A 72,089-nucleotide genomic window follows, 5' to 3' on the forward strand; every position below is an offset into this window, starting at 1 on the left:
TTCAGTATCGTTCCTAAGAGTCTCCCAGGGTAGACGAGGTATCTCTCCTGTCAAAAAACCAAACTTATGGTGTCCTTCAAGGATCATTTTAATAGAATGGGACCACAAAAATAGTTTTGATCATTCAATTTTCCCTTGAAAAATATCCTATAGATTGTGTCACATGATTAAACACATTGAAAGAGGACAAAGTAGGAAGCAAGATTACTGAATTCTCAGAAGACACCGGTGAGGTCAAACGGGTGTTTGACGTTGCCTCTAGCGTTGCCTCAATCATTACAATTTGTTGTCAAAGCATGTCTTGCTAATGTTGAGTGATACAGGGAGACGACACTACCCATGGACTCTTGACTACTTTAAGGACTCACCCACCTCAAAAGTCGAGTGGGCTTAGGAATTTTAAATCTCGGGGTAGCCACTAGGATTTAAGACTAACCTAACAGGAGACAGTGAGACCAAACCAGCTGTAGTAAACTAAACAAAAGTCGATGGTTGGGCAAGTCTTGATGGCCGTGTGTGCAACAGCACATGTGACGGTGCGTAAATCGATTGGGTGAAAGCAAAAGACGACACATACAATGAAGGTATAGGCACGACCGACAGTGCGTGAGGGCTTGGCTAGAGAAGGGATAGCGATGCATATTATGGAATCTGGCCTGTGATGCGTGCGAAACCTGTGCAGTTGCAGTTGGGCAAGAAGGCTAGTCGGTGGCTTCTGAAGACGCTGAAACCACTCATCCATGGTGGCATTGATCCAAGCATCAACTACGATGGCGACGACGGCACTAATGCCGACGGTTGTAATACCATATTGAAAGTAGAGACGTAGGACAAACACAAATTTACGTGAAAATCCTAGTACATAAAAAAAAAAATCACGATGTCAATATTTCTTATTATTTTCTTTATGATAATAAAAGTACAAAAGGGAAAATATTTATAGACAACACGAGCCTTATTAAAAAAATAAAAAAATAGGACAAAGTAAATTACAACTACCCTTGAGCCTTCAACATGACCCAAGTCCACTATTTCTAATAGTATTCTTTGCAATTTCAGGACACTCTACATTATATCAAGTTTCAACATATTATTGCCGGCCAAAAGATATATACACATTTCTTACATATGAGATTTTTAATTTATCTCCATTTACAATAGTAACAAGATCTTTACCTCTAAATTTAAAATGGTTACCAAAAGATTATTATAATCAACTATAACATATAGGATTAACGATTTGCAATAATTTCAATACTAGCAAAAAAAAAAAAAAAGATTAGTGATTTGAGATGCAGCTAAGGTAGACAACTTAAGTGGCACTCCTATTCTAAATAGGATCGAATAATCCCTCCTCCTATGTTCTAAGATGGATTAGGCGTAAATTGTTTGTTAAATTGATTATAACAATAAAGAAGAGTATGTCCTACTTTTCCAATATAACCTACCACATAGGTTTGTCGTTGGATTGATGAATTTTGGTCCAACCACGACCTCATTTTCCTCCTCTAAGACTTGGTTCTTGTTTTGATTGACACCATTGCGAGGTTTCTAATTGTTAGTAATATTTGGTCCTCTTGTATTTGCCATATTAATAATGGTATTAGGATAAAACCCAACATCGGTGTTCTGAGTTATTTGATGATTGAATATTTTCCCAAAAAGTGAGTTCAAATTACATAGGTTGAAATAAATTAAATGGTATGTGATCATTTGTATAGAGTTGCATTGCTTCATGAATGAACATGTTTTTTCAAAAAAATAACCAATTTTTTTAGAAAAGACGTGACTATTCGAATGGTCACGAATAGTCAATAAATACATCTCTTCTTCAAGTTACTTTGGAAAGAACTTTATTTTCCATAATAATTTTCTTTCATAGACATTTCTCCCTTTTGTAAATTTTTTCAAGTTCGGTTTATTTCCACAAAATATAGTTCGTTGGATCTTGTGGACGGGGTGCTACTTCCATGAGAAAGTTACCTCGTTCTATCCTAGAGAGCCTGAATAAAATTCTTTTAAGAAGACAACTTGAATTTGTTGACTCAGATTAGATTATGTAATATCAAGTTCCACGTTAAACAATTTTAAAAGTCATTTTACTATGTCATTCTTTTATATGTTTTGTTTCGAGATTTGTGCACAAACCATCTTCTTCATGTTGTGAATTCCGGTGCATGTTTTCTTTATGAATTGTTTTTACATATAACTATTATATGTCTGCATGGAAATAATGATTTAAGATATTGGCATATATCCGTTTTACCTTGAAACATGGCCATAAAACTGCTTTAATTTACTCTTCCTCAAGCGCCCCTAGCAAGACTTGTGTGGCGGCAGAGATCTCACGAAAACTAGACTTCCAACTTGTTCAAGATTATCAAATTATTCCTTCATATAACCATACATATTATTATCTGAATTATTCTTTCATATACCCATAAATATTCTTCCATTTTTCAATCATCTTTTCTCGTCAACTGCAATATTTGTGGCATGTCACTACTACAAATTTGGATTTTAACGACGCAAAATATGTGTCATTGTCATAAAAAGTTTCAATGACACAATTTTCACGTCGTTGAAGCCACTGTCAAGAAAGGCTCTTTAACGATACTTTGGAAAATGTGTTGTTAAATATGCTTAGATGACACTAAAATTGTGTCATTAATACCTTTACCTTGACGCAATAAATGTCACCGTTATCTATAACTCGACACCAATATATTGTCATCAATACCCACTACAAGAATTTTCGGCTTTGACGCAGAAAAACGTGAATAGAGCTTCTGCCGACGTTTTTCTTATGTAAGCACGTTATGTAGCCAAAACACCGTCGTATTTTCCTTTACCCACGTTGTTAACGTTTCATCGACAGAAATGTCCACGCAAATTAAAATCGCGGGCAGAAAAGATATTTCTAGCTACGCAAAAAAACGTCGGCATAAAGATATTTTTGTCCACGATCATCATGACATCGGCAAAAATAGATTTTCTGGCCATGAAAAAACGTCGGCATAAAGGTACTTTTACTAGAAGAGTCTGGCCTTTAATGTCAGTTTAAAACTGACATTAAAGGCCTTTAATGTTGGTTGGCAACCGACATCATTGCTAGTGTTATTAAGACTTTTGATGACGGTTTAAAAACGACATTAAAGGCCTCTTTAATGTCGGCTTAAAACTGACATTAAAGCCTTGTTTTGGATTCATTTTTATAAATTTATTTTTATTTAGTTATTGTATTATTGTCCATTTTCTATAAACCGACATTGGGTCCATGTAGATAAATAATTTTTCTCACCACAACAAATCAATAAAATTAATATTATTATAGAAACTATAATATTTATCTTTATTTGTATACACAAAATGAAATCTAAATATTGTGTTTATATATACATTCTACGATAGTACATAAAACAAGATCCTAATACAAGACTTAAATAAATACAGCCATATATGTCTTCAATCATTCTACAAGCAATATCAAAATACAAGAAATCCTAAATACCTTCACAATCTTCAACCTTCAACGATCTCTTAGCTTTCTACTCGATCACTTGCTATCTATACGATTGATTAGCTTTCAACCCGATGGCTTAGCTTTTTACAACAACAAAGAAAGCGATCTTTATCCAACATCAAGAGACGAAGTGCTAAATTAAGGGAAGAAAAACAATACAAACAAAGTGCTAAACAACAGACTTCATCAGGGCAGAACCAATATCCAACATCATCATCAAATAATAAACCACTACTCATTACTACGAAATAAACACAATAATTCCTAAAACTAAACGTAAAGAGAAGACATACTCTCCCAAAAGAAAATATTCTTAAAAGTTAAAACAACTCACAATTACCTTCTTTTTATCATCTTCATCAATCCATTTGTCTCAATCAATTTTCTAACACTGTGTAGGCCTCTTGCTTCAACAATCTACTCGATCACTTCTTTTCAACCTTTTCTATCAAATACCAGATGTTTCTCACATGCCAACACTAGCCTTGCTCTCCTGCCATTGTTATGTTTCAACAATTAGACATTAATATTCAACAGAACAACAAAAATGAAGAGTCTATTTACAGAAATTGTATAGAGTCTAATTAATGGAGGCTTGATAATACTGACCATTGATGTCTAAGATGGTTTTGGTCCTTTGATTTCTTCTGTGTCAAAGAATTCTGAGCGCTAAGAGCACCAGAAAAGCACAACTGAGGCTAACCTCAAGTGCCACTGCTATTCTTTTGGATCTAAGCCTTTCTAATATTCATGAATTAAGAGCATAAAAGTCACATCACAAGTTACAGCCAATAAACATATAGATTTTAGTTTTGAAGAGGAGATTAACACCTCTATTTCTTGGATTACTAGAACAGTATATATATTAATCTGCATACCAAATAGAAGCACATCATAAGCATATCGATATATATAGATTAGTATTTTAGGAAAAGAAAAGTCGAATTAAGTAAATTGAACAATTGAAAAATAAACATTAGAAGCTACCTATAATCTACTAATTTATTACATCAACTCATATCTATATATGATTAAACTATAAAATTAAAGATGATCACACTATCTTAAAATCCCACGCTCATTAAACATTATTCCAAGAGAAACTATAGAACAAATATTTCACGCCATTAACAATACTGATGTGTATATATCTACAATCAATAAAGATCAATTTATGATTACTTAATAATCGAAAAAAACTATAAAGATGTGGAAGCCAATTGCATGTAGTAGTAAGAAAAAATAAAAAAAGAAGGAACAAAGTAAAAAATTGTTTCTGATGAAAAGATCATATAGTTCCTCTTACAAGTAAAGGCAAGTGCCCTTCTTCAAAAAAATTGTAAGTACTAAAAATGCAGTTTTTTTTTTTTTTTTTTTTTATTTTCCAAAAACAAAAATTTGCCTCTTAGGACTTGACAAAATTCTAAGATAAGATAATGGAAAAAAGGAACAAATCTAACAGTGATCTGGATAGTATTAAGTAAAGTACCTGAGTATTTGAGGGAAGAAATGGCAGCTCCAACTTCTTTGGATAAAGAGAGATATTGGCCAAGTAGCTCTCTCTAGAAATAAGAAGGATAATTTCTTAAAACGAATAATAGTTACAGATATTTACAACTGCACGACAATCAAGTAACATTCTAGATGCACTTTAAGACCCATATTTAAAACAAACTCAACACTTCAAATGGAATACTCCAAGTGGTACAAAGGACGCTTTTGTAGAAAATAAAAGTCCCTTGCATGTTGCAATTTCAACGCTAATTGCAATTGCAAATCCCACCATTGCAAACCGCCCAAGCCAAACATCCAGATTACTCTGTTGGGTACTTTGCTCACATCTTATAGAAACAAAATTTTGTTTCACTGCATGCTTCTTTTGACCAGTTGGCCTGCTTAACACAAAGCAACAAGGTCCGCTCAATATGGAGACTAGAACGGAAACAAAAAGAGAGAAAATAAATCACAAAAAAAAAAGAGGGCCAATCTATTGGTACAACTAGTTTCCTTGGAGATTTTTTTTATAAGAAGCTTAACCTTCAATGAAGTCGCTTTGGAATCACCGGTTGCATCACTATTAACGTGGCTTTGGAATCAACCATTCACCCAAACAATCAACCATACGAATCGAATCACGAACACGATGAGACTATATAACAAAATCATGAATCGAAAAAAACACTGTTCCAATCCGAGCCACATCAATGGAAGATTTGTTCCAAAATAGAAAGAAAACAAAAATCCACGTATAACTTTTAATAAAATGTTATTTACTATCAACTATAAACCTGCTTCACTACAATGAGAAAATACTAATTTAATTTCCATTCTTAACATCGCAGCAAGAAAAGGAAAACCTTAAGGTATTCCAAGAAATCAACATGTGATTAAGTATGTTATTCGCTATCTGGAATTCCAAGACGGTGACAGAACCTACGCAATAGAACAAATGACATAAGAGTTTTTTTATGCTAGTTTGGATGTAAATTTTTTCATCAAATTCATATCTACAGAAGGTTTACATCAACTACCATTTATCCAAACAATCAATCAAGATTTATGCTAAATACAATATAAAGTTTCATAGTAAGACCCAAATGGACAAAAATGCAAAACCTTAGTGAGCAAATCCTCAGTCGTGCGTGGTGGAACAAGAAGGTCTGTACTAGTCCTCAGTCGTACGTGGTGGAGCGAAGTTGGGGCGGCCTCGATGTTTGGAAACCACCCGTGCACGAACGTCTGTGGTGGAACATTTTTCGTCCGTGGTGCGAGAACGTTCGGTGATCGGCCATGCAGGAACATCTGCGGTGCACGAATGGCTATCGTATGGAGCTTGGTGGAGCGAGGACTCGCGCAGTGGTGGAGAATGGGGAGTGCATGCATTGTGAAAAATTGGGGAAGAGGAAGAAGATAGGGTTTGAGAGAAAAATTGGGGAAGAGGAAGGTAGAGGGAGACGACGACGCTTGTTTTGTGATGGTTTGGAGAGAGACGGCGGCAAAAAAAAAAATGAGAGTTAATTTTAGAGAAGAGTGAGGGAAATTTGTGTCAAGAAAGATAGAAATAGAAAAATAATTTTTTTATTAGGGAAACATTTTAATGACACACAAAATGTCAAGAATAATTAAATTACCTAAAAAAACGTGTCATTAAAAATTACACATTTGTTATTTTTAAAAACACATTTTACTCACTTCCCATCTTTTTTTATTTTTAACGACACAATATTTAGATTAGTAGTGTCGTTAAAACTCAAATTTATACTAGATTAGAAGATCTTCAACTCTTGATTAAATACCAAATCGTTGTTGAATGGTACTCCTGGATGATCTCTTGCACCAAAAACAACATATGTTCTGGGAAATGTCTTGAGCTTATAGATACAAAAATCTTGGAGTGCTAAGATTTTCCAGAAGCAAGATCTTGCACCATCGAGACTCATGGACGAGTTTCTAATTGAATTGACGTGGCCACTATAACTCTATATATACCAAGTTAAAGAAAATAATTGCAAAGGTGAAGAAAACTCAATTGTTGATTATCTTATTCAGAGGAATATGTTGGGTTTATCTTTTGAATTCATTATATGAATAATTAATTACAGGACAATTTAGAGAAGTACCTTATATAAACTTTCTAATCTAGTGGTGTTATTTTGCCCTTTGGAGTTTTCTTAATATCGTTCTCCTTCAACCGATAAACATATAGCTAATATGTTGTTAGTGACCTACCCTATCGTGGCATCTATCTTTACCTTTCTATTATTTATTAGCGGCATAGAATAAAGTAAAACGGTATTTGGTAAAATTTTAATTTTGAATTAAAAAGCTAGCTACAACGTTGGATATATATCTTAATGCTAAATTGATATATAATTAAATTATATGAACAAAATTGAACTTATTATTTTAATTTTTTATTGATAATTAAATCATAATTTATTATAATATATATTTTGAAAAATCGTCAACAACGCGCATAATATATTTGGTGGTATAAGATCGTTTAGATTTGGATAGCCAAATCTAAACAATTTATTTTTTCAATTGTATTGTTTAATTTGATCACAGTATCGTTTAATTGGTTACACGATCGTTTATATTTAGTTACATGATCGTTTAGATTTGGCTAGGCCAAATTTAAATGATTTTTTTTTTCAAAATTTGGTAGACGATCGTTTAGATTTGTTTACATAGTCGTTTATTTTTTCGAGATTCTTTCGTATACAATCGTTTAGATTTTGTTAAACGATTTTTTAAATTCTTTTGACACACCATCATTTATTTTTTACATGGTCGTTAAATTTGGCTACTTCAATCTAAACATTTTTTTTTTCAAAATTTGGTAGATGATCTTTTAGATTTGGTTACTCCCAAATCTAAACGTCAGATCTAAATGAAGTAAAAAAGAGGAGGAAAAGAAGAAAATGATGCACACAGTGAAAAAAAAAAAACGAAATCAGATTTTAAATGACATAAAAAAAAGAAGAAGGATGATAGAAATAAATCACGGAAAAGAAGAAAGACGATAAAAGAAATGACAACGAAAACTAACTTTACTATGTTTGTTGTACGGATCTTAAATATTTTAGTAGTTTGTTATATTTATGAAAATTTCCCAAATTTCAATTAATTTTTTTAAATTTGAATTATTTGATAAAAGTTTAAGAAAAACAATTACTATAAAAATGAATCAATTAGACCTTGAAAATACATGTGACAAATATGTTAATGCGAAAAAAATGATATTATAATATTTTTACGAAACATTTTAAAATATAGTAAAATAAACTAAAATATTTACAATACATGACAAAATTTTGAATTCTATCAATGATAGACTTTTATTACTGTCTATAAATATGACCGATAGAAACATATCATTGTCTATCATTAATAGAATCTGAAATTTTTCTATATTTTGTAAATATATTGCTAAATTTATCATTTTTCTACAATTCTTCTATTTTTATTTAAATGGTTAAGGAATTGGGAGATTTAAATAAAAATTGGATTTTAAAGCTACCATTATCAGCTTTCACTAGTTAGTTATAATTTAAAAGGTAAATAATTAAGTTAATTATTTAACAATTTGATTTACCAAACAACAAACAAAAGTGAATTAAGATTTTCTCAAAATCTTTTTCTACAATTTTAAACGCAATCCCAAATGAAGTCGAGGTGTCCTTCTCTCTATCATCCTTAATAAACTAAAATAACCACAATAACACTCTTTTCCCAAATAAGCAATTGCCAATTAGGAGTATGAAGGCAAAATTCTCTTTATCTAAAGAAACCCAGCCAGAAAGAGGATTGCATTTGTGAGAGATAGATAAAAGTAGACTCATGAGAAGAATCAAACATATATGAACACTCCAACAAGGTGGTTTTAGGAGATTAAGAGTTTCTTCATTTCTTTTAATTTTTTTCCCCTCTCATTACTTTATGTTAAAAGAACTATTTTGTTCTGTCTTTTTTGTTTTTGTTTTTATTTTTCATTTCTTATAAGTTAAAATAGAGAAATTCTTACAAATAACAAAAATAAATTGAAATAATTTATAAGATATAGCAAAAAAAAACTTAAATAAGTTTGAGAAAATTTGATAGAGTTATGCTCAAAAGTATATGCATTATTTCTGTGTGTAAGGGTAGGGTATAGGATAGGTCATTGCTTTTTATTTTTCTTTAGAATAAAAAGGTTCTCATTCTCATTCACTTTCCTTTCTTTTTCTTTTTGGATAACAAAACTAATACAAAAATAGTATTAATAGAAGATTGACAAGCATCATTGGCTAAAATGGAAGGGCTCACCTAGTGAAGCCATCCACAACATTATTTTGTGAGATTCTCTTACCCCTCGTTGATGATTTCTTAAATCTAATTTGGTAAATTGGTTTTTTTTTTGAAAAAAAAAATTAAGCTTATAAATATTGCTTTTATTTTTAGTTTTATATATATTTTTAATGTGTTTTTAGAATTAACAAACAAAATAAAGAAAAGTAGTTTTCAAAAATTTAATTAACAAACAAGCACAAATTTCATTAAAAAAGAAACCCGAAAATTAAATAGTTACCAAAATTAACTCTAAATTAATTCAATTATGTCATTCTAATCAAGTTGTGATGAAATGAAGTAAAAAATATTAGGTATGTTTGAGAGTGATTTTGGTTAGAATCTTTTTTTGTATGTTTAAAAAGTCACTCCAAAACATGCGTTTAATTACTCATCATTATTCTAATATTTAACTTTACAATTTTAAATTCATATTATCAAAGATCGTTATAAAAGATTAAAAGCATGATTCGATTTTAAAAATATCAAGTGTAATATATTTAACATTTCAATAATCACATTAGTGTAGTAGAATAGATAACCCTTTCTCCTAATGTCATTTGAATGAGTAATGGGGACAAAAAGAGTAGACCACTAACATATTGTTGGGTGCCTTCCAACAACACAATCTATTGTTTTGATCCCACCCCCTATAGTATAATCCAACCTCTTTCAATTGGTCCCATCACATTCATGATATCACTTCTTCATTGATATTATCACATTTTTATAGATTTAACATTTGCAAGAAATGTTCGTTTGACATTTTCATTATATATAGTAAAAAAATTCTATGAATTATATATATAAAAAAATAAGTAATTTTTACGTACTCTTTTAACTTTTTGTTTTTATAAATATTTGTTGATATCAACGTTTTATTAATATTTTATTATAATTTTATAGAATTGAGATCTTGACATTTTAAATTATGGTTAAGAATATCGGCATGTGATCTAAAAGAAATAGATTTACAAGGATGAATCCAAACAAATTTTCCCTTTTCTTTTTTTCAATTTGGATTATGTAAAATGTGATTTTGGTAACTAAATTTTTATTTGTTTGATACATCTCAAAATATTGCATTTTATCTTTCAATGTTTGTTTAAATGTTCCTTTGATTTTTAAGTTTCAAGTGGTTACAATTTTACTCCATAATTTTCCTATATCCTATTTCATCTTTATTTCAACAATTACACTTAACTTCATTTTAATTAAAAAAATGATTAAATTAAAAGAGGTAAATTAGTCATAATTAAATTAGTTTAATTTATTTTGTCACCAATTAAAAAAAAACATCAAACTTGTTTTAAACTAATTAACCGAAATTTTATGCCAAATTCCAAAACTATCCCTGAGTCGAAATTCTAATATTGAAGATAATTGGTAAAAAAAAAACTAAACTCAAAGGTAAAAATATAACATCGTGAAACAATTGATTAAATAAAAAAATTAAGAACAATTGTTAGGAATAGTACAAAAAAAAAAAAAAACGATTTACAAAATATAATAAAATTTTCAAATTGACTATAAACAGTTTGATGAATTTTGTCATCTTTTGTAGATTAGTTTCGATATCTTGCTATTTTTTAAAAATACCCAAAAATTAATCTCGAGATTAAAATTTAACATTTTTGAATATATAAACCAAATAAAAATTATACTCAAAATATAGGGATTAAAAGATTTTAGAGAATTGTGAAAAATTGTAAAGTTGACATAATATTTACATTTTAGGACAAAAATGTGTAGTAAGCTTTTGTTGAATTTTTGTCAAGGTAAAGATTTTGTTTTTCTATTATTATTCTTATAAGAATCCAGATTTTTCTAAAAGAGAAGAAAGAAAAAGAGAGTATTTTTCAACCTCTCAACAAAACTTCAAAATGTTGTTATTGAAAAGTGATTCACCACTTTAGCATCCTGTGTGGGTGAATGTGAATATTCAAATTACATTCATCTTTCAAGTCAAGAATATATTTAATCCATTGAGAAATTCCAAAATTACCACAATCTTAATTGTTTATATAAATTTAATTTTAATTAAAATAAAAGATAATTATGGTAGATGATAAAATTATTAAAAGATATTTATAATTTTGTCGATAAATGAGAGAAGATTGTAAAAAGCATTTTTTATTGATTTGAAATTTTGTTATATTTTTATAAATATTTGAATTAAAAATTTGAAGGAAATTAAAAAAAATGAAGAAGAAAAAAATCTTCCATTTGAAATTGCTATTGTTTGAAAAAAAAAAAAAAAGAAAAAAAAAAAGAAAAAAAAGAAGGTAGCGTGAAAGTGATCAAACCATAGTCGGAGAGTAGTCTTTATTTTGGTAAAACCAAATCAATGATTTTGTTTAGATCTCTCATTCATTCATTCATTCTCTCCCTCTTTTTCTCTTTCGATCTAAGTAATCTCCTCCCTCTCTCCCTGTTGTGTTCAACACCAGTCTCAAAGCGCCGACAATTTTTCTCCAAACATTTACCTACGATCTGTGTTTCTCTCCCCTCAACATCCCACATTAATTCCCTTTCCACTTCCCAACTCACTCCCTTCCCATTTCTGGGTCCTCTTTCTCAATTCTGCTTTCATTCTTCTTATCTTATGATATGGTTTCTTAACTTCCAACCTAGGGTTTCTCTCTGCCATGGCAACCACTCAAACTCCTAGCTGGCGGGAGGGCATGTCCTCTGATAATATTAAGGGCTTGGTTCTTGCTCTTTCTTCCAGTTTTTTTATTGGTGCTAGCTTCATTGTTAAGAAAAAGGGCTTGAAGAAAGCCGGCGCTTCTGGAGTCAGAGCGGGTATCTCACTCTGCTTTTTTCTTTCCTTCAATTTACCTTAAAAAGGGTTAATGTAGATCCCTCATTTCTTTGCGAATTTTTTGAAATTTCTGTAATTGGGTATGGATTTTTTTGAAATTTGCACTTTTATGCCTCGGCTCTTCCGTTATTAGAGATGGATCGTACTATTAATGAGGTTCTCGACGATTTTTCTTTATTTGATTTGCGAAATTGAATCTATTATACTTATTTGTTAATCAATTATATTATTTGCTTTTTTGGAGGCCTATTGCCAAAAATGGTATGTTTAACTCTTTTTAAGTATCAGACTGCATACTGAGAATTTCATGCATCGTAAAACAGATGGACATATATTTTTGTTAACTACTATTTGCTCCATGGCAGATGAGTAGCCCCAAAAGTTTAATTCCTTATGTAGACTTTGAATTGAGTTAGTGGCGATGAATTTAATTCTGTATCATTTTAATTTTATCGGCATGAATGGATACCATTGTTTAACAATCTTTTCAGCCGCCTGAATGAGACTCGATTTGATTCAAATCTATGCCAATTGGGAGTTTTTTTTTGTAATCCCTTTGGCTTCATGGAGATATCTTATCTGCCTTTGTGTAGCTTCTATTCTTAATAAATTTTGTTTTTCATTCAAGGTATTAATCAGAGTTGAGATAGTTGTTCCTTTCTAGTTACTCTTGTTGGCATTGATGTATTTACCATTTACGTTTGTTTGTTTGTTTGTTTTTTTTTTTTTTTTTTTGTATCTTTTGTAACTTTTTTAAGTGCTTCCTTTCTAGATTTTGTATTTTGGAGCATATTGGTCTCCTTTCATTTACTTTTGTTTTTGGTATATATATGATGATGAAAATCTCCTGCCTTTGAAGTTGATGATTGGGCGCTTCCTTATCTTTATCATGCTTTATATGCACGGTCACTGTTATCTTCCCAGTTTCACTGTAATTGATGTGATGATTAATGTCAGGGGTTGGAGGCTATTCTTACCTATACGAGCCTCTTTGGTGGGTAGGCATGATTACAAGTAAGTCTTTTTTACATTTTTAATGTAGCTTATTAGAGGCCTTATTTTCCCAGTCAGGACTCTGTTCAGTTTTTGAAGAAGTCTTTTACATAGATACTAAATGTAACTTTAGGATCTGTTAGCTCTATCTGTATTCTATATATAGTTTTTTTTTTTTTTTTAAAAAAATTTAACAAGAAGTAATCTTTTCATTTGTATATGAGAAAAATAAAAAATTTCTAGAATTCAGCCTTCCTGATAGGGAGAAATAAAACGCCAAAAAGATCCAACAACAACTAGAAAAAGGAAGTAACATCTTAACAAGTGAGTGATGATGTAGGAACTGAACAATAAATTAACATCACATTTAGGTACTGCATGCCACCTTAACATGTAACCGGTAAATAGAGATCACTGAATCTATTCGTAAGATCTTTCACCTAATAGATTGCTGAATTTATTTGTAAGGTTTTGAATCAGCCATTGAGACCAGGCTCCTTGGCCATTTCGTTTTATAGATGTTCCCTTATTAAGATACATTTTGTGTGAATAATTTTATTTGGTATTCTGCTTCTTTCTCTTTTCATTCATTGCATTTATTTTTAATAAGTGTACCAAAACGGAGCAAATATGGACCTAGAGATCCTTTGAATCCTAGTTGGGAAAGAAGAATACAGAGGCGTGGGTTTTCTTTTTCCCCATAAAAATGGACCTAGAGATCTTACGTACTCAAAAAAATTAGTATTGCTTGGTGACGATCATTGCAAACCATATAATCCCTTTTGGCAGATTTATAACGAAAGGAAAAAGCTTTGAAACTCAAACAAAAAAGGGAAATCCTAAATTGGCAATGGTTTTCTGCAGTGATTGTTGGAGAAATTGCTAATTTTGCAGCTTACGCATTTGCTCCAGCTATACTAGTTACCCCACTTGGTGCTCTCAGCATAATTATCAGGTATGGTCTGAGTTGCACAGATTAAGTCAGAGTTTGCAGTTGTTTATACTCATATTGTCATGATATCTTGCAGTGCAGTGCTTGCACATATTATATTGCGGGAGAGGTTGCATATTTTTGGAATTCTTGGCTGTGTTCTGTGTGTAGTGGGTTCCACAACCATTGTGCTCCATGCTCCTCAAGAACGTGAAATCGAATCTGTAACTGAAGTGTGGCAAATGGCCATGGAGCCTGGTATGTTTTTGTTATTGTGAAATGCTCTCCCTCCTTTCAAAATACCATTGATTCTGCTTAACAGTGATTTCTTCCCTTCTCTTTTTTTTTTCTCTTTAATGTTTCATTTAAGACTTAAGAGAGAGTGAGAATTCATAGGTGACCCAAGTATGTGTCTAGGAACAACTCAACTAAACTAGGATGAGCACGATTAAAAGGATGGGACCTGTTTTCCAGATTTCACGTATAGTGCCCCTTGGAAATTTTTTTCAACAGTATATGTTTTTCCAACACCCCCCCCCCCCCCCCCCCAAAAAAAAAAAAAAAAAAAAAGAAAGAAAGAAAAGAGAACCCACCGCATGTGCAATGATGTTGGATGAAGCAATTTGGGGTTTCAAAATTCTTGAAAAGGTTAAATTTTTTGCTTGAAATTGGGCTCTCGGAAGTATTGCTAGAACAGTTGAACAGTAGTAGTTGAGACGTGAAACCTCATGTCTACCTGCATTCTAGTGTTTGCAGTCTGTCAAAAAGAAGAGAACTTTGGCAACCCCTTCTTTTCTTCACTGGGTAATCAGAAGCATTGGAACTTCCCTATTAAATGATAGAGCCTTGGTTACTGTCTCCACATGGTAGTAAAATATTGTTTACTTCATCTTTTTAGCCGTTCCTTCTTAAATGCAAAAGCTCACAATTTATGGGTGACATGAGTCAAAGGGATCTAAGACAAGGACACCCCCTTTCCCCATCCTTTTTACCCTCCTTGGTGATGGTTTCAACAGATTAGTTTACTTCTGTATGGAGAACTAAGCTCTTGAAGGTTGGGAGATCAGTAGAAAAAGGTGGCTATCTTTCATCTTCAGTATGCTGCTGACACTTTTGTTTTTTGTCCAGGGGAGGTTCATTCTTTAATTTGAATGTGGTGAAGTACTTCCTAATTGAGGAGCATAAGGTATTTAGGCTTGCGGTTGAGTTGGGTTTTAGGATGGAGTCTCTCTCCCTTAACAGATTAGTTTACTTCTGTATGGAGAAATAATCTCTTGAAGGTTGGGAGATCAGTAGAAAAAAGGTGGCTATCTTTCATTTCAGTGTGCTGATGACACTTTTGTTTTTTGTCCAGGGGATGTTCGTTCTTTAATTTGAATGTGGCAAAGTTCTTCCTAATTGGGATTTATATTAAGGAGCATAAGGTGTTTAGGCTTGCAGTTGAGTTGGGTTGTAAGATGGAGTCTCTCTCCCTTAACTCCCTAGGCTTTCCTTTGGGTGGTAAGCATTCGTCTCTAGCTTTCTGGGATGTCGACAAAATTAGAAGTAAGATTGCTAAATGGAAGAATTCCTTTCTTTCCAAAGGTGGCTGGTAATCATTGATTTATCTGTTGCTCAATGGGTTGCCTTTGCATTTCCTTTCCCTCCTCAAAGCTCCTTAGGGGGTGATTAAAAGTATGGAGAAGCTGTTTAGAGATTTCTTTTGGGGTGGTGAAGGCTACAACTCAGGGAGCATCTTGTGTTATAGCAAAGTTCTAGCATTGATTGAGAAATGGAAAATTCATGGAATCTGTAACCTGGTTCTCTGTGTATTATATGTTTAAAATTGTTCATTCATAATCTATAATTTTTTACCCCATATATGGTTCTTATGTTTTAGCGAGTCATTTATTTGATTTAACGACATATTGGTAATAACTTTGACTTTTATTTTGCAGCCTTTTTATTGTATGCAGCATCGGTTATGACAGCTGTGTTTATACTTATATTCCACTTTATACCACAATATGGCCAGACTCACATTATGGTTTACATTGGTGTATGTTCCCTTGTAGGATCTTTATCGGTATGTATCCAACTTGTATCCCTGTAATCTTTATCGTTTTTAAATGCTATCTTCTCCAATTTTGGAATTAAATTTTTCCTCCTCTTCTTCAAGTGATTTTGTTATTATATATCTAATGACAGGTCATGAGTGTGAAAGCAATAGGAATTGCCTTGAAGCTAACACTATCAGGAATGAACCAGCTAATATATCCTCAGACCTGGATATTTACTTTAGTTGTGATTACTTGTGTGCTTACCCAAATGAATTATTTAAACAAGGTAAGTGGTGCTCATTTTTGGTTTTTAATCTTTTAGAAACAGTTTTAGCATCTGTCCCTGTATCTGTGTATGATAGTATATTTTTGGTCCACATAGTTATTAGTTAATAATTTAATCTCCAGAGTTCTTAATTAAATATAATTTAATTTTAGATAATTAATTGGAATAATAAAACTATTCCACTATAAGTATTTAGAATGAGTTGGTTTGAAGTTTGGACTCCTTTTCTTTTCTGAACCAGCACTATTTCACCATGCGAGTTGGACTTTACCTAGAAAGGAATCTCACCATGTTAGCTCTTTTCTTTTTCTTTCTGGGTCATATAAGAAGGAAAAGTAACCCAATAGTAGCTATAAAGCGGAAAGAACCAAAAGAAATCAAATTACCAGGTCCTAATTGTGATCAAGAAAAAGGGGACTTCAAGTGACTGATTTATGACTTTGCCAAATCCGTATACAGGGTATAGAAGGGTGTCAACCCCGTAAAGTAATTCAAGAAGTCATCATAAACATGAATGTTCATCCTGATGAAATCACTAAGAACGTTCATTTTTAAGAGAAACTAAGAACGGTCATTTTTGAAGCAGAACTTTTCAACAGTGGACGTTAATATTTGATGTTGATGATAGATACCACTGTAGCAGTAGTGTGCTGTCAAAATGATGAAAATTAGGGCAGTCTTTTCTTGCTATGTAGGTTTAGTTTAACTATTCTAGCTTGTTTTTGCTATTTCATGGAGTGAAAAATGGGAAATTCATGGAAAGATATAATCCCCACTGCTCCCTTTTTTGTATAGGGCAAGGATGCCCCTAGAAATATTTGGCTTGAATGTAACAAGAGAGTGCTCCCAGAACAATGAGCATGTAGGGGAGGAGCACGAAGTCAATGAAACTCTGATATGGTAGTGGAGTCTTTTAATGATCTCGTGATGTCAAAATTATATGAAGGAATTGATTTAGGGTTGGTGTCTCCGGTGTTTAAGATTGTCTTTTTTTTTTATATCTCACAACTGTTGAGAAAACTTGCACTTCTCTTTTCATTGTTTATCATTATTTTTTCTAATAAGAAACATAACTTTCATTGTCAAGAGGAGAATACTAAAGAGGGAGAGATGAGATATCCCCACATACCAATAGGTTACAAAATAGAAGCCCAACTGGTGTAGATATGATTTAGGCTATAATTACAAAATAATAATGAGGTAGACGGCCATAGAAGCAAAAAAAGTGACAAAATGTCAAAAAATGGCCATATTTAGTTCATGGCCACGAAGGATCCTTGAGTTTCGTTCAAATCAAAGCCTCTAGAGAAGAGGGCAAAGACCCATTAGACCAAAGGTCTTTAGATTCTACAACAAGCATTCAGCCTTTCAAAGGAGAAAATCCCTAGGAAGACTTTGACCTTCTTAGGACAATTGGCTTTCCATCTAAGATCAGAACTTTGTCTGTTCAAGGCAACTTCTTTCACAATCAGCTTGGGAGAAAAAGACCTAACTGAAAAGAAGCCATCGTTGTCCCACATCCACAAGATAACATCATCTCTATTATTAGGCCTGAAGGATTGGAGCTTGGTCATAAGATCGATCCACATCAATAAAATTTCTTATTTCTTCTGAACTTTAAGTCCCAAGAGTTAGACCACCAATGACTGACCGTAGAGTCCTTAGCTATCATGATTCTGTAAAGTTTAGGGGAAATTCCGTGCTATGGGGGGAGTCAATGAGACATTCATCTCCCTTTTTGTTTGTTTCTTTCTGTTGCTTTTTGTACTTCCCTTCATCTCAATAGAAGAGATTTTGTTGGCTCCTTTATTCATGTTTTATGTATTATTTGGGATGTTTATTTTTTCCTTTTATGATCTTCTCTGGGTTTTCTTTTTCTTTTCTTCCTTTGATCTATCTGCCGGAAAAGAAACCACACAAATGAGAACCATTACCTAAACATCTCAATATCTCCTAGTCAGTTCCTTCTAGTTCCCTGGGAGTAATAGTTTAGTGGTATTTGCTTTGTTCCTTTAAAGATACTTACACTCATATGGATTGTTTGAGGTGTTTTCTGTCAAAGATTCTTACAGTCCCATTTGGCTTGGGGTCTCCTTTCCTCTCAAAAGGGTTTTTTTCAAAATCTTTTTGTCATTTGCGGTGTATTAGTCAGTTTTTTTGCTTCGTTGTTTCTCTCTCTTTGGTCTGGTTTGGTTTGTTTCTTAGTTTTTTTCAGGGCTCTACCTTTTGGCCTGGTTTTCTCAATAGTTGCGTTTGTCTCCCATATTTTTTTTATACTTGGAGATCTTGTATTATGGAGTATTAGTTACTTTCCGTCATATCATTGAAATTTTTGTTTCCGTTTTCCAAAAAAAAAAAAAAAATCATAGTCAATTCTTCCTTTGCAAAAGTGGGAGTGGAACTTTTTTAAAAGGAAACGAGTCTCTTTTATTAATTAATAGTGAGACAAAAGCTCATAGTACAAGAGAATTATACAATAAGCAAATAACCTAATGATCGATAGTGCACCCGGACATCTCAACTAGGTTGACACCCCATAGAGCCCTCATCATATCCAACAAACTTTGAAAACATGTAATCAAGACTAACATAAAGCCTTTACAACAATGATTACTAATACAAGGAAATCAAATGGGGGAATCCTCGCTAAAACACAGTCTAAACTACTAAGGGACAAAAACAAAACACTGTCTAAACTACTAAGGGACAAAAACAAAACACTGTCTAAACTACTAATCAACACCATGCCCAAATTAAGTTGAGGAAATAAAAGTTCTTCAATTCAAATTGAATTATGAGGTATTGTAACTATCAATCTCCCTAGAGAGAATGCACCACGATGAAACATTTCTATGAGCGACTTCATAACAATCCAACCAGCCAAGAGATCTGTTGTGGAAGACCCTTTGATTCCTTTCAAACCATAATTCCGCAGAAATTTCTTTTATTGCGTTAAACTGTAGGAAAAGAGAGCGGTTTTGTTGAAACATGAACCTCCTAAAAGTTTTCGTATTGTTTCTCTACAATCGTCACTAAACACCCAAGACATATTGAAGATTGAGAATAAGTTCTCCAACACTTGGCTAAATATGAGCACAAGAAAAAAAAAGATGAATTGGGTCCTCTTCATGTTGAAGGCAAAGCGAGCAAATGGATGGAGACATTCAAATGGCCAACCAAGAGTACCCAAACAAGAAGTGGGCAGATTGGGTCGGTTATGATGTCAGTAGCCTTCCTTGTACATATCTCGGCCTCCCCTTGGGAAATAATCCGAAATCAATCACTTTATGGGATCCTGTGGTGGATAAAGAAAGAAAGAGATTGGCCTCTTGGAAGAAAGGTTCCTTTTCCATTGAAGTGAGATTGTCCTTGATTAAGTCAATTTTTAATGGCACTCCAGATTACTACTTTTCTTTATTTAGGGCCCCAAGTGAGGTTTATAAGAATAGAGAGGTTAATGTGTGATTTCCCATGGGAAGGGATTCATGAAAGGAAAGCCAAGCGCTCTCATATGATAAAATGGGAGATTATTGAAAAATCAAATCGATTCACTTAGGTGGATTTGGAATTGGAAACTTTAGACTTCACAACAAAACCCGCTTAGGTAAATGGTTATGGCATTTTAACTTTGAACTTGACACTCTGTGGCGAAAAATCATTGCGAGTAAATTTGATCCCCACCCTTTTGAGTGGATGCCTAAAGGGATTAGAGGTACTTACTGGAACTTATCAAAAGATATTACGAAGGACCTTCCTAGTTTTGCTCACCTAGTTCATTGTGTGGTAGGGGAGGGGAGAGATACCTACTTTTGGGAGGACTTTTGGGTTGGGGATAGACCTCTTTGTGCTTTTATTTCCTCGTTTTTACCATCTTTCCTCCCATAAAAATCATTTCACTGTCGATTCTTAGTTTGGAAGGGGAGCTCATTCTCTTTTCCTTTTGCCTTTTGTCGTCCTCTTACTGATAGGGAATAATTAGATGTGGCTTCCCTTCTCTCTCTCTCTTAGAGAATTATCCTTTTTGCCTTGGTAGAAAGGGATGTGAGAATTTGGAGTCCTAATCCTTCTGATGGTTTCTCCTATAAGTCTTTTTTTCCAAGCCCTGTTGGATCTTTCTCCTTCTAGTGAGTCGATTTTTTCAGTTCTCTAGAGAACCAAGGTTCTTAGAAAGGTGAGATCCTTTTCTTGGCAAGTGCTCCACGATTGTTGTATCACGTTTGATAGGTTCTCCAGGGTTTTTTCGTTCTTGGCCGTTCCAATTCCAGAGAGGGAGAGTTAGTTGCAATAGGAAGAGATGAAGACGATCCTCTCATCTGAAACCATGGATATCCACGACGTTTGGTGATAGTTTCTTTTTATATATTTATATCAAATTCGTAGACAAAATCATGAGAGCTGGTTTTTGAAGGGACAAAATTTATCATATACAAATTTGCAAGCATTTAGTTGGACACCAATTGTAATGGGCGATGGAGTAAATGCCAGTTTTCATTGTTTGGTTTGTTGTGGGATTTCCAAATAGGTTCTCCAGGATTTTGCCTTTTCTAGTTGGCCTTTTCTGTTGTACTGTCTTTCGGAAGGTGGGAGAAGATCTGGATCATATTCTTTGAAATTGTGACTACACTCGCTCTCTTGGGATTCTTTCTCCCAAATGTTTGGTAGAGTGAGTGCTCGCGCTAGAGGTGTTAGAGACATGATCAAGTATTACTTTCTCCACCCACCTGTGAAAGAGAAAGCTAGGTTTCTTTGGAGTGCAAATACTTGTGCGATTTTATGGAGCTTGTGGAGGAAACGAAACAATAGAGTTTTTAGGGGCATGGAGAGGGATTCTAGAGATCTTTGGTCCTCATTCGTCGTTATGTCTCGCTTTGGGCTTCGACTTTGAAACTTTTCTGTAACTACTCTTTAGGTTTGATTTCTATTAGTTGGGATCCTTTCTTGTAATGGGGCTTTTTCCAGGGTTGGTCTAGGCCGCCCTTGTTCTTGTGCTTTTTCATTATTCATTATTCTCAATGAAGCGTTTCTCCCTTTATCAAAAAAAAAAAAAAAAAAAAAAAGAAAGGAAAAAAAAAAAACAGTACTCAAACAAGAATGTTTGCTCTTCTTGGACTTTTAGTCGGAAACTTTAGATCCCTTGTTCTCTAAATATGATTTTGATAAACGGAACTACCTCAATCACGTTTGAGAACTCCCCTTATCCTAGGTGAACCCCACAACAGTAATAAGAATAACCCTGATTAAACAATTAGTTAACAACCCCAAGAAAGCTAAATAGATTTGGCTTGGAAAGATTGATCAAAGATCAAGAAGAAAGGAGAACTTGTTTCTAACTTCAAGATTTTGAACTCTCCACAATCGAGTTGATCAAATTAGATTGAAAGTCCTAAGCATGCATTCTAACACAAGAATACAAACGAAAGCATGAAGCTTGAGAGAAAACACTCTGTGAGAAAATATCATTCAAATTCAAGTTGTCGTTCAAAATGTGGAAACTACAACCCTATTTATACTAATTTCAAATGTTATATGAAAGGATACGACATTTAATTTTATGCTCTTTCAATTACCATAATAAATGAAAGTACATACCATTAAATAAGTACATATTAAAGATGTGAATGAATCTAAATTTCTAGATTCATTATCTAAATTTCTAGATTCATTATGACCCTTGGGTATCTAAGTGACAGCTCGTCATTAAAAGCAGAAAATTTAGCTTGAAAGTTACTCATTTTATGCTTTAGCTAATCAATGCCAATTATTTGCTTATCATTCTCCCCTTCTTCAAGAAGATTTGTCCTCGAATCTTAAGTTCGCCTTGTAAAGCCATTTTGTAGTCATCATCTCGAGATCGCGTTGGTGGTTGAATGGTATCCACTTGTTTTGCATAGAATATTAACTTCACAAGTGTTGCATTCGACTCATTTTCAAAGGTCTCCTCTAAACCATCAAGATCAAAAGAATAATAATAGCACAAAATGTTAAAGTGCAAAGTACGCTTGCTCTCATGATTTTTATATTTTCTTTCACTTCCCCTCTTAATCAAACTGACTTTCTTTTCTTTTATCATCAATGTTGTACATTTGTTTATATTTTGAGTCTCTTCTTTCTCGTCACATCTTCCTAGAGTCTTTGTCAGGACTCCAATCTTAGATATCTTGTGTCGCTCTCCATAAGTGATTCGAATTTTGATTCTTCTCTCAAACTTTGATGATCACCCTCATTTATCTCAAAGACCCCTTCATTGAAACCTTCCTTTTTGGCAGATGGATCATTTCTCTCATCTTTATTTGATTGGTCATTTTCAAAAGTTGGACAATCTACTTGACTTGCAATAGATTGGGCGATTTGATTCTACCTTGTCTGTTCTTGCAACTTCAATTTTTCATTCCATTGAGTTATGTAATTCATAGATTTACGTAACTCAACAAAATTTTCTCGAATATCCTTCCTAAAATTATCATCATTATTGTTGGTAGCACAACGATTCCTTCTTTTGTGAAACATAGCATAAGATTTCTAAATCTCAAACTTATGCAAATTTTTGCAGTACTATTATGAAAATTATGTAAAAAGATTTCAATAAATTTGAAAATCTTAAACTTAGAATGTGAAAAGTCACAAATTGCAAAGTTTTCCTTTAAAAAATGAAAAAGGAAAGAATTTTTTATTAAAAAAATCCAGCTAGCACAATAAATATGAAAACAAAGAGAAGATGAGAAGTCACCTTTTTTAAAATTTTCTAGCATATAATTTGAAAGATGAAGAAACAAAAAGAAGATGAAAGGTTACAAGAAAAGATGGATATACTGATATTTGATAAGAAAAACAAAGATAAAAAAAAGAAAAAGGAAAGGATATAATCTGTTTAGAGCTAAAGCTCTGATACCAAATGATAAACGGGACTACCTCAATCACGTTTGAGAACTCTCCTTATCCTAGGTGAACCTCCACAACAGTAATAAGAATAACCCCAATTAAACAATTAATTAACAACCCCAAGAAAGCTAAACAAATTTGGCTTAGGGAGACTCTTATCCAGACTTGCAGAAATCCTTTCAAAACAAAGATAAAATCTCCTTGGAACAACGTTAACAACTATCAAGGAAGGTCCTTAATAGGAAAAATTGGCTCGAAAGAAATAGAGCTCGTAAAGATAGTTGGATGGTCTACTGCATTGTGGATATCTTTGTTACAGTGTGTATAATTAAATTTATTGTAACCTATCGACTTAAGTTTTTAGGTCAATTGATGATTGGCTAGTTTTCAAATGGAACTTTATGGGCATGCTCAAGGATACCTTATAAAAGTGAAAATTGTTTCTTACTCCAGACTGACAGACCAGAGCGGGAGAAAACAAGAAGAGGCTTTCGAGTGTTGATATATATATATATATACCCAAGACTGGACCAACTGTGGTTTAGGTGGGACTAGGCGAAAATGCCAAGACCAGTTTGCATTTGATTCCATAGTGTTTATGAATAAAAGGAATATATTCATGTTGATGGGGCACGATCGCTGAGGACCTAATTCTGTTGTTCATTGCTGCATATTTAAATTATGAGATATGGCAAAGTCATCAACCTTGCTTTTTGCAAGGTCATCGGAAAGATTGCAACTCTAATTATATTAACCTTGAATGAAATTAATATGTTGTTGATCTTCTTTCCTTTCATTTTTAGTGGAAGTTTCTTGAGAAATATTATTGCCTTTTCATATACAATGCTAAAGCATGTACTCTTGTGAGTGTAGCTTGACACACGGATGATACGACTCCACTTGAACAGTATTTGTTCCATAGTTGGAGCCTGATCCTAAGGAAACATACAAGAGCATTTAGCTTAGAAGTACCTAAATAGTTTATTATATTTGGAATATGTTGGGTTCTTTATCTTATTACATGTTTCATTTGAATGGCTGGCAAAGAGGGTTAAAAGCACACACTAAAATCTTCGAAAATATATTTCGTTTGAGCTCATTTCTTTGTCCGATCTTGTTTGTTGTGTTGTGGGTGAAGGAAAGGAAATGTATTTTGGGAAGACCAATTTGTGGGGGATACCCTCTAATATTTGTTTCCTTTGTTATATCAATTTTATTTGTTTAAAAAATCGTCCTCTGTCTGGTTTTTTTGGTCTGTTTGAGGAGCTCTGTATCCTTTGCTTTTCGTTTGTGCCATCTGTTGTTCAGTAGAGAAATGACAGAGGTAGGTTCTCTTCTTTGTCTGTTGGAATAGTTTACTGGAGTTTATAGATGGTCAGTCCGTCAAACTATGAACTTACACTGGCAGAAGTCTAATTGATTTGAAGAATGAAGAGTTCAAATTCAATTAAATAAAATAATAAAATGATCTTTTTCTGATCATATGCTTTCATATGGATGTATATTCTCAATCTTTATCAGTATATATATATATATATATATATATATATATATATATATATATATATATATATATATATTCCTCTTCTTTTTTAATGATCTCATCTAGCCAAGATATTTCTGCTCTCTTTGTTTGCAGGCACTTGACACTTTTAATACAGCTGTTGTGTCACCGATATACTATGTCATGTTCACGTCATTTACCATCTTGGCTAGTGTGATAATGTTTAAGGTATGTCCAACGGTTGGTTGTTTCTTACATGTCAATGTGGACAAATGAGTTGTGATAGGTTTAAAATTTTACATAGCACATAACATTATCATAAAGAGAATTTCATTAATTAAATGAAATAATCAAGGATGTGCAAAAGGGGCCCTTTTAAAGGTAAAACAGAAGATGTTTTCGATGGGTAATGAGAAGATATGGCTCTTAATGGCATGTATACTATAGTATATAATAAACAAAGATGAAGGCCCACTAGGATGGGCTCGGTCAGCAAAGGAGCACATAACAATTTGGACACAAAAGTCATGCCGTAGTATGGCGCTTCAAGCATTCTGTTGTACATCAGTGACAGGATAGAACATTAGAACTCCTAATCCTTTGAGCATTGCCTCCATATTTTCTAATCGAGGCAGATTCTAACATCTTTTAAATTACTTCTTTCAGGACTGGGACAGGCAGAGCCCAACGCAGGTTGTGACGGAGATGTGTGGATTTGTGACTATTCTTTCAGGAACTTTTCTTCTTCATAAAACAAAGGATATGGTCGATGGTATGCCTCTTAATCTCTTCGTAGGGAAACATTTTTTTGTCAATGTTTATTTTATTAGCAATGGAGTGAACATCATATGAAATGACACTTTTTCCGGATAATTGTTGTTCATTTCCCGTCTAGGTAGATACACCATCCTGTGTCCCGTCCCCTAGTCTTGTGTTTTGTTTTGTATATCTGGGTACCAGAGTCCCATTTGATGGCCCACCCTCATTCATATGTCATATCCGTAGAACATCTCAGCCCTTACCACAAGGCGTCCTTGGGATTCCCCTTTCCCTATACACCGTCTTGAATATAAATAAAAAAAACAAACTCCCATTATCAGTACACATTGCACTTTGCTGCATGTGGCATGTTACAAATGTTGAATTTTAGTCCATAACTTTGCAAATTGATACAGGTCCAGCGGCAAACTTATCAATACGGCTCTCTAAGCATGCCGAGGAAGATGGATTTAGTGGTGGAGAAGGCATTCCTCTCAGACGACAAGAATCCTCGAGATTGCCTTGATCCCTTGAGAATATGGTTCTTCTTCGGGTTTCATGTCGATATCAACTTTGTATTCTATCACAGAGTTCCACCCCCTTGGTGTTCCTTTTTGGATAAAGTAGATAGAAAGGTGAGAATTTTCTATCACTTTCCATTTCTATCTCCCCGAGACTTGACAATGGGGGTAATGCCTATTGGCTTTGTACACAAGTTCTTGCAACCCCACAAAATCCATATGAAAGATGCAAGCCAACAGAATTCTTTTTCATCAATTGTTCTCCACATCAGAACTCCATTTTTCTCTCTTTAAAATGCACATATATAACTATTCTTAGTCCATCCGTTCAACCATTTCATTTTTTTTTCTTTTTGTTGCAAAATTCGCCTTGATATTCTTCATTCACATTTATTAAAATATGGTTTTATAATGCATCAGAATCAGTGTCACCACTTTTGAGGAAAAGGGATTTGACTAATTTAACCTAATTTCAAGAGCTCAGGTTGATTGGAGTCTCTTTTCTTTCCCTAAGCTGCTGTGTTTTCCCATTCTTACAAAAGAAGGTATACGTGAAAATGTGCAAATAAATCATGTCCAGATCATTTTAAAGACAATTGAGATACATGAACTTGCAATGGATATCATTAAGCTTAATTGATTCTTCCAATTATTGGTCGTATCCAAATCAGCGAAGTACAAACTGAAACAGTCAAAATTAATCGTCAATTTTTATCATGGTTTGACATTGAGATAAAGAATTAAAATATTTTGTTAGAAAATATTGCAGGTGATGGATTTGGAAAGAAATGGCAACTTTATTAGCTGTCCATTGTCGAAGGCCTCTGGTCTCATATATTTCTTTCGCCTATTTCGCAAAACGTCGCATTGTGGGCTCAAGTTAAAAACAACACCCAATGAGGTGACTTCTAAACTGGATTACACCTGAGATGTCTTGAATCAAGATTTCTGGCTTTTCGGCTTTATTTGCTTTAAGAGGTCAGAAACAGAAGCACAATGTGTTGATTTGTAATCGCAGTCCTCACAGCAAAGTTGCAATAGTTGAATGACCCTGACGCACCTACAACCATATCAATGCACAAATTGATTAGGAACATATCAATTTAGTTTCAGCAAAAGCCTTCCCCATCACACAAACAGAAGTGTTATGCGTATCTAACTAACTGATATTTGTCTGCACAACCAAATCCAGGAAACATTGGCACGGCACAATGCATAATACATTAGGCCAAGCAGTCATTTCCCAGACAAGCGAGAGCATAAGCAAAGAATCCACACCGATAAGAGGGAAAAAGAAAAAAAATAAAATAAAAGAACCCTTAACCATGTTTGTCTACATTGAAATAACTCAAGACGTTAAGTCATCTTATTAAGTCAGACGTTATGACGTCTTACTGAGGCAATCCTACTCTTTAGTAAATATGCGTTGTAACATTCCTGAAGGGAAAAAATACAACGAGAAGGATTAGGATTTATACTTCCTAGAAAGTTTCAACAGCACAATAATATCCACATGTATAACAGCATTGACCACTATCAAACTTCAACATTATTACAAGATGTGCAATGTAGTAGGATTGTAACGTGAAGGGCTATTTATCTCCGGTGCAAACCAGCGTGTTTTTCCATTTTCTCCAACAGAAAACGGAACGAAGTTAGAGTTAGGGAAGAGAGATGAATGGAGAGCTATAACCAATCCCTAGTTCGCCGCAGCTGCAACAAAGCAGAAGAAAGAAGTGGATCAACCCTGAACCTGTTGGATTCTTTATTTACATATCTTTTGAGAGTTTAAGCAGCACCATCACCCATTTGAGACTCCCTAACAAATGCCAAAGAAAATCAACTTCTTTAGCTGGTCCTCTTCTTGTTCTCAGAAGGTTAGAACTTCCCAAGCTCTCATCCCGTTATCTACATATATCCCTGAAATGCATTATGTAAAGCCTCTACCCATCTCATTCTCGCCAAAACTTGGGAAAAGCTTTATGCTAAATCTAATTGTAACTCTCCAGATGAAGGAATTATGTTGAAGATGTTTATTGTTTACAGTCATATGTTGAATTCCAAAGCTATTCTTTGTTTTTTAAGTCTACTTCATTATCAACTACTTTCAGAGAGATGGCCCTTCACGGGAGATAAATAGCTTTTCATTAGAGAATAATGAATTCGAGCTGTTGTTTCTGTATACCTAGTTGGCTTTCTTGGACATGGGAATGGATTATTCACTCTCTATCCTCCAGGTGGACATTCTTCTCTTCCAAGTTCCAATAAAACTGTTGCTATAGATAATGGCCATAACTTTTTGTTGATTAGCAATTTGAAGATTAAGACATTTCTCCTGAATTAGGGCTGCAGGCAAATTTCCATGAATGAACCACGTCCTTCAGCATATATTGCATCCAAATCCAACTTCTTACTCATCAGGTATTAATGATGGTACTACAACAGGCACTACATGCATACAACATAAGCAAGAACATACTTCAACATCTACTGGGCAAAAACCTTCCAAATGTGGCTTCAAAACTATGAACAAACATTGTCAAAGAATTTGGTTCATCGATATATATTTTGAACAAGCTTCCAGCAGAAATGCACCAAATTTACACCTCTAGCCAGAAGAAATTACCAAGAGATAACAATAAAGAGAAACAAAATAAGAAATAAGGAGGAAAAAAGGAGAAGGTTAATGCGCAGACTACACTATCATTGGCAAGATAGAGTAATAGGAGTCGAAATTGAAGACAGTTTGTGGAAAATAGAAATCGAACTTCAGTAAATTCCCATTCCTCTAGCAGGAAATGATAAAATGAGAATCAAGAAAACTAACCGTTGGTACCCAAATAAAAGACTAGAACAACTGAAAATGTAGAAACTCGGCAAGAACTTGTACGGATCTCCTCTTTTTAGAACCCAAATGAAATTTGACCTAAGAGTTAAAATCAAATCGGGAGGACTGGCCAACCTACTGTAGCAAGAAAGAAGAAGCTTGATCTTCGGAACCAAACATGAAGAGGGTACAAAACGGATTAAAACTAAAAACCCAAAAGGTTGCAAAATCGAACAATTAAACCGAAAAGTTCCCTTGTTTCATTGCTTAATTAAATTTTTGTTTGATCGCACATGGATAGAACAACAAAGAAACAAGAGAAAACAAAAAGGATGTATAGCAGTCCAGAGTTTCGTTTGTAGATACAGGAAAACAAAGAAAGTAAAAAAAGAATATTGGAATTATTAGACCCTTGGACACTTCGATTCATGCAAATGACTCAATCGAACAACATGGATGAATAGCTTAGAAACTTGAGATTCTATTCTATCATGGGAGATTGCTGCGGAAACAAAATGGAAAGAGAAATCTTAAAAGAAAAGTTACTTGTGAGGAAGAAAGTTGTTTTTGGAAAGACAAGCTTGAATATCGCACGCTTCCTTCTTGCAGGGTTCTTTGCTCGGCTGAGGCATCTCTCTCTGTCTCTCGCTGTGTCCAACTCGAATCTCGACGATCAAAAATTTGATGAATCATTCTAGAAAATTTTGTTATTTGTTTCCACCGTCACGTCCCCTCTCTCGCTCTCGCTCTCGCTCCCCTTTATCTTTATTTCTATTTTTATTTTTAAATTAAAATATTGAAGAAATCAATAAAATAAAATTTACATATTGTGATAACATTCATTTCTAGAACTAAAAATCAATACTTTTCATTTGCCGAACATGCATGCATTTGAGGTCCATTGATATTTATATGCATCCATATATTCAACATTATAAGAGAATTGAAGCCGCATTTCTATTATATATTTAAAATGGGATGCGAATGTAAACATACATAAAATAAGGTCAAAATATCATAATTGGTATGAAATAAAGGATAATAAAACAAACAAAAAAAATAAATAAAGAAGAGAGGAAGAAGAGAAAACAATTGAACACAATTGTGGTGTGTCTTACAAAGACACAACACTCCTCTATTTATAGGACATATTATGGTATATATTACATTATGGAATGCAATGAGATGAATGTTACAATATGGAATTGAATGTGAGGGTTATATGAAAATTGTAACCTATGTAGGTTATGGATATCTACATTTATAATATATCATTATATTTACAATACTCCTCATTAGATATCCATATTATATAAAAATAAATGCCTTGTTAAAACCTTACTAGGAAAAAACTCGATGGAAAAAAATCCTAATGAAGGAAAAAGAGTACATTTTTATACATTAATAACATACTCATTAAAAACCTTGCTAAAGAAACTCAATGAGAAAAATCATATTCAAGGAAAAAAGTGCAGTACTCCTATTCCTTGAGGACAATATTTCTACTCCCCCTTATGAATATATCACTTAACTTCTCTGAGTCGTCGCATTCCAATGTTGTGCACTAGCTTTTCAAATGTTGATGTGGGCAATGCTTTTGTGAATAAGTCCGCCAAGTTGTCTTTTGAAGAAATTTGTTGAACACTGATGTCACCATTTTCTTCAAGGTCATGCGTATAAAAGAGTTTTGGTGAGATATGCTTTGTTCTATCTCCTTTTATATACCCTCCTTTGATTTGTGCTATGCATGCGGTATTATCTTCAAATAATATTGTTGGTAAATTTTTACTGAAAGACAAACCACATGTTTCTCGAATATGATGAGTCATTAACCTCAATCATACACGTTCTCTACTAGCTTCATGAATTGCAAGAATTTCTGCATGATTCGATGAAGTGGCCGTCATGGTTTGCTTTACAGACCGCCAAGATATAGCAGTTCCTCCACATGTAAACAGATAACCTGTTTGAGATCTTGCTTTGTGTGGATCAGATAAATATCCAGCATCCGCATAACCAACTAGATCAAAGTTTGATTTATTTGAATAAAACAAACCAATATCAATTGTCCCTCGAAGATAACGAAGTACATGCTTAACTTCATTCCAATGTCTTTTTGTTGGAGAAGAACAATATCTTGCTAACAAATTTACTGAAAATGATATATCTGATCTTGTGTTATTAGCAAGATACATTAGTGCACCTATTGCATTAAGGTACGGTACTTCAGGACCAAGTAATTCTTCATTATCTTCTCGAGGTCGAAAGATATCCTTTTTTACATCTAGTGATCGAACCACCATTGGAATGTTCAATAGGTGTGCTTTGTCCATGTAGAATCTTTTTAAAATCTTTTCTGTATATGTCGATTGATGAATAAAATTTCATCGACTAAATGCTCGATTTGTAAGTCAAGGCAAAATTTTGTCTTACCAAGATCTTTCATTTCAAATTCCTTTTTGAGATATTCTATTACCTTTGAAAGCTCTTCAGGAGTTTCAATTATATTTAAATCATCAACATATACAGCTATAATCGCAAATCCTGACTGTGATTTCTTAATAAAAACACATGGACAAATTGGATAATTTTGATAACCTTCTTTCCATAAATATTCACTTAAGCGATTGTACCACATTCGTCCTGATTGTTTCAATCCATATTATGATCTTTGTAATTTGATTGAACATAATTCTCTAGAGCTTGAATTATATGATTCAAGTATCTTAAATCCTTCATGGATTTTCATATAGATTTCATTTTCCAAAGATCCATACAAATATGCTGTAACTACATCCATAAGATGCATATCAAGATTTTTACATACAGTCAGACTAATTAAATATTTTAATGTAATAGCATCCACCACAGGAGAATATGTTTCCTCATAATCAATGCCTGGTCTTTGAGAAAATCTTTGTGCAACAAGTCGCGCTTTATATCTAGTGACCTCATTATTTTTATTTCGCTTACGCACAAATACCCATTTAAATCCCATAGGTTTTACACCTTTAGGTGTATAAACTACAGATCCAAAAACTTCACGTTTCGTGAGTGAGTTTAGTTCTGCTTGGATGGCTTCTTTCCACTTGGGCCAATCCTTTCTATTACGACATTCGTCAACAGATTTAGATTCATAATCTTCATTTTCATGAATGATATTATGTGCAACATTATACGCAAAAATGTTGTCCACAACTACATTAATTCTATTCCACCTTTTTCATGGTATAATTTATCGATATCTCATTGTTATCTTCATATACTTGAGTCTCTTCTACATTTTTACCACTAGTCGTGTTCATGACTTTTTCTTGAATGTTTCTATTGTCAATTAAGTCATTTCGACTATTGGTCACTTTTTTTCGAGGATTTTTATCCTTTGAACCCATCGGTCTACCACGCTTTTGGCGTAGTGCTGATTTATTAATTGTATCAACTTGTTGAGTTGGGATTTCAATTCTAGATGAAGCATTTGCAGCTGGAATATATGACTTGGTCACTTTCTTAGTATCTGTAAATGCATCTGGCATTTGGTTTGCTACACTTTGTAAATGAATTATCTTTTGAACTTCTAGTTCACATTGCTTTGTATGAGGATCTAAATGAGACAATAATGATACATTCTAGGCAATTTCATTTTCCAACTTCTTAATTCCTCCCCCTAATGTTGAAAATTTTTTGTCTCATTAAAATGACAATCAGCGAATCGTGCAGTAAATACATCTCCCGTCAAGGGTTTAAGATATCTAATAATTGATGGGGATTCAAATCCGACATATATTCCTAACCTTATTTGAGGTTCCATTTTAGTACGTTGTGGTGGAAAAATCGAAACATATACTGCACAACAAAAAATTCGCAAATGAGAAATATTTGGTTCCTGGCCATAAGCTAATTGTGTTGGAAAATACTTATGATAAGATATCGGTCTTATGCGTATAAGTGATGCTGCATGCAAAATAGCATGACCCCATATAAATAATGGAAGTTTTGCTCTCATAAGTAATGGTCTGGCAATCAATTGTAAACGCTTGATAAATGATTTTGTCAAACCATTTTGTGTATGAACATGAGCTACAGGATGTTCAATATTTATCCCAGTTGACATGCAATAATTATTAAATGCTTGAGATATAAATTCACCAGCATTATCAAGTCGAATGTTTTTTTTATTGTATAATCCAGAAACTGTGCTCTTAATTTGATTATTTGAGCAAGTAATCGTGCAAATGCAAGGTTTCGACTTGATAATAAACACACATGTGACCATCTACTTGATGCGTCAATTAAAACCATGAAATATTTAAATGGTCCACTTGGTGGATTGATTGGTCCACAGATGTCACCATGAATTCGTTCTAAAAATGTAGATGACTCAACTCCCACTTTGGTTGGTGATGACCTAATAATTAATTTTCCTTGAGAGCAAGCAATACATGATAATTCATTGGATCTAAGAGTCTTCTGGTTCTTTAGTGATGTCTATGAGAATTTTCAATAATTCTTCTCATCATTATTGATCTGGGATGACCAAATTGATCATGTCAAACAGTAAACATATTCAAATTCATGAACTTCGGATTCATGGTCGCATATGTTTCAATTACTCGTATATGGGTATAATATAATCCAGAAGAAAAGGTAGACAATGTTTCCAATATACGCTTCTCATGTGAAACAATAAATGTAATATAAAGATATTCTATATTATTTTTTATTGTTAGTTTCAAAATGATAACCATTTTGACGTATATCTTTGAAACTCAATAAGTTTCATTAACATCATTTTTCTCTTCAGGAGACTCAAAGAAGTCCGCCACATCCAAATGGATCATGTTGAAAGTGTCAAATACATCATCTTGATAGGCAAAGTTTACTTCCACATTCTTCTCTTTTTCCTTCAATGAGGCTTGATAGAGGTCGACTAAGTGCTTGGATGTACGACAAGTACGAGTGCAATTACCATTCATACCACAACAGAAGCATTGATTTTCACTACTTTTAATTTTCATATTTTGTGGAGTCTTCCTTCTATGATCATCATTTGTGGTCTTGAAATCTAAATGATTATTACCACGTAAAGTATAATTACTTCTTTCTCTACCACGGTCACGACCTCGGCCATGATTACGACCACGACCTCGACCTCGACTATTAATATTATTTAAAAATACAACATTCGCTTCAGGGAATGGTGTTGCTCCAGTTGGTCGAGATTCATGGTTTTTCATTAATAACTCATTATTTTGTTCAGCCACAAGAAGACATGATATGAGTTCAGAATACTTTTTAAAACCTCTTTCTCGATATTGCTGCTGCAAGAGCATATTCGAGACATGAAACGTTGAAAAGGTTTTCTCTAACATATCTTCATTAGTAACTTTTTCTCCGCATAACAATAATTTTGAACAAATTTTAAATAATGCGGAATTATAATCACTTACTGATTTAAAATCTTGCAACCTTAAGTGCATCCAATCATATTGAGCTTTAGGAAGAATCACACTTTTTTTTTATGATCATACCTTTCTTTTAAACTTTGCCATAGTTCATAGGGATCTTTTATCGTAAGATATTCAATCTTTAGTCCCTCGTGAAGTCGTGAAGATGATGTTGAAGGAAAATCATGACTTTCGCCTTTTCTTGACTTGAAGTCGTGTTTCCTTCTTTAATCGTTTCTCCAAGATTCATGGCATCCAAATGAATTTCAGCATCAAGCACCCATGATAAATAATTATCACCATTGATATCAAGAGCTAGAAATTCTAATTTGGTAAGACTTGACATGGTAAAACTATAACAAAGAACAAATAAACTAACTTATATTTGAAATTTAATAAACATGTCAAACATGCATTCTAAGACAACCTAGATAAATATCATATTATGCACATGATACAAAAATCAATGGAACCCATTTATAATAATTCAAAACATGCATGTTAATGTACAATAATTAAAATAAAAATTACATATACATATTATAGAAAATTAACAACAATACACACAAAAAATGTTAATTTTACAACATACTTAAGTAAATTGATAAAGCATTTAGATCATAAAAACAGTTACAAAACTTATACTAATTGAAAGTAAACAACTAAATTATAAATACAAATTATAAAGAACTCATAAACTATACACAGATCTTAAAATAATTGATATAAGAACCAAACATAAACAATCACATAAATCATAAAGAAATTAAAGATGAACTAATTAAATCATAATCTTATCATGAACTAAAAATATTTTTTAACAAACAATAACCATGTAAACGTAATATGTAAAATTACAATATGCAATAGGTATAAAATATTACATTTTCAAACACTTAAACTATGCATGATGTATACATGGATTGTTTCATGTAATATTCACAAATACAAAAAAAAACTAATATTATAACCTACCTTTTACAAATAATAAAATTGTATAGTGTCGTGCTGATAACGTGTTATGAAATAAAGGATAATAAAACAAACAAAAAGAAGAATAGAGAAGAGAGGAAGAAGAGAAGACAATTGAACTCAATTGTGGTGTGTCTTACAAAGGCACCACACTCTTCTATTTATAGGATATATTATGGTATAGGTTACATGATGGAATTCAATGAGATGAATGTTACAATATGAAATTGAATGTGAGAGTTATATGAAAATTGTAACCTACGTAGGTTATCAATATTTACATTTATAATATATGTTTTTGTATTTTAAAATAATTTAATTTGTTTAGTTTTAGTCTAAAGTGTTAAATTTTGGGTGGTGGCAACTATCAACCTCCACATTATAAAAATGTGACATATCAATTTTTATAATTTATTCTTAAGTGTGGTATTTTTCCAATACAAAAATAAAACAAAATTCAAGAGGAACATAAACAAACCCCATTTTCTTAGAGTAAAATACAAAAAGCTGTAAATAACACAGAACAAAATTTAGGTTAATTTACATGTTTGCTCTTCAACTTGGAGTTTGGTATTTATTTATTTGGTCTTCAAATTTTAAATTATTTATAATCTCTAAATTTATGTTCATATAAATAAGAAAAGTATTCAATAAAGAAACTGATGGCCAAATGGATCCATTTGGAAGAGAACTGGGAGTATACAGTATGATGAGGTTTGTTTTGGAGATTTAACAATTTTTGAATTCAGTCACTATTTTATATATATGTGCTTACTTTGCCTTTTGATGTTAATTAATTATACATACATTTATACATATACTGTAATTGTAATCACATGATTCTTAGTAATACTGGTATCAAATTATATTAACTAATCTACATTTGGATCGACCTCCTTAACTCTAGGATAGGAGGTTATATATCTCGAATGAGCAAAACTTACTCTAACACTTTTTGACGATTTTTTATTGTAATAAAATATTGTATTCTTACATATATGACATGTGTGCGTGGTATGTTGTTTTGGTAATTTTATGTAAGAAAAAAAATCTCAAATTTGAGAAAATAGGTTATGTTTTCTTTTTTTTTTTTTATATCCGTCGACAAGAGGTCCTAGGTTCAAATCGTCCATCCCTACATTTAACTACCGTACCTTTAAAAAAGTATAGGTTAAATCTTATTAAAACCCAATATTTTTAGACTATTATCCATGGGAGAACTGAGTGGGAGAGAAGTTTGCTTTTTTAGAAAAAAAAAATAATAGTAATAATATTAGAAAAAATATTTCAAAAAAACAAAACTCTTAAAAATATTTATAAATATAAGAACATTGAATAATCATCAATGATATATTGATAGACGTTTATATACTTCTATCGTTGTCTATTAACGTCTATCAATATTTATCATCGACAAATTTTGAAGCTTTGCTATATTTATAAATATTTTGATTTATTTTGTTGTATATGAAAACAATTATTTTTTTTACACGTGAGTTTGGATTTAATTTAGTTTTAAAGTTTTTGAATTTGGATTTAATTTGGTATCTTGGTTTTATGTTATAATTTTATATTCGACACGTGAGTTTTTGTTTTAATTAGATTTTATTTCAAAATTTACATTTTAAACATTATTTGTACGCAACATAGCTATTTTTCGTGTTCAATGTAGATTAATAAACTTAAAATAATTGAACAAAAACTATCAAGATTTTACATTTTAATTTCAAAATTTGAAAGTGGGTTTTCAATCAAAAATTGAGGTTGAAATCTTGAAACTATAATATGTTAGAAACTTAAATACTAAATACCTAACATTTTTAAACAAATAGAAACCAACTAAAAAAAATCTAACAACTAAAAACGTTTTATGTCTCCTTCAACTAACTCCTCAACCCACTCTTTTAATCCCATGTGTTTAAAAATGGAAATCCAATTTAGGAACTCAAAGCACAAATGCCATCAAACACACATGCCTCTAAATTTTTAATTATATATAATAGATTTGTAAATTTTATACAACTTTCAACTTTGCAAACTAAATTATTGTTTAAACTTTTGGATAACTCATGTGGAAGGAAATTAAATAAAAAAACTTGGGATTTCAACTAAAATAGCTTAAATTACTATATGATGTTACGCAATCAGCTTTTTTTTTTAATATATTTCATAAATGTTCTAAATAGGCTAACATTTTTCACAAAAGAATAAGCGCCTTAACCTTATTATTCAAATTTCATTAATCTTGAATAATATTTTCTTTAATTATCAACAACCATATTTATCATATCAATTGTAACTTGCTTAATTATTAATAAATATATATTTGTATTTATTAATGTAATATTTATTAATTTTAGAATGATTTAAATATGGTATAAATTATTATCTTATATGGTAATAATATTTTTAATTAACTTACAAAATAAATATTTTCAATTTCATGTCCAATCAAAAGCTAATTTCTCACAATTATCAATTCTGTCGTCAGCATTCTTCTCCGATTTTTATTAAAAAAAATTTTGTTCTTTCTTCTTCCCTTCCAATTTGCTTATTGTAATACAATTAGTCTTTTTTTCTTATATTATTTATTCTTCCGTTTCGTAGCAAATATTTTTTTTTCCTTGAAAAATTTGTTATTTCTTCTTTCGTTGCATAGCATATATTTTTTTCTTAAAAAATTTGTTCTTTCTTCCTCCCTGTTGTAGCATATATTCCGGTAATATTCCTCCTATTTTAATTTTTCACATATGCTACTGAATAATACATTTATGTTTTGTGATTTGTTACATATATACTACTGCATATATTCAATAATACATACACATATTTTTTTCTCATGTTCTGTAATTTTTTCTTACTCAATTTAACAAATTGAAAACACAACCTTTCATTTATAAAATATACAATGTATTATTTCATATATATTATTCATAAATCGATTTGACATATCCTATTTTTCGGTAAATGTATGTCAATGTACATGTATTATTGTATATATGAAAGGGTACATATACACTAAATAACAGAATCAATATATCATATTTTTTTGAAACTGTATGTCAACATATATTTATAAAATGTATATATCAAGTGGTATGTATCTAAATGCAATATTACGGAATCGAAGTTTAAAACGTTCTATAAAATCTATGATGTAATGGAGTAAGAAAAAATATGAGAAAATGAGGAAGACAACTAACCGGAAGTATGAGGATAACAAATAAAAAACGAAATAAACTGAGAATCGGTGAAGAATGAAATTGGAATCGGTGACGGAAGAAATAAGATTATGTGAATAAGGATACTGGATGTATAGGAATTGAAAGAATGTTGCGATTTTTTGGTGACGGAATCAGACTTACTTGAAGAAAACATATGATATTCTACGGTTACTAGATGTCCATATATATGTATTATGGTAAATAATTAAGAAGGGTATATATATAAAAAAACATAATACACAGATAATATTCGTCAATTAGTGTATATTATTGTATATATGAAGGGGTATATATTTAAAAAATAACAAAACACACATATCATATTAATTGGTTACTGTATCTCAATTTATATGCATTATATATAAAATGGTATATATAAACTAATTCACGTAATAGACAATTGAAATTCCTTGTGGACTATATGTACAAATATATGTATTGTTATATATATGAAGTGGTATATGTCTAAAACAAATATTTCGGAATATAATGTTAAACGTGCTAGGAATACTACGATTTAATGGAGTACAGAAAAATATAATGAATTAAGGAAGCAATTAACCGGATGCATGAGGAGAACGAAAGGACGAAATATATTGAGATTTTGTGAATAACAGAATTGGAATCAGTGATGGACGAAATATAAGGAGATGAAGAACGAAACTGGATGGAATTGGTGAAGAAATTCGACAACTTTCCGGCGGAGGATGTACCGAAATTAATGGAGAAATTGGATAAATTGCAGGTGGCAGATGTAACAGAGAAGTATGACTGTTGACGACAGAGATGAGGATGTAAGAATTATGCGACCGATGAATAATTAAGAAAGAAAACTTTGAAAGTTATTTCCATATTCAAAGATATATTATTTGATGATAATTTAAAATAAGTTATATAAGATAATATTTTTTAATTAATAATTAAGATTTTACGTTAATTAAGATCATATTTAAGGAAGTTATAATTTACAGAATAATGTATATAAGGCAAAATATACTTCTTAATTTCGAATTATCTATATAATTAATATTAATTATAAGGTTAAAATTGTCCTGCAAATACGTAAATTCTTAATTAAGTAAAAAAATCTTATTATTTATGCAATTTCACAGTCAAACTAAGTTTTTTCTCTTAATCTTTCAAAAACTTTTGGGTAAATCAAATCTAAAGTTAATGAGTTAAATTTATAAATTAATATAATTGTTATTAAGAAGACAATTTATTGGGGGGAAAGAAAGGGGAAGATAGCATAACGGTAGGCAGATAGTACGGATCAATCAAATGACCAATTGAGTTTTGAATATTAACAAATTCACTACCAACAAAACAAACCTTTCCTATGTTTTCTTATGCATCCCATGCCTTTTAACCACCATGACTGGATATCACTTTAAAGAATGAATAGATATTTTCTTTATATGGTAAACAAAATAATTGAAATACAAAATGCACGAAAATGTTACTGATATGATTATATTCAAAAACAAAATAAAATTGCTTTAAGTGATAGACAGTTATAATTGACAATAATTTATTGGTGTTTATAAACATATTTACCCATATTTGAATATTTTTGTTCATTTTTGCTATAATGGAAGATAATCCAACGATGAATGTATTTTTCTTACTGCTTTTAAGTTTTATAAATTAAAAAAAAGATGTGTATCTATATTCACAATTTATCAATATCTCTATAGATAAGAATGAAATTCCGACTTTTAACATTCCCACTAAAGAGAGAGAGAAGAGAAACAGCAAGAAAAATGTAATACATTCATTCCCATGCCATGCATTCAGTCCCCATTATGCATTTTGCGTTTCCTTTCCATTCCCCTTCTCTTTCTTCCCTTTTTATTTCCCTTTTTCACTCTCTTGATTAAACCCAAAATCCCCAATCGCCTCCTTTGCTGAGATTATCCCATCACAGATTTTATTCAATATCCGCCGGTTTCCCATTTTGGGGGTTTTCAATATCTTGTTTTGGGCATGGAGAGCCAGTTTTTTACCATTTTCCAACGAAACCCATGTTTGGATCAAAGGTTTATAGTCTTTGCTTTGATCTTCCTCTCTCTCACTTGCTCCTTCTCACCTTCCTGTAAGTATATTCCTCTCTCTAATTTTGTATGGTCATATTTGTGTTCTGTTTTGTCTGTGGATTGTGAGGGAATAGAAGAAATTTAATACAAAAGCGTAGGTTGAAATGCAGATGGATATGACTCATTGGACCCTTATGCTAACATTACAATCACTTGGGATTTTTTGGTAGAGAATGGGGATACTTATGATGTAAGTATAACTGTTGTGCTTCATATTTAATTTACTAGTCAAGTTTTAGTTTATCTCTGTTATCACTTATGATCTTAAAACGAAGTACTTAACACTGTTTCTAAAAGATTATTGTGTTAGTAGAATACTTTATCTTAACACAACATTTGCCCAATTGAAACTAATAAATCAATGATAATCTGAGAAGTGAGTGTCATTTGATTACGTTTGGTGTTGTTTACTTGTGTTATGTACTTATACTAATATGGTCCACTTTTAAATCCGTAATCAAAAAACACAATCTGATTGATGAGCGGAGGGTGACAATTAGATCACACTCAAAAATTATGTTATCGTTACGGCTAGTGTTACAATATAAGAAGTATGAATTTGTCACATTTACTATTACCGTTACCGTTTGACCCTAAACAATAATGGTAATGGTAACAATAAATGTGACAAATGTGACAAATTATAATTCTAAGTAAATGCGATTAAAAGCAATCCAACTAAGTTTGTGATTGGGGTGAATTACGATTGATCTATCGATAGAATCTCGTTACAATTACACCAATTTTCTTTATGGATTGGTTAACATGGCTTAAGTGTGAGTTGCGTATTATCCTAATCATATTGTTAGCCTGTTTCATTTTAGAATGATCTATAAGTGAGTGGACCTATGAAGTTTTATTTAGTATAGGCTACACATTCAATTCTTAACTCATATCAGCTTAATGGAGTTCGAAATATAGTCGTCGTGAAAACTCTATCTTAGTTCCTTTTGCTTTAAAATGATGTGATTCTAAATTAGATTTTCTTCTCGTATTTTTTATTCTAAAAGTTTAATGTTCATGATTTTGAGGTCAATTCAAGAATAACTTAGTGAACAAGATATCTCTACCTGTCGTCAAAGAATCAAAGACTCAAATCATCACCCACATGTGCGATGTAATACCTTTCTAAAAAAATCACGACTTTGAGATTGCAACTCTGGACTAAAACTTAAAGGTTCCAGTTCTCACTTTTTGAAGAGCTGATCAAGTTTCTCATTTTAGGCGTTTTCTAACATCTTATACTTTTCGAAGTAACGAGTATATACTAATAAGTGGAAGTGTTTGGCTATTTGGCTTAAAAGTGTTATTTATTGAGTTTCACGGACTCTTTTAGTTCTTTTTTGTCCTCATTTCTCATATCTTTGTTCCATCTACAAAATGCAGCAGCTTGTTTTAATGGTTTCTCTTGTGAGTTTTGCTATATAGTAGCGTTGTGTCATAGCAGTTCTATTGTATTACAGCAACAAACTCATCAAACAAACAAATCTTCGGGGAGCTCATCTAACTATCTACACATGAAGACAATAGCAAGGATAACTTGCCACCTTTTTTTCCTAGTTCTAAATCCATTGATCATCATGTTAAACTTCACAGGTGAGGGTTTCATTGTACAATTTCCAACTGTTTCGCCATGTGGAGCTGCCTGGTTGGAAACTTGGCTGGTCATGGAAAGGTGAGGAGGTTATATGGGGTATGTGGGGAGCAGAGACTACTCAACAAGGAAATTGCTCCAAATACGTAGGCAGAGAGCTTCCTCATTGTTGTGAGAAGAAGCCGGAAATTGTTGATCTCATGCCTGGAGCTCCTTATAAGTTGCAAGTGGCCAATTGCTGTAAAGCAGGTGTTCTATCTTCCATGAGACAAGAGCCTTCCAATTATGGAGCTGCCTTCCAAATGAATGTTGGGAAGTCTTCTGGAAAGGATGTAGATAGCAAAATGCCAGCAAATTTCACACTGGGGCTTCCTGGATATACTTGTAGCGAACCATTTCAAGTCCCTCCAACCAAGTTCAGTAAGGATGGTGGTCGCCGGTGGATGCAAGTTCTAGGTAATTCTAGTTACTTGAGCTAGCTGACACAAAAATTTGTTCTTCTATGTCCTGTTTTATAAAGATTATAACTTCTTTAGTTAAAATAACTCGTTTGGGTTCTTATCAATAGAAAAATTAAACAAAATGTGTATCGAACTGGCCCTTTATCTTGTTAGTTTAAAGAAGCAAGAACGTAAAGGAGATTTTTTTTCCTCCTTCAAGGTCACTTCAAATACCAACAGTAGATCGAGTTAAGTAAATATCTTTAGCTAATGCAGAAGTGTGTACTGCTCAGCTATAATTGGCATGTACTTCTCTTCGGTTAAAGTCATAATCGGAATTGATATTTATGTGTTAGTCTTGTGAGATTCTTTTTGACATTTAGAAAGCAACTGGATTATTCTAGGTTAATAGAACTCCCTCTGAGATTTATCTATACACTGTTTTCTGATTGTAGAAACATGGAATGTGACCTGTGTTTACTCTCAATTTCGATCATCACCGACACCTGGGTGCTGCGTTTCATTGTCATCCTTCTACAACAGCACCATTGTCCCTTGCCCTCAGTGCAGCTGCGGTTGCCAAGGGCTAAAGGGAACAAAATGTGTCAAGTAATCTGCGCCTCCCCTGCCATTTTTTAGTCTTGGAATAAAGGTATTTCTTTGTATGACTAATAAAATCTTCCACTGTCCAAAAATATTTTACAGGTTAGGTGAAGCTCCTTCAGTGTTGCAACTTCCACATGAACATAACACTGCTGAAGTAGAACCATTGGTGAGGTGTTCACAGCACATGTGCCCAATAAGGGTACATTGGCATGTGAAACAGAGTTATACACTGTATTGGAGGGCAAAGATAACAATCACAAATCTAAATTTTGCTAAGAATTACTCTGATTGGAACTTAGTAGTGATGCATCCCAATTTGCGGAATATTACTCAAGTTTTCAGCTTCAACTACAGCCCCCTAAATCAGTATGGTAACATCAGTAAGTTTCACCACTGTCCACTGGATCTTATCTCTCACATTCTCTTTTTTATAAAAATTCATAGCATATTAAAAAATCAGCATGTTTGAAAGTAATTTTTTAACTCTTTAAAAAGGCAATTAACTTATGGAAGATGCCTACATAATCTTAGAAATTTCTACAAAACGCTCTTTTATATATTTGAGCTACTTTTGAATCTATCAAAAGCATTTCTTGTACTTTAAATGCGCTCTAAAACGTGTCTTTAAGGCCTCATAATTTATAAGAGACTGATTCTTTTCTGGAGAAAACATTCTGAATATAAACTCCTGTTGTGCTTCTGAAGATGACACAGGGATGTTTTGGGGGATACACTTCTACAATGACTTGTTACTCACATCAGGAGAGAGAGGGAATGTCCAAACAGAAATTCTTCTCCAAAAAGATTCAGAAATTTTCACTTTCAGAGAAGGATGGGCATTTCCAAGAAGAATTTTGTTCAATGGGGATGAGTGTGTAATGCCACCTCCAGACCAATATCCAAGGCTCCCAAATAAAGCTCACAGGGCCATGACAGCCCCATTCATAGTTTTCTTCTTCTTGTTTCTCTCTCTATCATTATAACAGTGGAACTTAGATGGCAGTTCGATACCACAAGTTACAAGTAGTATAGCACAGTTTTGAGTTTTATTTGTCATATGGTTCTGATGATGAGAATATTAGTTGAGATGATGAGCCTTTTTCATACCCGTTCATTATCATCTAAACTTTGAAAGCCCCAACCAAATGCCAAATGAAGAAGTTCTTCTAAAAGTGACCTGTTCCTGTTGTGATGAATTCTTGTACATTAATGGCAGCAGAGGTGTGAGATTTAACAATTGCATAAAGAATCAGCGATGTTTGTGTTAAATAACTCAACTTTAACAGTAAAGTAAAGTTTGCAAATTTATCTTCTCTTTTTCTATTTTGCACATTGCTTGAAAAACTTGATCTTACAATTCTATTTTCGAAACACATTCTTCCTAACTCCACTGTATTAACTTTAAACTTCATAACTGTTCCAAACACAACTTGTCAACTATGTCAATATTTCAAGATGTTTGGTATTGAAATACGAATTCAATACCTAGGTGGGATGTACAAATTAAAGAAGGGTGCAGCTCGGGATGCACCCATCCTGACGTATTTTTCTTTGAGAATAGGAAGGCAAGGGATAAGATATCGAACAGTGTGTTAATTTGTTACGAGTCGTGGGAATTTTAAATAACCGGAAAAATTGGAATAAATATTGTGAAATAAAAACAAAAATAATTTATATTTTAGTGAAGTGCAAGTATCTCACTGTTTTCAAGTCATTCGCTGTGTTCTATTATATTTCTTTATTAGTACAACTATTGACCATCATATATTCCCATGCATGTCTTCATTAATACAACAATTCAACTAAACGTGAAGCAAACCACCATGCAAGTTCGAAACTCCACAATTAAACAGGTATCTTGTCATTTAAGAGAAAGGAAAGAAACGTATTGATATTAAAATTTATAAGTATTGAATTAATTGTAATTAATAAGATTTTCTTCAAATACGTTTTTTACACTAAACTACGAAAAATATTCTTTCATGGCTCAAATGAAACTCCTAAGAAAAGAACTTATCAAACATTTTTAAAAATGTAACAACATCGTGCTAGGATGTAATTAAAACGAAGAAAAGAAAAGAAAAATGTGATTTTTGGAAATCTTTTGAAAAGAAAAAAAAATGAGTAGATTGTGAAATGGAGAAGAATAAGAAAAATGGTGAAGAAAGTTACGAAAATAGGAGGGAAATTATATAAATGGCGTTTAATAGGTTTTGCCTAGGAAAACTAATACCCTTTCTAAAAATCTTTCCAACTCTATTAGACCGAGATAATAACAATTTTTCAAACCTTAACTATTGATTTTATAAAATTTGAATATGAATCATTTTTCTTTGTAATCTTTCCTAATCTTATACCAAATCATAACAATTTTATTCATCTTAAATCATTTTTTATACAATTTCTCAAATCTTTTATTATAATTTATGTGTTCCATATTGAGTTGACAATATTATGATACAAATCTTATTTACAAAATAATTTTATATAAAATTTGGCAAGTTGCTAAAAGATTTGGTTATCTCATGATTTTGGAAACGAGATTTATAAATTTTTTTCAAAGATTTGCATAGCTTACTAATTATATTTTTAATACTTGACAGTGTGAGTTTAAAATATTGAAAAGAAAAAAAAATAGTTAAAATTTTGGATAAAACTTGGAAAGATTTGAAAAAGGTAGAATCTCGATCTTATGTCTACCGAGATGCACCGACAAAACCCACCCAAAACCGTCAAAACAATCAATAGGTTGGAAATCGCAATGGCGATCCCATCCAAGATAAACCTTTGTTTTAAAGGTCATTTTTAACGATTTCTCAAAATAGGAAAAAAAAGAAAAAAGAAAAATAATTTTAAAAGGTGAAAATTTATTTCAACATAGTCGTGACCCGCGTCCACGACAATCCTTTGCCCCTTGGTCCACATTTATTTCAAAAGTGTGTATGTAATCTATGATTTCACCATCTATTTCTGTCAAATCTTTTATTGTTAATCCTATTTATGTCATTATTTATTTAAATGATATGATTTTAATTAAAGAAATTTAATAATGTATACTTGATGTGTCAAAATACAATTAAAGTATTCAACCTTTAAATTTCAATGTTTGATTACATTCTTCTATTTAAAAATTAGAAAGCATATGAAAAACGAGAAAATGAATCGACATCACCAACTCCATTAAGCCACAAGGAGAATTCTTCCCACTCTCTCCCTCGTTCCTTGAGTAACCAGGGATTCTCAACCCCCCACAGGATAAGTTTTCAACACATCCTTTGGGAAACAGTCACCACAACAATTATGTTTAAACCCTTACATCTAAACCCTTACATCTATCTATATTGAATGCTCTAACAGTAAACTAGAACCCTATTAAAACATTTTAATGCTCGATCCAAAGAACCAAATAGTTAGACTAAACAATTCAGTCTAAACTTGTAACTAACCAAATAACTACTCCACACCACTGAGTATCAACTGGGAAAAGAACATCTAAAAATGTAGATCAACTCAACCATAAAAACAGTTCAAACAATTCTAAAGTACATTGAAAGAGAGAGAAAGAGAGAGAGAAAGCACTAGGCAAGCATTCCATCAGTAAATCAGGGATTTCATTGGAAATCACAATAAGTTATTTCTCACCATGGATGCATTACAGGTACTGAATGTCTGTTCCAAACAGCACACAGAAGATGTTCACACTGTGGGAGCGGAACTTTTTTTTTTTTTGGGGGGGGGGGGGGGGGGTGAAACTAAAAAAAATGGTGCTTATAACTGATGTAAATTATAATTGATTAGACATACAGTACATACAGATACCACCTCCGGTAGGCCACACAACCCATGTAGAACAAACAAATACTACGGCAAGGGACCACCAGGTGCATTCAATTCAGATGAAGATGTTAACTCCAGAAAAGGCAGGAACACAGCGGCAAAGAATTAAAAGGGTAGAGAGGAGAGAAAGAGACAGACAGGTATACGGTACCAAGACTGGAAGAGATCAGCAGTGTCTTGCACGAAGGGACAATCATTTTTCGTTTCACCAATTTGGCAAAAATCACCCAGGCACAAACACATTTGAAGTCAAACCAGACACCTAACTGCGCACTGGACCTGTTACCGGGTCACGACTTGAACCAGAATCCTTTTGCTTCAATGAAAGGTTAGCGAATTGATTGTCAAGGTCTTTGCTCGAAGTACGCCGATGACTCGAAGAAGGTCGTAGTTGTTGCGGTTGTTGCTGCTGCTGATGCTGCTGGTGCACAGTTCTTAACCTTCCAATCTCCCTCTCCAGTACTTCCTGCTCCACTGGATATAATTTCATCTCTTAGCTTTCTTGTACAAATAAAAGGCGGAATATTGTATTTCTTGAAGCATGGCAGGTAAGAGTTCTTTAAAAACATGGAATTATCTATGAAATAGCAATCTCCGTCTCTAGTAATTTATATACACACAATAAAATTCAAAACATTCAACCAAATCTGATAAGGTTGGTTACAAATTCAACTGAAAGTAAAAGTTAAGAGGCCACAAGAAGGGAAACAATACTAAGACTTCCTAGAAGCCGAAGGGTCAACAACACAACAGTCTTCCCAATATGAGAGACCACACTCCATTTAAGAAAGCAAACATAAGCATTTATTCTGAGCTAAATGTCAAAGGCAAAGTGATGAGATCGTGAGTGGGGGTAAGTCACTGTATGAAGAATTACTTCCCAACCGTGATGCTACAGAAGTCTCAGGCTAGTCTGAACAAATGAAAGGAAGCCACCAATTCATCCTAAAAAGTATGACACTCGAGATAGGAAAACAAGCTTCAACAAAACTTCTATTAGGTACCTAGACAGATGCCACTGCAGCGATGAGAATGACCAGTTATAGTTTAACGGTACCAAAATAATCAGACGAACCTAAACTACCGAAATAGTGTTCGTTTTCAAATGGGTTTAGAGAGACTATTGGGGAGTCTTTGGAAAGCTGAAATGCAATCAGGATTATTGGGAATCAGAGGGCATTAGAATGCGTGTCGAACTGAGGGGAAACAAAAATGGGATTGTAAGCCGTGAAAACGATGGAAAATAGGTTTCAATTGAAAACTACAAGAACTGAATGAGTTTAGTATTACAATTCGGGCCTACAACACCCAACCCAGACAAGAATTTTGGATTACATTACATTGCATTCCAATTCCTTTACGAGTGCCAAAACGCCTCAGTAATGCGGCAGTCTGCAGTTGCCATGAGAAGGGTGGTTGTTTGATCTGTAACCATCAAAATTCAAAGCTTCAAGCCACTGTCAGTTTGTATGTCATCGCAAAAGCTTGGAACCTATATCAAAACTTGGCAATATTTTTTGAACTCGAACTTTTGGCATCATACCCAAGCTGCAGTATCTTCCTTTGAAGATCATGTTTTGCTACGTTTTTTTTTTTTTTTTTTTGGCTTGGGACCACTCAACCAACAGTAGAAAGATGTCTTTGTCACATAGGCCTTCGATACAGAATTAGGGAGCTTCAAGTCTAGTTCAAGTTATAAACTATTCAGCGTCATCTTCCAAAACCCAGGAAGATAAATCCATCTTTTGGAAGATAAACCCATCTTTTGGAAGATAAACTTATCTGGAAGATAGTAGTTGCTCCTATAAGATAGGATTCTTCTTAAGGGTTCTTTTCATACTTTGAAAATCTCTCGTGATTGGTTTCTATCATTACTATTAGTTAGAGAGGTACATAAGAGAAAATGACATTTGGCTGCTGACATGGCATGCTGGCTTCAGCCGTAACATACAAATACTATTTGAAATCCCACTTGTAATTCTGTAGGAAGTATAGAGACCAAATTGAAATATTTAAAAGTGCCGGACTAAAATGGTATAGCAACAAAAGTACACATAATTAATCCACATTTTACTAATGCTAACACATTGTTATGTTTATAAAAATCACAAGTTTATAGAAATTAATTTCCAGTATGCATGAATAGGTAAAGTAATTTTATCGCTATTTCCTAATCTAAAAAAAATAATAGTAATTAGTTCTTTAAATTAAAATTAAAAAAAATATATACTGTTTCAAAACAATGACTTCCTTCACCAACATGTTTTCATACTTGATAACAGTTCATTTAGCATTTTATTAGCATTATTTTATGACATGAGCTCATTAAGTCGATCAACGACTTTTTTTAGTTATCTTCACCAATATATATATATATTAGACAACATTATTTTTCGATGAGTCTAAATTAATTTGTGAATCATTTCATTCACCCTTAATATTAGACATTGGATTGGATATCCACTCGTTTGTTTTCTTGAATTTATTTCTATAAACATATAGAAAATGAGTTCTAAAGTTTGTAAATATAGGAATCAAATAATATGATCAAAAAATTGAGAGTGGTGTGTGATCCAAAATGAACTTAACATTGAAAATAAAGTTACATACTAATAAAGATAAAAATAATGTTGATGAATATTCTTAAGAAATCATTTGTTAATCAATAATATCAATGAAGATAGTACATGAATTGTACTGGCGACACACAATAAATCAGGGCAGTTCTGTATTCACGTGCAAATATATCAAGTTTGGATAACTAAAGCTTCAATATTTTCAAATATTAGTTCATTACTTGTTTATGCAAGCAACTCAAAAGCTTTCCAAAAAAAAACATGTAATTTCAGAAAAAACATATAATCTCCGAAAACCTAATAATGTGTAAATATATTAAAAAAACAAAAAACAAAAAGATATAAAATATGTTCAAAATCTTTTAAATGGGTCCTCTAAGTGAGGATCCACATAGCACCGTATCAGCTAACTAATGATGTTGCATCATCATTCATCAAAGTACAAGAACTTAAATGACATAATTTAACGTGCAAGGATAAAATAGTGACCAAGGATCTAATGTCTAAGTCTACCTATAAATCAAAGATTCAAAACTATCTTAACTGTACTATCTACTCATGTGGATCAATATATAGAGAACACGAGATATATTGGGAATACGGGCTTACAGTATTTAATTAGCTGCTCTTGAGCTAAATTCTCCAACCGCTGCTTGAGGGCTTTATTTTCCATGCTAAGAATAAGATTTTGCTGGTTGAGAAACTCAAGCTCAGCTGAGACCTCAGAGCCCTCTGCCTATGGAATAAAAAATATTGAGGTGATATTTGGGCTTTACAACAACTGTATGAACCCCACTAATTCATAATTTCAGCATACAACACTGACCTGCAAAGCTTGTACTTTCCTTTCAAGCTCAGCTATATATTGAAGTTTCCGAACCCTTGAACGCTGAGCAAATTGCCTGTATCATTCGATTTAAAAATTAAACCAAATGCAAGTTACAAATGCACTTAACAGGATCACGATTTTCCACTCTTAAATAAAGGAACAACATTATCAAGTATTAATAAAATTATCTCAAAGTCATGCTATGTCAGATTAATGAAAACAAAAATGAAGAAATAACCTCAGAGCACCCAGTGAGAGTATACAGTATACTTTTATTACAAAAAAAAAAAAAGGAGACCAGCATTATATTATATATTAAGAAATAAAATGAGGCTAATGCTCAAAGTACATTAGAGATAAAGAGACATAAAAAGAGGCTGTGCAATACACATATATTGGATTAAAGGCTGTACAATATATCTATCTATGTATGTATGTGTATAAACACTTGAGTTCTTGATTGTTGCCATTCGAATTGAAAACCAGAATTTAAGCCATGCTACTCGAATTTGAGCTCTCTAACGCTATTCACTTTTTGTGTGTGTGTGTGGATAAAGAAACACTGTAGTAGCTATTCACTTGTTGACAGGAGAAATTACGAAAATTCTACGTAAAAGTTATATCAAACAGTTTTGGAGGAATTATTTAGGAATGTTTTAAGACAATTGATTCTTCTGCACTAAAAAATATATTGTAGAAATAAGACTCAATAAAGTCCTTTACTCCTATACCAGTTGAAAGATTATGGATGATGGTAAGTGTTCGAAGATAGAAATACAATTCCTAGTGTGGAATTCAAGTAAAGAGATATTATAAAATAAATCTTTCAACCTAAAATAATAATAAATAATAAATAATAAAATAAAAGTTGTAAAATAATCTCTAATAAGACATGGGTTTTAAAAAACACTTCATGGCATACATACATATATATACATATATAAAATCTTCAATGAATTATAAGAAACTAAAAGAATCTAAAATACAGTTATAAGTGGAAGCAGGAAAAAAAATAAAACTGAGCATATTCAATTAAAACAAGCACCGTAGGTCTAGATGTTAGCCAATTCTGTCCAGCGTATATATCCAGATATTAAAATGAAGTAAAACATCATATACATACTGTTTGGCACGTTTATTTTCTGTATCGGACACAGCTGATTTTCCATGAGAAGTATCCTTCCTGTCAGAAGCGACTTTCGGATCATGTGAACCAGACTCAACTGGATCCTGTTTCTCACTTGCTGTAGAAGGCAAACCATCTGCTTCCTGCGGAGTGCTTAATGGTCCTGATGTATGAATACCTATGGTCTCCCTAGGAGAATGAAGGCCAATGGGATTATTCATGGTAGATAAAGAAGACTCCCACACCCTATTCTTCTGCTTTGTTACATTTGGTTCAGTATAGAATGAAGCATGCCTTGCATCTCTCTGATGATCAAATTCTTGAGATAACCAAGAGTGTCCAGGAATTGCATTTGCATATCTAAATTCTTCTTGCATACTATCAAAATTTACATTAGCAGCATCCGTATATGCAAAGGAGTCACTTGATGAACGTCGATGACCAACTCTGCGAACAGGGGTCTCTGGCTCATTGAGAAGATCATCAAGCCAAGAAGGCTGCTCCTCTATTAAAATACTTTCGGAAGAAGTTCTTTGATGATAGCTGTTACCATCTCTTGGTCTCTGAACAGCTTTTGCTCCAATTACAGTATTAGGAACATATTCTGTATATGATGGAGAAACACTAGGAAATGGACTTTTAGGAGGAAGTAGTGCATGTTTCCCAGAACTCATAAAGCTTCTAACGTTGGATGACCCTTTAGAATTTGCCATAGTAAGAAATGTGAAAAATTCCTTTTCCTGTAACATGGCAAGAAATATGTCAAAAATAAATAAACAGAGTATGTGGTATATGATAAGAAATAAGCTAAAATAACGTACTGCTTTAGCATTCAGTATGGTGCACGATTATGTTGCTCACTCAGAATAAAAAATAAATAAATAAACTCTCAGAAACCATTAACTATGCCACAAAGTGGCACTCAAAAACAAAGAACATTCAAATAGCAGATCAGCCAAAAAAGAACATCAAATAGTCAAAGACAGTACACCAAAACTTCACAAATTATGAAAAAGTGGAAGTAGCTAACGTATAAATAAAACAAAGCGAACCCAATTCAAATAAAAATCGAAATCTTACACAACAATACCTACCCTAGGTAATAAAAAACCATATACCCTAAGATTAATATCGATCATGAATCACTATCTCCTCAACTAAATAGAAGCATCAGGTCATTCAAAAGAATAAGATTTGTAAGGCTTCAGGTCACCAACTAACGAAAAGAAAAAGATTGCAAATTCCTCCCCTTCAATCCCCTCCTACATTTCCTCAGCAACCAAAATAAAAAAACCCAAAGGACGCATTAAAAATTCAATCAAATTGAAAAAAAAAATCAGAGATGAGGACAAATCAAGAAGACAACCAAACAAAACCGAGATTTGAAGGGTAAACGAAAAGTGGGGAAGAAATGGCATAAAATCAGAACGAATTGAATAAAAAATGCAAGCGGGAAAATGGGAAACAATTCATGTGTTTGACAAAACATAAAAGAGAGAAAAACAAGCCTTTTGTGTGTAGCGATTGAAGAAGAAGGAAGATCTTCGAAGCGTAACGCGAAAAGGGAATGAAATCAAAGCGAAAAAATAAAATAAAATAAAGAAAAATGTTGTGAAAAAGTTTTACCTTCTGTTTAGGGTTTGTATTTGGGGACCCCCAGCTCTCAAGAATCAAGATGCTCAGCTCTTTCTCTCTCTTCTCCTTCTTCTTCTTCTTCTTCTTCCTTCTTCTTTCTTCTTCTCCTTCTTCTTCCTCCTCTCTCTCTTCTCTTCCGTATGTCTGAGAGTGAAATTAAGTGGGTGCAGGTGAAGGAGGTTTAGAGGCAAATTTTGATAAATAGCACATTTTTATTTTATATTTTAAAAATAGCACAGTTTTAGAAAACTTGTAATTTTGTTTTTTTATCAATCTCTGCCGAGATCGATCCCGAGATTCTTCCTAAATTTAAAAATATCTTTCAGAAAAATTTCTCGGCCTCTCTCGATCGAACGCATCACCCAAATAGTGTATTTATTATTAAAAATTTAAAAATAAAGGGATATAGCAAGTGACAAAAACATCATTTGAATACCAACCGTTTGATATCCTCACAAAACTCTAAACCCTAAACACTTTTATCATTTTTTCCGAGAACTAAATGAGAACTCCTAGAGATTTTCAAATTTCTTGCATCCCCAAATTTGAAGAACTCATCATCGAACTAAAATCAGTCAAGGTGAATTACTTTGAACCATTCCATAGTTAAGGTCTTAGTTTTTAGTTCATGTTTTTAGGTTGAAGTCTGTAGCGGATGGAAAATTTGATTCCATAGTTAAGGTCTTAATTTTTAGTTCATGTTTTTAGGTTTTTAGTTTGAAATCTGTGGCAGATGGAAAATTATGTAGTTTTGGTGCTCTGATTGAGTTATTGTTGAGTTAATCTTGATTGATTTTATAGTTTTTCGTGAACTTCTTCAAAGAATCTCGACTTTTTCGTGAACTTCGTTGAAGAATCTCGGCTGATCATACACCTAAGCAACTACACATGCTCAAGAAAACAATTTTTAGTCATTTTTTGGACGTGAAGTTGGTTTTCAATGGACTGCTCTGCCACTACGTCCTACTAGGAGAGGTTGAAGAGGAACGATGCGGGACGACTTTATCTCGTTTAAACTACTCGACCAAAAGGTCTCCTTTGGGCAGGAGGATTTTGATATAATAATGGGGTTGAGGACTAGGCCGAGAGACTGTTGGTTTTTATTTATTTATTGTGCTCTATAATAATTTTATGGATAATTGGTTTATTGTTTAAGTATTTAATAAAAGTTATTATTCAATGGCATGATATTGTATAATAATATCCATGAATATGTTATTATATTTTAAATGTCTCTAGTCGATTATCATTGTAAAAAAAATAATAAATTAAGATTAGTGTAAGTTATAATTGATAATCATAGGATTATTATATATAGAGAGACATAAACTATAATCAAATTTTGTTATTAGAGAATAAGAATTGGACTTACCTTTTTTTTTTTCTTCAGATTATTACATGGACATATGTTATAGATAATTTCAAATAATTGATTGCTTTGATCCTTAGACCTGAGATTATTATAGTGTCAAATATAAGAATTGATCTATTATGATGCAATCAAACATTATCTTTAACCGGATAATTATAAAGGTTGTACTCGAATATGTTATGAATTATATAGTGGACAATGATTAATCAATATGGAATTTATCCCTCTTGTTGTGGAGAGAAATCTCTAGGCCCCTCGATTAAGCGTGATTGTGAAAATGCATGGTCGTGCTATAAATGACATTAATACCCTATAAATGAATTAATAAGGATATTAATGTCATTTATTATTTCAATATGCTTATTGATCGAGAAAGCAATTATATTGAATTCGATAAAGTGCCTTTGTCCATGCCATATATTCAATTATAGATATCCCGTGATAAAAAAATTAAAGCAATAATTATATTAGGTTATGTCGGATCACCGACTTAATTTAATATGAGTAGTCATAATGTCTTGCTATAAACCAATTATGACTTATGGGCCATAAAACGAGTTATGAGCCTATTGCCATATTAAATTAACCTAGTGGGTCGCACATGAATGAATGGGGTCGAATTTGTCTTTGGGCTGAGTAATTAATAAGCCCAATTGAAGAATTGGAAGCTTATTAAGAATCCCTAAGTTATAAAGAAAGGAACTTATAAATAAAACCATAGGCGTCTTATTTCACACACACAACAAAAGGCAAAATTTCGTTTGTCACACAGAGAGAATTTGGAATCCGAAATTCCCACTCTGTAAGGTTCTAGTAGACACGAATTCTAGGAGTCAAATTTCCAGTTCGTGTATGAATACTTTCAAAGAACGCTAGTGGTTTCACGGTGTTTTGGTAATACAATTTTGGAGGATCATCCTTATCGTAATTCGAACTTAGAGAGTTACTTACATTGACACAAATGTATGTTTATTCGTGATTTAATTGTTTATGCATGGTTTGTTTACGTTCTAAGGGTTATAGATAAAACATTTTATGTTAATTCCATTGCGTTCAGTCCTAGTTCATTTTCCAACACTTATATGGACTAAGACCCTATCTAGCTTGAGAGGGGCATTGAGGAGGAAGGTTGCCATGCATAAGAAGAAGCCCCCAAAAAAGAAGACCCTGAAGTCCTATAGCCTGTATGGCTTCCCGTTTTTCTTCCAGGTTAGTAACTTAGTCTTGCTTATTATATTTTATAGTTATATCCCTTTTGATTAGGGTTCTTAATTTGTTAACGTTGTTCTTGCATATATAGGTTTGGACGTACGAGATAGTTTCGTCCTTAAGTGTGCGGGTAGCCACTAAGGCTTCACATGATGCGATACCACACATCATGCGACAGAGTTGCACATACTGACCTGGGTTTAAGGTGATTGAGTCCCAAGTCTTCGGGTCCCAATCAGTAAGTCCTTGTTTATTTTGTTAATCCACCTCACGTTAAGGTTTATGGTTTATGATTTAATGACTTATAGTTATTGTTTGACATTCAAAATGCATGCCCGTATACAATCAATTGAGCCCACAGATGAGGAGCTTGCCTACCTTTATTGGGTTCTCAAGATCCCTTTTACGGAAGGTTTTGAGGATATCTTTAGCACTTCTCTTAAATAAGACAGCTCTCCCCCTTCCCATCCACATGGACAATGCATTCCCTTGAACTTTCCGCCCATCGTCAACCTCCACCACCTTCCCATCCATATGTGAGCAACTCTACCGCATAATGCATGGTATCATAGATGATGAGTCCCTATGAGCCACCCGCCCACTAATGGACGACACTGTCTCGTAGGCCCAAATCTACATATACAATGATATTGTTAACGCAAGCATATAACTAACGAAATCAATAAAACACAATGAGCATATAACTAATGAAATCAATAAAAAAAAAAAAAACAAAGCGAGCATATAATTGCAAACCTGAAAGGCAAAGGAAAATTTGTAGAAGCTATATGACTCTAGGGACTTGTTATTGGTAGGTTTCTTCTTGTGCAAGGCTACTTTTCTATGAAGTGCCCTTTCCAAACTAGCAAAGGTTTTGGTCCATACCAACTCACCCAGTTGTAACTGATGAAGTCCTCCCAATCGTCAATCACAACCAACATCCTCTAATCCATATGTTGTCTCCTCTTTCGACCAATCATCACAAGCTCGATGAAGTAGAATACCGACATTTTCATCGGATCCTTGTCATTTTCAAACTGATGTATTGGGTAATCCTTCTTAAACTCAGAGTTGTTCGTGCTTGTCTTATCCTCTAAATATAGCCTTTTTAATCGAAGGGCCTTATCCTGTTCAAACTGGACCTCACATCTACGCTTATACATCAATTCCGTTATTATGTCAAAGTCTTCCTGCCCAAAGAAGACCTTCTCACCCAATAACTTGAAACTAATTATGTTCTACCGTCCCTCCTCGACCTTTCTCAACAAAATGTAATGGCAAGAGAGATCAATTGAACACCAACTTTACGTCCAAGAAGTGTCCAAAGATGGTTTTCCTAAACATGTGAAGTTGCTTGGGTGTTAACTTATTTTTTATACTTGACATAGTTTTTGATAGATGTGAATAGCAAGCCAAATTTGCAAGGAAGAAGTCCTTTGAATTGATTTTGGCCATAAGAGGCATCTACAAAACATAAAAATTTGATCAAAATAAGTATTCTGTGAATTAATCTCAGGGCATTCTCGACCATGATTCCATGAATAAGCAATAGAACTTGGACAACATTGCACCAGGTTGTTTCAAGATTAAGGTTTTGCATGCATTATGTGTGGTAATCTCTCGATCCCAATATTGGACGAAATCAGCCCCGAGAGTATCCTACAAAATGCATGTGAAACTCATATGATCTCGAGACTTCTTCAACGAATCTCGAAAAAAATTCAGGCATCTCGATCGAGATTCATCATCTGCACATACCAAGATTCATGAAAAAAGTCAAGATTCTTCAAAGGAGTTCAAGATAAACAATAACGTAAACTCATATTAACTCAAATCTCAATAATAACTACATCAGATTTTCCATCTGCCTCAGATTTCAAACTAAAAATCTAAAAACATAAACTCAACAACTAAGAACATAAAATAAAAACCTAAAAACATAAACTAAAAAACTAAAAATAACAACTAAAGCCAAAGTAATTCACCTCAACCAATTTGAGTTTGAGGATGACTTATTCAAATTTAGGGGAAGCAAAAATCAAGGAAATTCGAAAGATTTTGAGAGTATTCTCGGTCAAAATGAGAAAAGTTTTGACGATTTTGCACATTTGTGAGAATATCAAATAGTTGGTATTTTAAGGGTTTTTCGGTCATTTGCTATATCACTTTATTTTCAAATTTTTAATGAAAAAACACACTATCTCGGTGACACACTCAACCAAGAGAGATCGAGAAATTTCATTAAAAGAGTTTTTTAAAATTTGGGAAGAATCTCAGGTTGATCTCGTCGAGAGTGACCGAGAAAAATAAAATTACGAGTTTTCCAAAACCGTGCTATTTTTGAAATATAAAATCAAAATGGTGTTAGTTTTATCAATTGCAAAAAGAGAATAACAATTTAATAATAATAACTATAATAATAATGATAATAATAATAATAATATATTATTGTTGTTGTTGTTTTTAAAAAGGAAAAGAGAAAAAGAAAATTATAAATTTTCATCTTCTTGTTCTTGCTTTTGTGGTCTCCATGCCTAACTGGCCAAACTCTTTTTCTTTTTTTGTGGGTCAAATCTATATATTTGTTAACAGTTATAATTGTTTTTGTTGCTTTCTTTTTTAGAATATTGGATGGACAAAATCTTCTTCCAAGAAATTAGTAGATATACATGGTCTATTTGGTATGTTATTATCTTTTAGGTTAAGTTGCAGAAAAATATTCTTTTGAAATTTGTATTTTATTTTAAAATTATCTATAGATTTCCAAAATTTTCATTAATATCATTTAACTTACATCTGTCGGTTCTTTTGCAGGATAGTTTCTTGTAAATTTGTGTTAGAAGTTTAAAAAATCTCATATTAATACCTTTTAACTTACAATTTTAAAAAGAAACTAGAAAATTATTTTTATCATTAGTGAATTGATGAAAATTGTTAATAGTCTATCTTTAAAAAATTGCATTAATAAGTTTATTCTAAAAGAAAATGATGTATTTTCGATCGGTTGGTTGGTGTAGGGATGAAAATGGTAATTTACTCATACATCAACACCCTTTCTCTTCCAATTCTACTTCACTTGGATCCATCCCCTAACATTTTCTCGTTTCTCATCTATTTTTTTTCCTTCACTTGTTTAGTACTTTCATGATTCTCTTCTTTTAGTACACTTTAATCTCCTTTTTTTTCTCCTTAAAGTCTATATAAAATTTTTCTTAATTCTTGTCTTTTCCACATCTTCTAAAATATCGTAATTTTAGATAAATTGAAAAAATTCTAACGCTCATGTATACATGTCTAATCATAAAATATAAGGAAGTGACTATTGAATTGAAAAAAAAAAACAAGATTCAAACACAACTCATATTTGTACACATATATGTATATGTTACGTTTAATGAACATTTTGTTTTTAGTGGTTTTTTTTTTATCTAGGATTTAAAATTTAGAGACAATCTTAACGAATTTACTAAGCTCATGAAGTGAATAATTGGCTCAACCACATTATAAGGTGAATTATATAATAAGCTCCAACACATGTTGTTAGGAATAAAGGCGAATAGAGGTGTCAGTACTCCCTCTCTAGCCCCCTCTTCAACACACTCAAGATGAAAACTTGATGAGAATAGAAACGATCATTTGGATTTCCAGAAATACTTTTGTTTTACCTCAAATTAGTCAAGAAAGATGAATCCACGCCATATACATAACAATCAAATTGAGGTTCCCAATTAAACATAGAATTCTTGCTAATACCTAAATAACTTAGTTGATAACAAAATACGATTGAAAATTATGAATTTTTGGCTAAAAGGTAGGATGTTCGATTATTGCCCCTATATAATATATATATATATATACACACACATACATACACATGCAAAGTAAGAAGTGAATTATTTTATATTATCTTTTGAAAAAAGAAGGGGTCTTTTTATAAATAGAACAAAGTGGCAAAATATTTACACTGTATAGAACAATTTCGAAAATGGAAAAAGCCCACAATGTAAAATACCAAAAAATACTCTGTCAACAACACGCACGTAATATATTTAGTACAACAACGCGCGCGTAATATATTTGGTACACGATCGTTTAGATTTGACTATTGTTTACTAGACGATCGTTTAGATACGACTTTAATTTATTTTTTCGATTATATCGTCTAATTTTATTATTAATTTGGTTATGTTTAAATTTGACGATCGTTTAATTTGGTTGCGTTTAAATTTGGTTACACGATCGTTTAGATTTGGACCTAAATCTAAACATTTTTTTTTTAAATTTGACACACGATCGTTTATTTTTTTTTATGCGATCGTTTAGATTTAGCTATTGTTTGGTACACGATCGTTTAGATATGACTACAATTTATTTTTTTCAATTCTATCGTTTAATTTGGTTAAATTTAGTTACATGATCGTTTAGATTTAATCATTTAGATTTGGCCCAAATCTAAACGATTTTTTTTTTCAAAAATTTGGTACAAGATCGTTTATTTTTTTACACGATCTTTTATTATTTTTACACGATCGTTTACATTTGGCTACTCCAATCTAAATGATTTTTTTTCGAGATTTTTATACACGATTTTTTAGATTTTGGTATTTTTTGTACATAGCGTTTAGATTTGGTCACCCAAATTTAAGCAACGTAAAAAATAAGAGGAAAAAATAAAAACGATGGAAAGAAATCGCAGCAAAAAAAGGAAAAAGAAGAAAGACAATGGAAAGAAATCGTAGTTGAAAAAAGAAGAGGAAAAGAATAAAAACGATGGATAGAAATCGCAGCAAAAAAAAAATACGATGGAAAGATTAAACGACGTAAAAAAGAATCGTAAAAGAATAAAGACGATGGAAAGAAATCGCAGCAGAAAAAAAGGAGAGGAAAAGAAGAAAGACGATGAAAGAAATCGTAGTGAGGAGGAAGAGGCTGAAAGAAATCACAGCGAGGAAGAGAATAAAGATAGAAGTACAAATTTTGAATATTTAAAAAATGGCTAATTTTATGGACTTTGTTACACGGGCCGTCAATAGTTTACGATTTTGTTATATCCACGAAAATTTTCCAAAAAAAAGAAACTATTTTATATAACTAACCATGCATTTGATCTAAGAATGTGTTTTCTCTAAAATAATTTATTTCATAATCTCATTTTTCTAAAATTTATTTTAATCCAATGTGTTGAATAAGAAATTTTGAAACCAATCACAAATTGTCACATCATTCACTAAAATAATTGTATTTGGGATTAACTAAAAATTGACATTTGTCCCAAATTAAATTTAAAGACAAATTGGACAATTGTAATGATGTCACGTGTCTTTATTATGGTAGTTGGATCAAATTAATTATTTGGTTCGATTAAATATTAATTTAGCCCAAAATAAAATATGACCCAAATCCATGTGATTGAACTCATGGTTATGGTCCATGGACCAGACCAGACTCAAGTCACCCACCAACAAACTCTACAAATAGAGGATTTCTTCTAAAGGAAAAGTTTTTACTTCATAAGGTCTAGAGAATTTTCAAACTCCTAAAGTCGAACACTCTTGAAGATACAAGTTTTCTTCCGAGGCTCAAACTTCAAGAGATTGAAGCTTCTTTGAAGATACAAACTTCCAAGACTCCAACTTCAAGAGATTGAAGCTTCTTTGAAGATACAAACTTACTTCAAGAAAGAATACCCTCAAAGATTGAAGTTCTTTGAAGATACAAACTTTCTTCCAAGACTCCAACTTCAAGAACACCCTCGATGATTGAAGCTCCTTTAAAGATACTAGCTTTCTTCAAAGACTCCAACTTTAAAAATACCCTCGATGATTGAAGCTCCCTTGAAGATACAAGCTTTCTTTGAAGACTCCAACTTCAAGAACACCCTCAAAGATTGAAGCTCTTTTGAAAATCCAAGCTTTTTTCCAAAGACTCAAACTTCAAGAATATCACGTGCTTCGCTTCCTTAAATCAAGCATAAGCATCCATCTAAGAGAGAATCAGAGAATCAAATTCTAGAGATCGGACCACATCGCATCAAATCAACGTAAATACAACATCAACACAAGTTCAACTCCACGAATCAAATTTTTTCGGAAATCTCATGTGAACACAATGCCAAACACCTCAACTTATTTTTAAATAAATTATTTTAAAAATTAAACACTTTAAAAAATCAATCCAAACATATCCTTAATTTATTCATCATGCAATGCATGTTTTATTTTGTCATTTGGCAAAGCTTCTTTTGAGAAAGAAAGATGACGCATTCTAAAACAAGGGCTAACAAACATGAAAAATTAAAGCGTCAAATAAATAATTATCTTGTTCTAGTTGGGTTTTCCTACCATACAACTTTTTTTTTTTTTAATTTGGTGTAGTTTTCCAATTAATTGTGCATTAGAAAAAAATATTGTTAACTTGAAATTTTTATTATTATAAAAAATGACTTCGTAAGATTTTCAAACGAAAATAGTAATCATACAAAAAATATTATTTATATATCAAAAAAAAAAAACCTACACCAATCCCAGATAGCCATAACATATGAATTCAACTCCCCATCTCAGATACAAACAAAACAACTAACACATGCATTTATGAACTCCACTAATATATAAACGTCATACATCATAATCTCAATGCAAAGTCCCAAACAACTACATTGTATTAGAGTTATCGAACTTCGTTAGATTAACCTAAGTCTAGGTAGAACTAGTTGATTATTTAGATATCTATAACTTAAAATCATATCCCAAGGAAAAGTTCATAGCATTTTTCAATCTTCAACTTACATATTGATTAATCGTGATTATAAATATAATCACTAGTTTATGGTTGAATAAGTTATTTAAGTTAAACTAGTTTTAATTTACAATCTCTTTAAACTTAAAATAATCTCAAAAAACCACTTATAGGAAAATGAAAATAAAGAGAGACATGAATATAATATAGGGATCTTTTCAAAAATGTAAAAAAGCGGCAAATTATTTACATGTATAGAACAATTTTGAAAACGAAAAAAGCCCACAGGTCTACCGTGTAAAATACCAAAAATGTCCCGTCAATCACGTCGTTAATAGCGCGCGTAATATATTTGATACATGATCGTTTAGATTTGGCTCAAAATTTGATACACGATCGTTTAGATTTGGCTAAACGATTTTTTTTTTTAATTATTTTGGTATACGATCGTTTAAATTTGGACCCAAATTTGATACACGATCGTTTAGATTTAGCTCAAAATTTGGTATACGATCATTTAGTTTTGGCTAAACAATTTTTTTAAGTTCTTTTGTTACATGATCGTTTATCTTTTTTATACGATCGTTTAGATTTGTCTACACGATCGTTTAACTTTGACTAAACGATTTTTTTTATTTCTTTTGGTATATGATCGTTTAGATTTTTTCGATTCTATCGTTTAATTTTGTTACACGATTGTTTTATTTTGTTATGTTCAAATTTGGTTATACGATCGTTTAGATTTGGACCTAAATCTAAACGATTTTTTTTCAAAATATGGTACACGATCGTTTAGATTTAACAGACAGAAGAAAAGAAACAGAGGACAGAACAGACGATCGTGTAAGAAAAGAAAAGAAAAAACGATCGTGTAAAAGACGAAAAGGAAAAGGCTGAAGAACAAACCTAGAATATCTAAAAAATAACTAACTTCATAGGTTTTGTTATACGGACTGTAAATAATTTGTGTTTTTTATATTTATGAAAGTTCCCTATAATATATATATATATATATATATATATATATATATATATATATATATATATATATATATATATATATATATATATATATATATATATATATTCCCTCCCCTTACCATTTCTTGATTCTCCAATGGGTTATTTTTTTGTTTTTATTTTTTTATTTTCCAAATTCTCATGTGCCTTTTAAAACAGACAAAAGAAAATCTTTTTTAAAAAAGGAAAAATTCTGTACGTGCAGTGCAATTCCAAAAGAAAATAAATAAATAAAAAGAGAAAACATGTTCTATTGTTTGTTGGTAATATGAGATAACAAATATTTTAATATCAGATAGGGAATTGATATATACATTAGGATCATTTAGGAGACACCCACATAAGAAAAATATAATAATAATACTATAAAGATTCCATTAGCCAAGTTGCAGGAAACAACTAAATATGTTCCCTAAATAAAGTTATGGATCTCATGGTGCCCATGAACAAAAAAAAAAAAAAAAAAAAAAAAACTAGAGATTTGTCGTATATGCCTATTTGTCAAGGAGCTGTTCGAGACAAAGAATTGAGTTATAAACTCTCTTGAGTTTTTTAATGTTGGTGTTCACAAATTCTTTAATCGAATAAGGGTGCATGGAGTTTATACCTCTATACTTTGTAATTCGGTACTTCTCAATTCCTTCATCCAAATAAAGTCTATAGTTTTTTGTATTTTTCGTTCACTTATTCATGGCAAAAACTAATCTCACAAGATCACTTGATCTAATTTGATAACAATTTCATTTTTATTTTTTTCTTCTAAAATTTATGTTTATTATGAAAACACTTAAATTGCTTAAATTTATAGTCACAATTTCTAAAAGCAAAAAGCAAGTTATTTTATTACGAATACATTAATAAATGTGATATTTTAGGTTATATGTTTAGTTCATCTTTATTAAATTAAAATAGAGTAATTGTTTGAAAGGGTTTCTTTATGTAGAAATTGATAATTTTACGGTTCGATAGATGTTTAATTATTAGTATCCATCACTGATATAAAAGAATAAATTTACTATATTTATAGATATTTAATTCATTTTATTATATTTGAAATTATATGCTACATAATATATTAAAATATACATAGTTGAACGACTATTTAAATTAGGATACCTTTTGTTGTGAGGCTGTTTTTGTCTCTATCTATTCACAATAAAAATGTAATATTTTTTTAAAAAATTGATTTGACAGTAAAAATCTAATGTGTTTCAATTATTGTTTTGAAATCATAAAAAGTATAAGAAAGAAACTAAAATCTACATAGATAGTGTTTGTGTAGATACTATTTTTTTTTTTTAATATGGGAAGGAAAAAAACATCAAAATTATCAACAAAAGGTAACACAAGATTCATATCAGATGCAATACAAAAGGATGAAAGGGAAAGTTTTAGACAAATATAATATATGAAACCTTCAAAGGTTAGTAAGCCTGCTCTCTTTCGTGAAAATACTTTAAACGAAAAAATAAAGTTAGTCAACATTGCGAAAATGAAAGATTGACCTTCCGAAGAATAGTGCATGTTAGTTATTACTAAATCAAATGCATTTTAAATTATGGTGGCTTTTTGAACCTTCCTAATTTGATTGTTTTCAAATGTCCATTCTTTGATGGTTTAATGTTTTATTTTTTCTTTTAGTTAAAATATCATTTTAGTTACCGTAACTTTAAATCTTAACTCCACTAATAGTTTATTTATTACAGAACTTTTGGCTAACATGAAAATTAATATTATTATTTAACGAATTTTGGTAAACATTAATTTTAAGAAACTACGTTTAAGATTGATTGGAAGTACGGAAACTAAAATAACCAAAATGTAAGTGGTGTATTATTTCCTTTGATATAACTGGACCTTTTATTTAAATATAGTAAATAAGGAAAATATTTAGATATATATGGTTGTTTTGAAAATATTTATTATAATATTGTAGTTTTTAATAACATCCGACCTATATTTAAAAAAAAAAAAAAAACAAACAAAGGTCTGACAAGACCTACCTTTATTTTAAAAGATAAAAAAGAAAAAAAGAAAACAGAACTATCTTGACCTTGGAAATGCTCCATCAACAATGCGCGTAATTTGGTAACGTGATTTGGCACACAATTGTTTAATTGCTTGGTGCACGATCGTTTAGATTTATTTACACGATCGTTTAGATTTAGATTTGTCTATCGTTTAGATTTGGCTAGACGATTGTTCACATTTGGCTACGCGATCGTTTAGATTTGGGGTTCCAAATCTAAAATTTGTTTTTTTATTTTAAATTTGGTATACGACCGTTTAGATTTTGCTACACGATCGTTTAGATTTGCCTAGACCATAGTTTAGATTTGGGGTTTATAATCTTTTAATTTTGGTTATTCTAATGTCTAACCAATTTTTTTAAGATTCTTTATACACCATCCTAAAAAAGTAAAGAAGAAAGACGATTTGGGGTTTCAAATTTTTTTTTTTTTTTCAAAATTTGGTATAGATAATTTTTTCCAATGTTTAAAAATACAAAAATAATAAAAAATAAAACAAAACAAAGACCAGACCTACGTTGAAAAAAAAAGAATCAGAATGTCACGCCTCTACCTTCTTCTACTTGCCTGAATGGTCTTTCACGACCATTCTATCAAAAATACTACCCGTGATCATTTTTCTTTCTTTAAATCTCCTTCCAATTTTCTTCTTTCCCACATATTTTCTCATCTCTTTCCAATCTTCTTCTTTCCCACATATTTTCTTTTCTTTCTTTTGGTGAATTAACCACTACTTATCTTCTTTTTTTTCTTTCCAACGAAGAACGAGATCTCCCTCATTGGTGACAGAGTATGTTTTTCTTTAATTTTATTATCGTTATTATATAATTATTGTTAGATTTTGTTAAAGGGAATGACTATAGATTTATGTTTAATTAATTAAGCATAATTTTGTTAAATTTTATTAGTTTTATTAAACATAATTTTGTTAGATTTTGTTGTTAAATAATTAAAGATAATTTTGTTATTATTATTATTTTAATTGTTGTTAGATTTTGTTAAATTAAAAAGGTTAGGTTTGTATTTAATTAATTAAGTTTTTTTAAATTTTATTAGTTATGTTATACATTAAATTTGGTTAGTTTTGTGGTTAAATAATTAAAGATAATTTTGTTTTAATTGTTTTAAATTTTGTTAGATTTTGTTAAATTTAAGGGATTTAGATTTATATTTAATTATTAAGCATAATTTTGTAAAACATATAGATTTTGTTGTTAAATAATCAAAGATAATCTTGTTGTTTTATATTTTTATAATATATTGTTCGTTTTTTTTCTTTTCTTAGAAAATGGCGGACAAAATTTTGGGATTTATGTTGTTTATGAATGGTAATATGATTGATGGTATTGATGGAATCGATTATAACCAACCAGCCTGTGGAGGTTTTACCATAAGTGTAAACAGTGAAATTGTCTTTGAACAATTTATTGAAATCGTAGGATCATCAGTTGGTATAGATATACGCATAAGTGATATAGAAATTATATATAGACATCCAAATCTAACTCCCTCGAGACTAATAAGGTTTATGTCATTCTCTATACCAAATGAAAAAGCAATGAAAACTGTGTTTTCAATTGCAATGTCAATCCCGAACATGGTGCATCTAATGTCAATGTGAGTAGAGTGGGTTTGGATATAAACCTGAATTCAGAACCATTTTGTCAGCTCGAAGATCGAACTCAGGTTATTGTCCCTGACTCTGAACTAGTTGCATCATCGGTATATGACGATGAAGAAATGGTGGCTAATATCATATATGGATTTTCGAACATAAACAGATGATGAGTTTGAAGAGTTTGACTTTGATGGTCGTGAACATGAATTACCATCAAATACACTCACTCAGATAGATATGGATGTAATAGATAGTATTCGTGAACACGACCCGATTGTAGCCCCTATGGTTGTTGACAATTCAGAACTGTATAAGGGAATGATATGTCAAGATAAAGAAACACTTCAACATAGGGTAAAATATTTTGCCATTAAGAATCATGCACCATATGAGGTAGTAGAATCAACACCGACTATCTGGGCAATTCGATGTAAGAAGTTGGCAGAAGGGTGCACGTGGAGGCTTCGTGCATCAAAGAAAAAAGCACATGGTATGTTCGAGATTACTAAATTACCTAAGCAACACACGTGTTTTTATTCCGAACTCAGTCAGAGTCATGTACAATTGGATTATATTCAATGATGGCCCGAAAGTTTTGTGATGTTGTAAAAGAAAAACCATCAATCAGCATCGCATAACTACAGTCTGACATGAAAACAAAATTTGGATATCATGTTCCTTATCACAAAGCATGGGATGGTAAAAGAAAAGCGGTGGCAAAAGTGTTCGGTGACTGGGACGAATCATATAAACTTTTGCCCAAATGGCTGTATATGGTTAAACACACTAGTCCTAGAACATGCGTGGAATGGAAAGTGCGTGACATAAACATTGAAGGGCATGTTGTTCTCACTTCTGTATTTTGGGCATTTGGTCCTTGTATAGAAGCCTTCAGTCGATGTCGGCTTATTATTCAGATAGATGGCACTCACTTATATGGTAAATATCGAGGCAAGTTGCTAATATCCACATCTGTCGACTCAAACGGATATCTTCTCCCACTTGCGTTTGCCCATTGTAGATGAGGAGTCTACAGACTCCTAAGGGTGGTTTTTGCAGCACCTAAAAAAAGTTGTACTCCATGATGAGGTACGTTTAGTTTCAGATCGACATGCTGGCATTATATCGGCTGTAAACAATCCAATAAACGGATGGACAGAACCTCAGTGTCACCATAGGTTCTGTTTACGTCATATTAATAAAAAAATTTAAGTTTAATACATTGAAAAATTATGTATATCGTTCCAGATGTCAATTCCAAATTCGAAAATTTAATGAAGCAATTGAAGACATCAGACAAATTAACAGCAACTGTTTGAGCTTTTTTGACGACATTGATATTGAGCAATGGACTCAAGCACATGACGGCGGATTTAGATATGGATGGATGACAACAAATCTATCAAAGTGCATGAATGGAGTCCTAAAAAGAGCTCGAATGTTGCCGATAAATGCTCTTGCTCAAGCAACATTCTATAAATGTGTCAATCATTTTAAGAAAAGAAGAGAAGAAATCAGAATTTCATTGTAACGTCGGGATAAATACACTCGGTAATAATTTATAACATGCAATTAGTTTTGAATAAGTCTACGGTACTAAGTGAATTCACTTTGCAGGTACGCACTTGATAAAATCTTGAAATGAGCTGCAAGATCTAGTAAACATGAGGTGCAATCATATGATCGACATGAAGGCGTGTTTCATGTGAAAACCAGACGCCATAGCCTTAATGCGAAAGGAGGAAATATTCAAATATTAAGGTTGAATGCTTCAGAACGATACTGTTCAAGTAACAAATGGAAAGCTTTTGGATACCATGTTCGCATTTTATGGCGGTTTATTCGCGATTTAACATGAACTACGAAGATTTCATTGAGGACTACTACAAACTTTCAACGTATGTTTCATGTTACTCTCCTCAATTTCAGTAAATACCACATGAAGATTATTGGATCACACCTGTTATGCTCGTCTTACATCCTGACCCATCATTGTTGAGAAAACCCGGTCGACCGGAGAGTTCACGATATCATAATGAGATGGATTAGAGGGAGCCGAGTTCTCAAGTACAATGTGGATTTTGTGGTTAATGAGGTCACAATCAAAGGAAATGTCCTTTGCTACAGAGACGAACACCTGATAATTAAGAAATTGTGTACTTAATTTTTTTTTGTGTACCAACTAGTTCGATAAACTTATTTTATATAATCCATTATGTAGCATTTTTTGTTGTACCTACTTGTTTACTAATTAATATTTTCTGTGTAGATTATGACTTTAAACCCGGACCGATTGATTCTAATGTTCTGTATGATCAATCTTTTCATCGATCTTCAATTGTGTGGGACGATAGAACGGTAGGTGAGTTGGGTTTTATACATAGAGAGGCAGTAGTCCAACGCAATATCCCACTTCACCGTAACATATTGCCTATGCTCCAAGTATTTGGATTTTATGAGGTGGCTAGATTGGATTTCATCCAGTTAGATTGGCACCTTATTACTGCACTCGTTGAGAGATAGAGACTGGAGACGCATACGTTTCATATGCCCACTGAAGAGTGCAATATCACCTTACAGGACGTAGAAGTATTGTTAGGGATACCTGTCGATGGAGAACCTGTTATCAGTCAAGTGCATGAAGACTGGATAAATTTATGTCAGATGTTACTTGGTGTGGTCCCACCTGCTAATAAAATAAAGGGATCAAGATTAAATCTCACGTGGTTGGCGTCACAATTTTTCAGGACTTGATGACGATGCAGAAGAGGAAATCGTGATCAGATATGCAAGAACATACATTTTACAATTAATTGGTGGAAGTCTATATTTTGATAAATCAGGTAGTTTTGTGTATCTGATGTTCCTGCCACTATTGGGTGATTTACATGAGGCGGGTCGATACTCATGGGGTGGAGCGTGCTTGGCCTGGTTGTATAGAAAACTATGCAAAGCATCGAAGAGAGCGTGCTTGCTGGTCTGTTGATACTTCTTCAAATATGGGCTTGGGAACGATTTTCCACAATAGCTCCACAGCTTACACATGCAAATAATCATCTACTACCTGGACGAGCACTTGGTTCACGGTATGCTATTTTATTTTAATTTATATCAAACAATAGTTTAATACTAAATGAGTGATATAATTAAAACAAAGGAAAACTTACACAAATGTAAGAAAACAAAAAATCTAAACGATCGTAAAACTTACACAAATGTCAAACAAAAAATTTTGAAAAAAAAATCGTTTAGATTTGGAACCCCAAATCTAAACGATCGTGTAGCCAAATCTAAACGATCTTCTAGCCAAATCTAAACAATCAGAATTGTTCTATACAGTGTAAATACTTTGCCGCTTTTTTATATTTTTAAAAAGACCCCTAAATCAAAATCTAAAATTTATTTTATTAATACAGTTGGAAAGACCAATTTTGTGTAACTAGATTGGCTACTCATGTAGTTAGTCAGTATAGGTACATGTTCGACCTTCTTCAGCGTGATCAGGTATGTCGATACTGAAATTTTAATTTCTTTATTCATTAGTAAACATATATTTATTTATTTTTAATGTAATGTGTGATGGTTCAGATTATCTGGGAGCCTTACAAAAATGTGATTGGTAATTTGCCAAATTTTTGTAAGAACGGTCAAGATATATGGCGGACCATCAGTCCTCTCATATGTTTCCATATTGGTGAGTGGCATCATCCCGATAGGGTGCTTAGACAATTCGGCCTTAAACAAAATATCCCATCAGTATGCAATACTGAGCCACTTCTACATAACATTTACTTGAGAGTTACAGATTGGTCTGATAGGGTTGCACATTTAGTAGTGTGATGGCAATCTTGTAGAACATTTATGGCAATAGGAGTTTCGATTCAGCAATTTGATATAGATGTGACTCAAGAATACATCCATTGGTATAATAATATTACGAGGCTTTACATCACTCGACCAAGAGCAGCCGTGGGCCATCTGGTACATATTTAACTATTGTATAATTACTTAAATTATTTATTCAATTAAATATTTCTAATTTTTTTTACAATTTACAGAGATCGAACAACGCAAGACTTCGTGATGTAGCAGATGATCCACAACAAGTCCTTAATATATGTAATAATAATAAGAGGTACATGGAGGAGATACATAATATGTACGATCTATCTATTGTACCTCCACCAGTTCATAGGGGACGTGTTCGAGTGGAAGAAGCTGAACTTGATGAAGTTTACCATAATGTGGAAGAAGTGCCTCCTACGACACAAACACAGAGCCAAACTGGTTATGGTAGTCCGATGACGATGATGCCAACATTTGGAGCAGGATATTATGATTCTGAGGTCGGTACAGGATATTATGATGCAGGGATCAGTCCATCGTCTTTATACATGGATGTCGGTCCATCTAATTTTTACATGCATGGACATAAACGTGGCTATGGAGAACATAACAAATATCTGTGCACCTACAGATGTATCAGATCGACAAGAGTACCAACAAGAACCAGAAAACCAGGAGGACCGATAACAACATAGAGTTCAGAATCGACGTCGACAACCAACTCGAAATCGACGACGTTCGAGTTGTGAAACACATTGATTTTCTTTTATCAATCAAATAAATGTAATTTAGTTATTATAAATTATTTTAATTTATATTTAATTTTTTAATTATGCGTCATTATTAAAAACGATTCATCTAATTATTTAATTATTTAAAAATATTCATATAAATTTTAACATTGAAGGACAATAACAAAATTTAAATTTGTTTGACAAAACTATTAAAATGAATACAAATGA

General features: G+C 32.3%; 4 protein-coding genes and 1 long non-coding RNA gene across 16 annotated transcripts; 2 read left to right on the forward strand and 3 right to left on the reverse strand.

The window, feature by feature from the left end:
• Positions 1 to 3,308: 3,308 nt before the first annotated feature.
• On the reverse strand, positions 3,309 to 6,571 carry LOC103496089 (uncharacterized). 9 transcript variants are annotated; one of them, XR_007822080.1, is made up of 5 exons: positions 6,140 to 6,571; positions 5,561 to 5,956; positions 5,013 to 5,415; positions 4,133 to 4,393; positions 3,309 to 4,016 (listed from the first exon to the last, which is right to left on the reverse strand). It is a non-coding gene; the product is annotated as an uncharacterized LOC103496089 (long non-coding RNA). The 9 variants fall into 9 exon arrangements; XR_007822082.1 differs by lacking the exon at positions 5,561 to 5,956 and having other exon boundaries at positions 5,013 to 5,083; positions 5,307 to 5,415; positions 6,140 to 6,561; XR_007822079.1 differs by lacking the exon at positions 5,561 to 5,956 and having other exon boundaries at positions 4,133 to 4,264; positions 4,355 to 4,393; positions 6,140 to 6,561.
• A 5,093-nt stretch (positions 6,572 to 11,664) lies between these two features.
• LOC103496090 (probable magnesium transporter NIPA4) lies at positions 11,665 to 26,344 on the forward strand. 3 transcript variants are annotated; one of them, XM_008457817.3, is made up of 9 exons: positions 11,665 to 12,157; positions 13,134 to 13,190; positions 14,034 to 14,124; positions 14,198 to 14,358; positions 16,038 to 16,165; positions 16,288 to 16,425; positions 24,944 to 25,036; positions 25,475 to 25,580; positions 25,984 to 26,344. In XM_008457817.3, exons 1-9 carry the CDS (start codon positions 12,001 to 12,003, stop codon positions 26,091 to 26,093), a joined length of 1,041 nt encoding a protein of 346 aa, XP_008456039.1. In that variant the 5' UTR covers positions 11,665 to 12,000; the 3' UTR covers positions 26,094 to 26,344. The 3 variants fall into 3 exon arrangements, with proteins under 3 accessions (XP_008456039.1, XP_008456040.1, XP_050942871.1); XM_051086914.1 differs by having other exon boundaries at positions 11,685 to 12,157; positions 14,064 to 14,124; XM_008457818.3 differs by lacking the exons at positions 24,944 to 25,036; positions 25,475 to 25,580; positions 25,984 to 26,344 and adding an exon at positions 23,758 to 24,087.
• A 346-nt stretch (positions 26,345 to 26,690) lies between these two features.
• Positions 26,691 to 29,666, reverse strand: LOC103496091 (uncharacterized). Its single transcript, XM_008457819.3, has 2 exons — positions 29,462 to 29,666; positions 26,691 to 27,148 (listed from the first exon to the last, which is right to left on the reverse strand). Exons 1-2 carry the CDS (start codon positions 29,545 to 29,547, stop codon positions 27,028 to 27,030), a joined length of 207 nt encoding a protein of 68 aa, XP_008456041.1. The 5' UTR covers positions 29,548 to 29,666; the 3' UTR covers positions 26,691 to 27,027.
• A 10,670-nt stretch (positions 29,667 to 40,336) lies between these two features.
• On the forward strand, positions 40,337 to 44,540 carry LOC103496092 (COBRA-like protein 6). The gene is made up of 6 exons (XM_008457820.3): positions 40,337 to 40,650; positions 40,762 to 40,841; positions 42,248 to 42,701; positions 43,141 to 43,294; positions 43,391 to 43,671; positions 43,997 to 44,540. Exons 1-6 carry the CDS (start codon positions 40,542 to 40,544, stop codon positions 44,272 to 44,274), a joined length of 1,356 nt encoding a protein of 451 aa, XP_008456042.3. The 5' UTR covers positions 40,337 to 40,541; the 3' UTR covers positions 44,275 to 44,540.
• Positions 44,541 to 46,885: 2,345 nt separating this feature from the next.
• Positions 46,886 to 53,466, reverse strand: LOC103496093 (uncharacterized protein At4g06598). 2 transcript variants are annotated; one of them, XM_008457821.3, is made up of 5 exons: positions 53,286 to 53,466; positions 51,657 to 52,399; positions 50,531 to 50,606; positions 50,314 to 50,440; positions 46,886 to 47,602 (listed from the first exon to the last, which is right to left on the reverse strand). In XM_008457821.3, the coding sequence occupies exons 2-5, from the start codon at positions 52,370 to 52,372 to the stop codon at positions 47,391 to 47,393; spliced, it is 1,131 nt and encodes a 376-aa protein (XP_008456043.1). In that variant the 5' UTR covers positions 52,373 to 52,399; positions 53,286 to 53,466; the 3' UTR covers positions 46,886 to 47,390. The 2 variants fall into 2 exon arrangements, with proteins under 2 accessions (XP_008456043.1, XP_050942872.1); XM_051086915.1 differs by having other exon boundaries at positions 47,576 to 47,602; positions 50,314 to 50,436; positions 53,286 to 53,449.
• Between the last annotated feature and the right edge of the window lie 18,623 nt (positions 53,467 to 72,089).

Source organism: Cucumis melo, chromosome 6 (genome assembly GCF_025177605.1).
Source record: "Cucumis melo cultivar AY chromosome 6, USDA_Cmelo_AY_1.0, whole genome shotgun sequence".
Lineage (NCBI taxonomy): Eukaryota > Viridiplantae > Streptophyta > Magnoliopsida > Cucurbitales > Cucurbitaceae > Cucumis > Cucumis melo.

Bases quoted from the DNA above. Each gene is read 5' to 3' on its own strand.
- LOC103496090 (XM_008457817.3), top strand. From the start codon at position 12,001: ATGGCAACCACTCAAACTCCTAGCTGGCGGGAGGGCATGTCCTCTGAT. The intron at 25,037-25,474 runs GTATGTCCAACG...TACTTCTTTCAG, and splicing joins CTAGTGTGATAATGTTTAAG to GACTGGGACAGGCAGAGCCC. The intron at 25,581-25,983 runs GTATGCCTCTTA...AAATTGATACAG, and splicing joins AACAAAGGATATGGTCGATG to GTCCAGCGGCAAACTTATCA.
- LOC103496093 (XM_008457821.3), bottom strand. From the start codon at position 52,372: ATGGCAAATTCTAAAGGGTCATCCAACGTTAGAAGCTTTATGAGTTCT. The intron at 50,607-51,656 runs GTATGTATATGA...CGAATGATACAG, and splicing joins GAAAATAAACGTGCCAAACA to GCAATTTGCTCAGCGTTCAA. The intron at 47,603-50,313 runs GTAAGCCCGTAT...AATTATATCCAG, and splicing joins AGAGCAGCTAATTAAATACT to TGGAGCAGGAAGTACTGGAG.
- LOC103496091 (XM_008457819.3), bottom strand. From the start codon at position 29,547: ATGCCTCAGCCGAGCAAAGAACCCTGCAAGAAGGAAGCGTGCGATATT. The intron at 27,149-29,461 runs GTAACTTTTCTT...ATATGGTTGTAG, and splicing joins AACAACTTTCTTCCTCACAA to GTGCGTCAGGGTCATTCAAC.
- LOC103496092 (XM_008457820.3), top strand. From the start codon at position 40,542: ATGGAGAGCCAGTTTTTTACCATTTTCCAACGAAACCCATGTTTGGAT. The intron at 40,842-42,247 runs GTAAGTATAACT...TAAACTTCACAG, and splicing joins AGAATGGGGATACTTATGAT to GTGAGGGTTTCATTGTACAA. The intron at 43,672-43,996 runs GTAAGTTTCACC...GTGCTTCTGAAG, and splicing joins AAATCAGTATGGTAACATCA to ATGACACAGGGATGTTTTGG.